The sequence below is a fragment of the Prosopis cineraria genome, unplaced genomic scaffold, assembly GCF_029017545.1.
Source record: "Prosopis cineraria cultivar Desert tree isolate PC_DT_omini unplaced genomic scaffold, ASM2901754v1 PC13, whole genome shotgun sequence".
NCBI lineage: Eukaryota > Viridiplantae > Streptophyta > Magnoliopsida > Fabales > Fabaceae > Prosopis > Prosopis cineraria.
Window position 1 is genome coordinate 29,128,064 of NW_026555344.1, and position 72,089 is coordinate 29,200,152.

General features: G+C 31.4%; 1 protein-coding gene and 2 long non-coding RNA genes across 3 annotated transcripts; 1 reads left to right on the top strand and 2 right to left on the bottom strand.

Moving 5' to 3' along the window:
- Nucleotides 1–23,264: 23,264 nt before the first annotated feature.
- On the bottom strand, nucleotides 23,265–28,063 carry LOC129289990 (PI-PLC X domain-containing protein At5g67130-like). Its single transcript, XM_054926719.1, has 8 exons — nucleotides 27,968–28,063; nucleotides 27,693–27,821; nucleotides 26,879–27,037; nucleotides 26,388–26,486; nucleotides 25,119–25,422; nucleotides 24,244–24,467; nucleotides 23,546–23,632; nucleotides 23,265–23,342 (listed from the first exon to the last, which is right to left on the bottom strand). Exons 1-8 carry the CDS (start codon nucleotides 28,061–28,063, stop codon nucleotides 23,265–23,267), a joined length of 1,176 nt encoding a protein of 391 aa, XP_054782694.1.
- A 6,865-nt stretch (nucleotides 28,064–34,928) lies between these two features.
- On the bottom strand, nucleotides 34,929–40,390 carry LOC129290348 (uncharacterized). The gene is made up of 3 exons (XR_008588323.1): nucleotides 40,004–40,390; nucleotides 35,762–35,865; nucleotides 34,929–35,276 (listed from the first exon to the last, which is right to left on the bottom strand). It is a non-coding gene; the product is annotated as an uncharacterized LOC129290348 (long non-coding RNA).
- A 1,052-nt stretch (nucleotides 40,391–41,442) lies between these two features.
- On the top strand, nucleotides 41,443–45,987 carry LOC129291782 (uncharacterized). Its single transcript, XR_008588768.1, has 3 exons — nucleotides 41,443–41,714; nucleotides 42,625–42,685; nucleotides 42,813–45,987. It is a non-coding gene; the product is annotated as an uncharacterized LOC129291782 (long non-coding RNA).
- Nucleotides 45,988–72,089: the final 26,102 nt, after the last annotated feature.

Sequence of the window (72,089 nt, forward strand, 5' to 3'; positions counted from 1 at the left end):
AAATTCAGAGGAGTCTATAGTAACCTTTGTGGAGCCTAATCATGAGAGTGGTATATCAATTCTAGCACCTTTACCACTACAGGTTCCATTAAAAACTTCAACAAAAGCTCCTCTTTTTCCTGTACAGTGGCACCTTCCCAAGTTGTGATCAGCCAAAACCAACCTCGTCTTACTATAGATTCACCTTGTCTACAAGCTGCACCTGCCAAGATGTCTATCACTTAACAAGAGGCTTCAATAGTATCTTGTTTGCTATAAAGGTTTTTCAGAGATTCTAAATAATCAATGTTATCATCAACAGGATGCAATTGTCTCTAACATCCTGAATTATTTAAGACCTAGATTAATAAAAATAAAATATCTATGATTTAATTAAAATTAAAAATTATTTGATAGAGGTTTAGAGTTTGAATTCTACTAAGCAAAAGTTTAGTTTTATTTTATTTTTAAGTATGAAAAAAATTACCAAAGTTGACTCGGGCTTTTATGCTATAATAAAAAATTTTATGCCCTTCCTTGTAATTTTTCCTAATTTTTTTAAGAATAGTTTTCAGATTTAAGCACATAGAAAGTGAAGCAAATGAAACAAAAGCAAAGAAAGAATGAAAAAGACATGCAAGAGAGAGAGGGGGAGAGAGAGAGGGAGTTAGAGCTTGGATTCGGGAGGCTTTATAGCGGTTGCGAGCTCAAGTACGCATTAAGTAAGTTCCTACTTCAATCCTCTTCATTTCCTCTTAGTTTTCTTGAGTTTTTAGAAGAGGTAAATTTTAAATTTTGATCGCAAGGCTTTGTTCTTGTAAGCTTTGATTTCTTTAAGTCCTTGAGAGGTTGTTTTGAGTTTCTATATAATGCTCTAATATTTTGAGTGGGCAATTGGATGAAAAGAAGTTTTAGGAAAAAATGAAACCCCAAGGTATTGGGTTTTTCTCTTCAACATTTTAAACCTATTGATTGAGTTATAATCATGCTATTTGAAGCTAATAAAATTTAAATAAAGCTTTGGTTTACATTGTAAGGGCTAATTGTGAAAGTTGATAACACTAAGTGAAGGTTTTTGGTAGATAAAAAATTGTATAGTTTGAAAATTGGCCTAATGATGGCTAATAAATGGTTTTGGTGGTTAAATGGCACTATGAGAATAGTTTGTTTAATATTTGGACCATTGGGATAGATTATGGCTCATTGACCCAAGTTGTGTGGTATGAGTTGTAGTCTTCATTAATGATATTTGTCATAAAAAGTGATGTGGATCACTTATATGTTGTAAGGAATTATTGGTGGAACTTATTGAGAAGTTAAAGAATAAGCCAAGTCATATTTGTGTATAAGGGGAAACCCTTTTCGTACAAAAGGGTTGAGATAACAAGAGAATTTATATTTTTTATTATTTTGTTTAGCTATTTTTAAATAAATATTACTAGCTATCATACATGACATGTTTTAAATAATTAAATGCAATTAATTATGTTTTACAAGGACTTATGGGGTATTACTTGGATAATAGTACATATATGTTTTCTATTTATTTAACAATAATGTTTTTATAGAAATGAGGTTGTCTGCATGTATTGTAATTATAGAGAATGAAAGTAGCACTTAAGGAAGTGTAACTGGGTTAGGTACCTTAGATAGGCTAAGGAACTGCTTAAGGGAGGAGTGATATATGTTATACTACCTTAAAGTATTGAAGTGGTCAATACTCGGGGAAGGTAGACAAGAGTAAAAGGCATGATCTTGGTGGGAGTTCACTAATGGGGAGGTATGGACTTGAGATATTTTATGGCACACTGCTAGTACTCAGTGTTGCCTTTCGTATTGTGAGCTTAGTGCACTAAAGTGATTAGTGGATTGGGTGTTTGAAACCTCTCAGTAAGGGAAGAAATCCGACATATAAAGTGTGAGGTTGAGTGCCTAGGCCAAGGTAGCCATCACATAGGTGTAAGTTGGGTTGGCTCTAGGAGGGAGCCTCAAGATTCATGTCGAAGGGGCACAAGCGACTCGGTGGATTCAATCATGCCTTAAAATATGTTTTGTGCCTATGGAGGTACAAGTGTATATAAGGTTTACCTGTGAGCTAAAGAGTGTCAAGGGCATTCTATCGGTCAAAAAAGGTCATACCAGGCTATGTCATGCATTTTAAATGACTAAATTATATGTTATGTTTAATTTATTATTCATTTATTCAACTATGGATTACTTTGTAATAACAAATGTAGATTTCTTTATTATTAAGGCTATGGTTGTCTCACCACTTTCTTTACAATATTTTCAGGTTCAGGTGAAGGATCTAGTGGTGGACAGGGAAAAGAGCCAAGTTAGGGGTTTCTTGTAGATTGTAAAGATTTTCCACCCCTTTCTTTTGAGCAAATCTATTGTAATATATTTAGGATTAGGGTGCCAGTAAGATGTGATTATATGTATGTGTGTGAATATGTGTGGATTATACACCTTTGTATGAATTTTTCTCTACTTGTAGACTTGTGACTACAAAACTTGGTTATGGTGTGTGGTTTTAATATATTTATTTGGTAGACCAAGTTTCTGCTACAAGTAAATGTTTATTTTAATATGTATATGAATATATGTGATTCTGCAAGCAAATATAAAGTGGTTGAGTAGCAAATAATGTGCTATGGGCAAACATACACTTTGGATAGAGAGAGTGGGTGCATAGGCCCTATAGGAGTCTCTAAGCCAAGCAAAAATGTTTAGCATGTATATTCATATGTGTATATGGTGTTACAATTGGTTTTTGACCACTCTTGTGTGATTTGTGCATTTTAAGGGCTCAGGGTCTATTTTGATAAATGGCACCTGGGTAGTCAAATTTTGATATAAGAGGTTTTTCCATCATTTGAATGTTCTACTAGGTACTCCTAGTCCTATTTGACATGTCCAAAATGTTCCCACAAGTTTGTGACCCTTAGAATAAGATTTGGATAATTTTAAAAATGATTTTTACTAAAAAGCTTCACTTTTGCATTCAAGTGTCCAAATTCCAATTCGACTATTAGATTTTCTCAAAATTTGGATCACAATTAAACTTTTTATAATCTTTATGTGAACTTTGGAATCACCTCGATTGAACATCAGATGGAGAAATGGTGCACTTCGGAAGTTAGTTTGGAGGTGTTGTCAGCTGTCATGATAGCAACAGTTGCTGAAGTTGCAACATGCACGAATTTCAACCCATCTATTGGATCTTTTCAAAATTTGATATACTAGTAGTACTCTTTGAATGTGACATTTAGGCTTTGGAATCACTTCGATCAGAGGTCAAATGGCGAAATAGTGCACTCCAAAATTTGGTCCGAAGGTGTTGTCATGACAGCAAAATGCCAAATTTGTAACGTGTCTAAATTTTAATCCGACCATTGGATCTTTTTAAAATTTGGAAAATAATAATACTCATTAAAAGATACATGTGGGCTTTAAAATTACTTTGATCAAAGGCCAAACGGTGAAACGGATCCTCCAGGAAGTTTGCTTAGGAAGGCTATCATGACAGCAAAATTAATGCTGTCATGATAGTAATTAATTGCCTCCGTTTGTCCAATTTGCTTCCATATGCTACATATTAATCCTTTAGACTTTTCTAAGAGGTTTTATATATGTGTTTTGCTATTGTGTAAATTGTTTAGTAATTTAAAAGGTTTGCTTTCTAGGTTGGTTCTAGGATCGACTCCTTAACCATACTTAGTTTATTGGTTATGATGTGCTTTTGGAAACACTCAAGGAAAGTGTTACATCGTCGCTACCTCACTTATTGGAAAGGATTTCTAGATTTATGCACGTGGATGAAATTTTATCTTGCCTATCCCTCCCTAACTAATTTGTCTCAATTTTAACTTGTCAAGAGATAAGTTCTTCAAGTGGGGGAAAATCAATAGAATATGAGATAATGGTTAATTAAGATAATTAGAATTTATTTAAGATATTAAGATTATCTATTAGTGATATTTGAATAATGATTTTATCCATTAGAATTAAGATTTATTATTTATTTTATTGTTATCTTAGATATAAGTATTTTTAAGATTAGATTTAGATTTAAAATTTGTAATTTAAATTTAAATTTTTATTATTTTATTATTTTTACAGTTCTATAAATAGAACTATGTTTTCATTTGTATTTAATTTTGAGTATTATTGAATAGAATTTCTGAGAGTTTTGACCTCCCTCCTTCTTCCTCTTCTTGATCTTTCCTCTCCCCTTTTTGTTCTACATCACTGTGGTTGCAATGTATTCAGGGGCATAGGCAGTAATTATAGGTAGTAATTTTATAATTATAACGACAATTAAAAAATAATAAGTCGTTATTTGACATATTTAACTTAATAAATAATCAAATATTAATTTAACCAAATATATTAACTAAAATTATTTTATTGATATATATATATATGAATAATATTAATTGTTAATTTATTAAACAAAAGTTTTGTTTTTAACGTTTTAACATTAATAATATTATATTAATATTGCTATATATTAATAATTTATATTTATTAATAGCTTCATTAGATATTAATATATATATATATATATATATATTAATAAATATATTAATTATATATTCACGACAGGTCTGAGATGGACCTATCATATTTAATTCAAAAATTTGTGAAAATTAATTTTTTTTAAAATGATATCACGATAGGCCAACACTGGCCTGTCATGATTTTAATAAATTAATGACAAGTCTAAGGTAGACCTATTGTTAATTGTATTCAATAATAGGTCTAACATGAACCTCTCATCGAAGTTAATGCATATCATGATAGGCCCTAAAAAGCCTGTCATGATATCCATTATGATGGATTATCAATGATGACAGGTCAACAGAGACCTGTTGTTATTTATTGGCATTAACGACTATCTTCTTTAGACATGTCATTAATACTCTTAATTTAGTTCCCCTCAGCTCTGTTTTTCAAAAACAAACATTTCCTAAGAGCTCATGCCTTCCTTCCCCCCGGCTCATGCCTCCTCCTCCTATTAGCTCGCACCTCCTCTTCACATCAAAGCTCGTGATTATTTTCCTCAGCTCACCCTTTAGCTAGCCCCTTAGCAAGTCTCCCATGGCTTTAGCTGAGTTGTCCTCTCACCCTTAGCTCCTTCCTGCACGATGTCTTCTTCTCTAGCTCAACCTCCAGCTTCCATTACTCCAGCTTACCCTCCATTCAACACGCTCGAAGCTCACCCCTCCAAGTAATTATTTATTTGTATTGTTTAAATCATTTCCAACCTTTTCCTCTTTTTGCATGTCTAGCTTTTGTTTTCAGCCTTTTTATGACATTATTTTTTTAAATTTCTGTATTCAACCTTTTTCTTTATATTTTTTAAATATTTGTTTTTAATATAAATATAATATAAAATTTTTGGCTATAATGAATGTGATAATCTCATTATGGATGAATGGTTTTTCTTGCCATTTTGTATTGATGTACTGGAAAAGGCAATTTATAAATTTAATTTTTCAAGCCTCTGTGAATTAGACATTGGGGAATTGACAATATCCCACATAGTTTTCTTAATTTATTTTATATAAGTTATGGAGAAATTGTTTGATATTTTAATTAGGTAATTATCAAATGATTACTTGTAAATTAAACCTTGAATTACCTATTTCATCCATTGAGATTTGCATATTTTAATTAGGTATTTATTTCATAGCTTAAATGTGTGAAAAATCTTGAATTGGTTCTTGATTAGAATTTATAATTGTTGATTATCTATTAACATTTGTTGAAATTAGTCAAATGAAGGTTTAGTACCCGAAGAATGTCAATTTATAAGTTGTTATGCTGTCAAATTTTTTAAATTTCAAAAAATAAATTAGTTGTTTATATTTTAATTAGGTAATCATGAACCATAATTGGATAAATGCTTTGCAGACAAGTGATGAATATGAGAGGGGGTAGACCAATTTTTGAAATTTGCAAAGAACAATGTTCCTAATAATAAAGGATTATTCTATCATCCATGTGTTAAGTGCTTGAATGGGTTGCAAAGAAGTCCTATGGAGATAAAGAATCACCTAATTTATTTTGGTTTTCACAAAGCGTATACACAATGAGTGTTGCATGGTGAATCTAGAAAACATAGTGTAGTGCCATAGGATGAGGATGATGATGATATGGATTTGTTTGATTGAACAGAAGATATGCTAAGTGATATTGGTGTTGAAAGCGTTGAAAAAGTACACAAATATGATACCTTGTGCAATGATTTAGAAAAGCTTTTATATCCAGGGTGCACAAAATATACACGATTAATAGCTGTGTTGAAATTGTTCTACTTGAAAGCAAAATATGGGTGAGCTTAAACTATTAAAAGAGATACTTATAGAGGGTAATGAACTTCCAAGCAGTTATTATGAGACGAAAAAAACATTGTGTCCAATGGGTTTGAACCATTGTCCAGTTGAACATAATGAAAGTTCTTAATTAGTTTTTGATTGATTTTCACTCAAATTTAATATCTTTAAACGATACTTTTAGAAAATGATAATTTTAATTTTAATTAAAATAAAAGCAAAAATTCATAAAATTTTAATAAAATCATTTAAATTGGGACTGAACAATTTAGATTATATATATCGATATATTATTTCACACATTTAAAGCACGCAATAGATCTAAACAAGTGCATATGTTGTTTTAAATGACAATGAAGTTAAGAATTTAACGTCTGATAATGTAAACGAAAATGCTACTGATGAGAATCATCTGTCAAGTGTCTCTTAAATATTTGAAAATTCAAATCACAATCTCTCCCTCCCTCCCTCCCTCCCTCTCTCTCTATAAAAGTAGAACAAAAGCAACATCTAATAACGATATATGTCCCTGATTTTATTTTATTTTATTTATATTTAATTTTTAATTTTTAAAATAGATAAAAACTACCTTGTTCTCAAATATCTCCCCACTATCTCAACTTTTTAAAATAGCATAACTGCAAGCAACATTTAATAAAAAACACATGTCTCTAATTTTGTTTTTCTCTGTTTTTTTTAAATAAATAAAAACTACCTTACCTTCAAACATATACTCACTATCTCAGCTTCCTATTAAAAAACTAGAACTACAGGCAATATCTGATGATGACATATGTCCCTAACTCTGTTTTACTTCATTTATTTTTTAATTTTAAATTTTTAAAATAGATAAAACTATCTTATCTCTAAACATCTTCCCATTATCTCAACTTCTCATTTACATATTCATAATTTCAAAATTATAATTTCAAATAACAAATAGAATTTGAAATTTTAATTTTAAAATTAATGAAAAATTATCCCAACTTTCCAATAATTTATTTATTTACACTTCCAAGTTTCTAATTTAAAAATAATAATGAAATTATGTACCACAAGCATCATCTAATAGTGCTATTTATTTTAATTTGCATTGTTTGTCTTCCAATTTTACAAAAATAAATAAAACTTCTTGACCCTCAAAATGTTTCTACATTATCCCAACTTCTCATTAACTTATTTATTTATAATTCCAAATTGCTAATTCAAAAATAACAAAAAAATTATGCATCACAAGCAGTATCTGACAATGATGACATGTGTCCCTAATTCTATTTTTCTTTATTTATTTTTTAATTTTAAAAAAAATAAAACTACCTTACCCCAAATATCTCCCCACTATCTCAACTTCCTATTAACTTACTCATAACTTCACATTTAATTTAAAAATAATAAATGAAATTCATGTTTTCAATTGTATAAAAAATGAAATTAAAATTCTAATTTAAAAATAATAAGTAAAATATTTGTATCCAATTTTTACAAATATTTTTTTTGGGAAAAGAAAGCGAAATGTCATGGCCTTGGAACTCCCCAATCCTTGAACTGTGTCGGCCTTAGCATGATAAACCTCTTGATCTTTGCTAAGTCAGTTGAACTTTCAAGATGTAGGCAGAGAAACTAGGAAACTTGAACATAAGAGAGAAGAAAACTTGGATGAGAGAACTTAAGAGTTTAGAACTTTGATTACTTTCCTTGTTGTTTACAAATGATGGGTTGTGGGGGTATTTAGAAGCCTCCCCCTTTCTCTAAAATATTCCCACCTCCTTAATGGACCGTGAAGATCAATCTAATCCTATGATTTACATTTATCCTCTAAAGTATTTTATGAAAATATCTACAACAAATATCTAGATATTTACAAAGATATTTCTAGACTAATATTTAAGATGTGTGTGGAATGTTCTAGAACATTCTAGAATATCCTAGAATATTCTAGACATCTCCACATTCCTCCATAAGTTTTCAGAACCTTCTAAAAACTTCTAGATTTTCCCAGATATTTCTAGATTGTTCTAGATACTTCTAGAACATTTTAGAACATATTAGATTCTTCTTGAACGTCCTGGATTGTCTTGGAAATCTCTCTAAAAGCACCGTAATCTCATGGTTTCTTCTCTTTTTGAACAAAGATTGTGACAGAAAGCTCTAAAAGAGTGGAAACTGAAATTTGACCTAAGGGTTTTCCAGTAACCCACCCTACGTCTTCACCACGACTATATTTTCTCCACTTTTCCATCCTCCTTGTAATTTAAATTCAAAGTTAAACCTTGAAATTCTTAAAACCTTTTTTCTCATTGTAGCTTTTATGGTCACATTTCTTCTTCCCTTTTTCTAAAGTGTTCAATCACATTCACACAAATTCTAGTAAAATTTGCAAAATTATCATCTCATTGGTGTATGATCAAATGTGTCACACCCCAAAATTTGAACATGCTCGGCACAAAATATAGAGATAATACCCATATCCGAAAAGTATTTACTCAAGAAAACTCTAATTTATAAACCATGAAGATATTTGATAATAAATTAAGCCATCCTCAATACAAACCATAGGAACAAAAGATTTAATATTTTTAAAAATTTTGGTAGAATCTCACCTTAAAATAAAATTTCCCAAAAACAAATTTACAAACATTTTACAAAACAATAGTAGCAGTAAGGAACTATCGTCCAATCAGCAAATAACAAAGTATAAATCTTAAGGATGAGGACCCTATCTATAGTTTATGTGGAGCACCTGACATAAGAAATTTACTTTAAAGAAGTTGATTACATCTTTTCATCTCAACTGAACATTACAGCCCCTTAAGGATTAGCGGAAGGCACAACATCAGCTAACATATCTGAGACTAAAATAATAATTTATAGTGAATAACATTCCAATAATAAATAATAGAACATGAATAAAAAAGGAAAAGTTTAAAATAATTGTGTGAGTCAAAGAAACAACAGCTTTCATAAAAATTTAATAAACTTTAAAATAGAATAACTCTATAAAATTGTAAAATTAAGTCTTAAATCAATGAACTATCATGGCAAATGTTAACAGGACTTGATTCTAAGAAGCATATAAATAAAATAAATATTTATAAACAAATTACCGAATAACATCAATGGAATATAAAATCATCAAATAGTTGGATTCATAATTATAGGGACTTATTAGAACAATTAACAAACGTGGACACAGTCCACGAGGGTAAATAACCAAACGTGGCTTATGCCATAAAAACAAACGTGGACACATAGTCCATGAGAATAAGTAACTAAATGCAGCCGAAGCCACGAAACAAACGTGGACACATAGTTCACGAAAGTAATACTAACCAAATGCGGCTTGAAACCATGAAACAAATGTGAGTACGATGCTCACGAATAACCATCCCTCCGTTCCACATGCGTTGGCCATCACACGGGGCTAGCACCTCCTATAAACACCCTACTAGCTAGGTGTACCATGGCGCACTGAGGGCTAACGGAACTGCCGTTAGTAACCAGTGTTCTGTATAAAGTCCCTTTTTAAAATTACTTTCAAACATGTGAGAAAATCATCACTTTCAAGATACAATTCTCATTCTCAAAATCAAACTCGCATGAATACTTTTAGGCATTAAAACTTGTCAGAATAAAATTTCATATCCAATATTCATGCTTGTGTTTATTGAATAATCAAAAATTGCCAATGCTAATGAAAAGGAATTTTTATCAATCCTGAAAGGATATCTCATAAGGGGTAAAACATTCATATGCTATGATGAATCGTTTTTCACCACCATCTTGAAACTTAAAAATAAAGAAATTTAATTGACAAAGTATCCACCAATCAACATAATTATTATTAAAATAATCAATGTAACAAAATAAATTTCAGTAAGAAAAATTAATTAATAAATTAGTTGGACGCTATCCACTTACCTTTAGTATGCCCAAGAACTAAAATTCATTTCTTTCGACTTCATCCATGTCTCCCTTCCTTTAAGCACTCTATTCAAGGTGATAAATAATTTAATGGCCTTACTCTAGCCAAATGAATTATCTTTCAATATTGGTAACACTATAACCAATCAAACTCTAAATCATTATAATTTAATCAACCCAATCTTAGTTCCTTTAATCCTTTCAATACTTTACATGTCTACCTTTCTAAGTCTACCTTTCTATTTGACACTTTGATTAGATTTTAATCTACCTTCCAATTCTTATACTAAATTTTAATCAAGTGTGTGTATATATATATGATTTTTATTAATCATAGTACAACCATCACATATAATTTGCCACAATAATCAAGATTTCTCCCTTACAATAACAAGTTGCTTAAAGCATGATTGCCATTCAAAATAAGCTTCCTAATCCTCAATTCAAACTTACTTCGACACTATTCCTATCCTTGCTCATGCACAGCCATAGAGCAAATGGAAAAGAATAAATTTTTATCCACCCCAATATCCATGTACAGACTGGCCGAGGAAAAGAAGACAAGTGGTATTCACCCATCTATGGAGCATATGAAAATTTAAAGGGCAGACTCGAAATATCGTCCAGCCTCATGGGCACAGCAGTGACACCAAAACAGGGGAGAATGACCGACAATCAATGAAGTTTAAGACTGAAGTTTGAATAGCCAACAACAATAAAGAATAAGACAAGCTAAACTTAGCATACACACATACTCGACACCCAAGCTGAGAAGAAAAAGGAAATTGAAGGTTGAGAACACACGCACAACACAAGCTCACACAACCAGCAAACAGGAAAGTAGAGGAGAACAGAAATCATGCAGCTCAACACTTCAAGTTGACGGCGTAGATGGAGAATCTATGGTGAAGACCCAAGTTGCACACCAACAGCAAGAATCAGAGAAGTAAATTAGAAATCAAGAGGAAATGGTGAAGCGAAAAACCAGATGCTCTCTCTCTCCTCGTGCTCTCACTCCTTCACCAGAACAGAGATAGCACGAACAGGGGAAGATGTGGAAGAATCCGACGGCCTTTAGCAGCAAAAGATCTCCTACTTCACATAAACACTAACAACGTACAGAAGAAAGAGGATGAAAAAGAATCCAGCGGCACACAGACATTCACAACAAGACGCGAACAAGAACGACGAAGATAGTAGCGACCGAGGAAGACAAAAATAGGGAGCACGACTGAGGGCCTGGCATCGCATGGAAGTGACAAGCTCTCACTTCGCCGGCAGCAAGGGTAGGATAGTAGAGAGAAGTAGAGTTAGAGAGCACACGACGGACAAGTTCAGAGTTTTGATCTCTGGCCCTCTCTGCAACTCAAAACGGGATTGAAGAAAGAGGAGGAGAGATGATGACTCGAAGCTAAAACTCTCTCTCATTCACACACCGCGAGCAGTTGGAGATGGTGAGGGAGAAGTAGAAGATGAGAGAAATGGTTTTGAGTTTCCAGACTTCTCCTCTCTGGTTCTAGAACATGATCAGGAAAAGGAGAGGAAATTAGAAAAAACAATCATGAGCTCTCCCCCTCTCTTCTGTCGCACCGACTAAGAAGATCAGAGAAAGTCAAATAATAAATTCATGGAAAAATTTGCAAAACAAGACCCAAAATTTATTGAGAAATTTCAAAAGAAAACCCTATCAATTTTTGTTATTATAATATTTTTATAATAAAAAGCAAGGACTCTTTAATACTTTTTCATATAAATAAAAATAAAAATAAACTAACATTTGGCTTAAATAAAATTCAAACTCTAGACCTCTATATAAATATCCAATATGAATTCCAATACATCACTGCTCTTTATTTATCATAAAATTAAAATTAATTAATTATCAATTGGAAGGGAATTTATTTAATTTAAAATTTAGGGTTATTACAAAATGCTTAGGGAGAGTTGTTCTTGATCGCTTCAAAATTGATGAAGGATATTCCAAATGAAAGTTCTACAATAAAAGCTTTAAATCTACTTGAACCCTGATAGTTAGCTCTATTCTTCTATCCAATAATATCTTATAATTATAACCAAACCATTTTGATTAAATACATTATAATATTCTTCTCTTTTGTGTATTTCTATGGCTGAATTATTGTGATTATTTCATATCCACAATAGTGTGAGGAAATTACGTGAAGTCCCTTTTATTTTTGCTATTGAATGTCATTTTATCACAAGTTTTTATTATATGTGCAAGTGAAAAGAATGTAATGTTTTGAAGGAAATGTATTTTACATGCTTCAAATTGTGAGGGTGTAATTTCACTCTGCATGACATTTGGCATATCTTATCATGGTATATGATTTTATATATAGTAACTGATCGATTCTCATGCTCTCAATTGTCTGATATATCATAAGAAGTAAAGTCAATGTTAAAAGTAAAATAATAACTTACTATAGAACGTATAAAAATAGTTGTATGTATTTAAATTAGTAAAGATTCAAGATTTTTAAATTATTTTTTGGCAACCGTGATCTTTTGTTCCTTATATTCATTCCTTTTTCATTTATAGCAAGTTCTTTTTAAAAAAATAAAATATAAAAAACAAATTGATATGAAATTAATTTTTGCTATAAATTAATTTGAACCATTTTAAATTTTTTTAAGTCAATGCAAGATTAATTATTGGCTTATTATTTTCAATCTTATTTTAAAGATTACTTTAAATTTAATTGATCTTAATTGTATCATAATTACAATTACAAAAAAGTATAACTAAAAATATCATGTGCATCAAAAATTAATTTATTTAAAATTTAATAAAAAAACATTATTGTGATATTTATAAATTTTAGTTTGGAATTAGCTTGTACTTTGTAAATGTAATAGTTAGCACTAGAAAATGTATTTTCACCAAATAACATCTTATATTATGAATGATTATTAACTATTATTATTTGTTTAATTTTTTTTATGTTTTCACACTCCGTGTATCACACAGGCTACATACTAGTTGGTCTTTAAGGGGAAATAAGTTTTATATGAACATGTCAAATTTTATATTATGAATGGAGGACCGTTATGTCTTTGGGTTGCTCATTGATGATAGTAATTTGCTATGACAAAAACTAATGAAAGTATTCCTCCTTTATTGCTTTTTCTTAATCTCTAGAGGGTGAGTGCTATATTCTCTTTTCACAAATTATTAAGTTGTTTAATTTTTACACGAAGAAGACTGGAAGTGGATAGTTTTTTATAGGTATGACCTAGATATACCATCTAATTCATGTTCATCTTATTTTCACTACAAGCATGCATTGACATAGTGAATAGTAGAATATGTAATTTATCAAGCCTGCGTTCATATTCTTGGCAAAATCATTTTGATAAACGGCTGCCAGGACTAGGTGGTGAAATGCTGCAACTACACAATGGGTACCAATTCAATGGTTGTTTGACTATGGAGAAAGAACATTAAGAATGGTCAAGCAAGTTTGGATCATATATTTGTGAAGTATTATTTTGACTTGTTATAGAGATTAGATTCTTTTCGTGGCTTTTTCTATTAAATTAATTTTTTGCATCATTTTCAAATTTGTTTCAAAGATCGCTTTAAATTTAGTTGATCTTAACTATATCATAAACGTCATTTATTTAAACAATAATTTATATTGCCCACACCTCATGCATTGCACAGGCCACAAACTAATTAGCTAAAATACAAGGTGAGGATTACTCACTTCCCAAACACTATAGTACGGTTTTCATCCGCTGCAGGAAATCCGTTCCCATGAAAATTTGAAGCAAAAGTGACTACGGGAACAAATGGAGAACAATATCCAAATGAATCTTCTATAAGCAGAGACCTCAAAATTTGCATGTTTGCGTTCCTTGCAATTCAAATGAAGTGAATGTGCCTCCTTCAAGTTGTGCTCAATCGAGACCGTTCTCCATCTTTGATTTCTCCTTCAGTTGGGGGCGGGGGGGAACACTTTGAAGTAGCTTATAATTTTGAGCATGAAGGGGGGGGACTAAAAATGCTTCTCAACTCTGCTCGATCAACTGGATAAGGCAAGGGATCGAAGCGACCTTCTCAACACTTCCCAAGGAGCCATGAAAGTTCTCAGCTAGAATTGCTGCGGACCTAGAAAAACTACGGCAGTTCAACATCTCAAGCAGCTCTTGAAATTGAATGGGCCTAAATTTGTGTATCTTCCGGAAAATAAAATTGATGTCATGGATGGCTGCCAGTAGTCTCTTAGCTTCTTTGGTTTTTTTTTTTTTATTGGTACTAGTGCCTATAATTGCTTGGTCTGGTAACTTTGCAGTGAATGTTTTGGAGTGCACTTCTTCTATGTCATTGTCAAGTCCTTGCAGAAGATATGGAAAATGAAATCTACTTAATTATCTTTTGTTTATGGATCGCCACAATCTTCCTTGAGATATATATACACTTTGGTCCTTTACTGAATCAACTGCTCCAACTGTCACTAAGCCATGGATGTAATCAATTGGAGATTTTAACCAAATCTTAATATTGCAAAAGATAAGGTCAATTCTTGTTCTTCCTCTAGTGGTAGAGTGCAACTTTCCTCATGTATTAATCAAGCTCATCAGCTACTGTTAATTCATCAATGTCTGGTCCTAAATTTACTTGGACAAATAATAAAAAAGGTAAGGCTAATGTCAAAGAAAAGATTGATATAGCCCTTTGTAACAAGCTCTGGTTGCGTTTATTTCCTTTCTCCAATATTCACAACTTGGTTGAGTTTGTTGGATAGGGAGGCGCAGCGGAAGATTAAAATTTTAAAGTCCCTATCCTGATGTGGATCGAACGAACTCGTTTAAGTCAAGATGGATAAAAGAGTTAACTTTTAATTTCTTGAACTTGGCGCATGTTTTCTTCAAGAGTTTGGATCTCAAGAGCTGATAACGTAGATATGCTCCCTCTACTGATATCCACACGAATAGCTTTCTAACTCAAACAGCATGCTAGCACTCCCAGCATCCGTTCTTCTTTGATCGTTAGTTTTCCTTTCTATAAGGTATTTTGTGACTCTCAAAGTGTTTTTACTATCAGAACTTTTCTAATTCTCTATTTCTTCATGAAGCACGTCCCTATCTATATATATAGTATATAGATCAGGGTTTTCGTCTTTCACTTAAAGAGCCCGCGAAAATTTAATTAAGTTTATCTCATAAATTTAACCCATGATATCATAATATCTAATTTGAATTTATCTTATAAATTCAAATTATAAAACTAACATGATATTCTCTCATATCATGTTACTTATTAAATTTAATCTATCATATTAAATTAAATTTAAAACTAACACAATATAATATAATATAATATATATCGCATATACATATTATATTTCACATATATATATATATATATATATGAATATATATATACATATATATATATATTTTGAATATATATATATATTATATATATTTAATTTTATATATCATATACACATGTCATATATAAATATATATATATCAAATATATATATAATTATATTTTAAATTTTATATTTCATATAAATAAATAACTATATATATATATATATCAAATAAATATTCAAATATATATATATATATATATATAATTCATTCACCCTATATTATATTCATTGAATCTAGACATATTTCAGATTCAATGAACTTGGACATTATAGCTCGATTTGGGCTATTCTTGTATGTGACCTTGTAGGCCCATATGAAGTTGGCAGTAAGCTAATTACGCTATTATCCCACAAGTCACAAGTGGCTCTAGCAAGACATTTCAACTATCCAATTCACATGGGGATTGATGATCCGATGTAATCTATCATACAATCATATCACATCCCTTTTGTCATGCGATATTTTAGTCAACTGTGGGACATGAAATTGTCATTCTCCTTTACTTGATCGTTACTTTCTCAATCTCTAAGTAGATTGATTATATTAATGGAAAAACCCTTTCATTATGGTTTGGCCATACATGTTCTCAGTCTTACTCATCAAGAGGCCCAGTACTATCTTTCACTTAATGTGAGGGACAAATTTCATTTTAACTACTCATATTCCTCTGTATTAATATCACTAAACTCAATCATAACCTTTATAATCACCCGGTCAAAGGAGACTTATGACTAGGTCAAAGTTCAGTGGTCATCATGTAAGAATCCATGATAATCTCAAGTCAAAAGGCTTAGTGATATAGTTACATATGAGATAAGTTTATGACTTGTACTATGAAACTTTCTCATAGCGAGTTGATCCAGCACCTTGTACTCTTTCAAGTACCTATAACTTCAATTTGTATCTCTATAATTAATCAAAGTCATGCTAGTCTTGGTTCGTCTATGATCCCTCATAGATGACCAACCAGGGACATTTAGGATAACCACTATAGCTTGTCCAAGAATACAGTTATTATAGTGAACATGCAATTGATATGATAACAAAAGAGAAATTCATTAAATAACAATGTGCACAGTACAATGATTGGCCCTAGGACACAATTTCCAACATCTCTAACCCAATGGTACTAAGGTTGGCCACAACTTCACTAAGGTATGAGAGGTTAGGAGCTCGATCTCTAAGAAGGTTCCAAAAGACCTTTTTGATAGGGTGAGGAATAACCCAAGTACCACCTTAGGGAAACCTAGCTTCCGCTGCAGTGATGTGAGTTGACTCAGTCTAAAAGACCCCCGGTCGAGTGGGGTGAGGGCTGTTACAGAGCTAATGTCAAAAAATCTTATTGCTAGAATTGAAAAGTTAGATGGGTCATGGACAGAGAGTGCTTGCCAAGAAGACATTCTTTCCCTGGCATGACAACACTTCAATGGCATCTTATCTCCTCTAATGGTACTCTAAATGCTCTTTTATATATACAGGGAGCACTTTAGTCATTAATTTCTTTTAAATTGTACATTGTTTATGTGAATTAGATTTTGAATTCTATTAATATAATATTTTTATTTTATATTAATTTCTTTCTATTATTTAATGATTATGGTGTTCGTGTCCTAATAAATATTAAAAATAAATAAATTAATAGATACAATTAATAAAAATAACCACATATTCAGTTAAAAACAATAATAACCTACTTGACAATAAATGATGCCTAAATATTAAATAAGGTTTACAAATAAATATAAACCATCCAAATAAAGATTGAGACTATAAATGATGCCTAAATATTAAATAAGGTTTACAATAAATGTAAAAGAAGCCTATTTTTGTAGTATTGGATTATTAGTGTGAATTAGCATTTATTAATTAATGGATCAATTATAATTTGAAGCAATTAGATATTGAGTTGAGAGCAGATTAAGTCCTACTTAATTAGGGCAGTGTTTGGAAGTTCTAAGGTCTCAGGCGGAATTATTATAGAAGCATAGTATCAAATAATGTAACTCATAAATTTTCATATTATTTTTTATGTCTGCGAGTTGCAAAATTATTTATCAATATTTTATAATAAAATCATTCTACTATTTTATTTTTAATAAGCTTAATTTATTCAATTTATACATTTTAATATAGTGTATCTTATAATATAATATAGACAATTTTAAATTTGAAAACTTATTTTAAAGACAGCGATTATTATTCTACCATCACTAATATTCAATACATTAAAAAACTTGAAAAAATGTATTTTCATTAAAATATCTTTCCATAATTATGATTCACTTTCATTAAATTTATACTCTATATATTTCAATAGCTTTTTGTGAATAAATAAAGTCATTTTCCTTATAATTCATTTTATTTTATTCTTACCAAATGAATTTTTTTTATAAATGATCAAATATTATAATCAAAACATAAAAGGAAATTATAAATAAAACACTTTACCAAATGAAATTCAATACAATAACTTAAGGTACTGTTTGGATTAGTAAATTTGGATTTGAATTTTGGATTTAAATTCTTAGATTTCAAATATCAAATTTGGAATTCATGTATTTCAAATTCATTGTCATGTCCTAAAAATTTAAATGTGACTAGCATGGGATATATGCATAAACATACATCCCTTAAGTCTTGATCAAGGAAACTCTAATATAATATTTTAATTCATTTTAAATAAGATTGAAATTCATTGTAATATTTTTATATAAATAAAAAATTTTTAGACATTTTATAAAATTTTTGATAGAGCTTCCCCTCTCAATCAGTGGCGGAGCCACGTTTGATTGAGGGGGGGTAAATACACCCCCTCAATTTGGCAAAAATTACAAGTATATGGTGAGAAATTTAATATTTTACACAATTACACCTTATATCTTTATATTTTACACTTATATCCTTAATTAATTATTTAAGATCACTCAAGTCTTATTAAGATCTAAATATATTAATTACAAATTTTCCAAACCCATAATAATTTAGTTTAAGCATGATAAATTTTAACACAAAATATTAAACTCTTACTGTACATGAGACGACCTTCATAAAAAAAATCATTATTTACCTTTTAATTACAAAATCAAATCCAAATTTTTCACAATAATTTTTTTCATTATTTACTTTTTTATTTCTTGCTCAACAATATAATTTTAAAACATGAAATCACAAAATAATAATTTTTTTGTGATTATTTTTCACCTCTATTATTGTAATGTATATAATTATTTTTCAATTATTAAATGTTTATTTTTATAATATTAATATTTTTAAATTAAATCGCACCCCCTGAGCTAGGGTCCTGACTCCGTCACTGCTCTCAATAAAGTTTCCCAAAAACAATTCTACAACCATTTTACAAAACAACAACAACAGCAAGGAACATAACTCTATTCCTATAAGCAAATAACCAAAATATAAATAATAAGGACGACAACTGTAACTATATCTTATGTGGAGCCCTTGATATAAAAATTAACAAAATATAATACATGGGTTTAAGGTTGTGTTTGGATAGGTGGATTTAAGTTGGGAATTTGAATTTAAAATCTCATATTTGAAATCTCACATTTGAAATTCATAGTTTATTCTTTGTTTGATGATATAAAAAATTTTAAATTACAATATTAAAATCCATTGTTTAAATCTAAAGTAAAATTTTAAATTTTAAATTCTATATTTGAATTTAAAAGAAACTTGGAAGATTAGTCAAACTCGACGATTTGAATGACCAATTTCTAACAAGATCAGATAGTCAAAGTCGACTGGGACTGTGGCATCGATGATGACCGAGACAGGACACCTGACTTCTATAAGGACTAGACTGTCATGATGACATGGACCTGATGGTTGACTTCTACTAAGATTGAACTGATGGGGACTGAACAGTCGACTTCCACTGAGACTGAATTGACAGAGACTAGACTACCGACTTCCACCAAGATCAAACTAACGACAATGACGGGAATTAGATGACCAACATCCACTAGGATCGAAAGGCTGCCTTCTACCAAGACCGAACCGATGACGACCATTGAGGCCAAACCCACGGTGATGATTGGGATAGGACGGCAAACTTCCATCGAGATGAGACCTAGTGGAAGTCGACTATTAGGTCCCATCAACGCCATTGCTCCAGTCTCGTTGAAGTCGGTCGTTTAGTCCCTGTTGTCGCTATCAGTCCGGTCTTAGTGGAAGTTGGGCTTTTGGTGCCAGTCGTTGCCATCTATCTGATCCTGGTGGAAGTCAGTGGTCCCCTCTCAATAATCGCCATTAGTATAGTCCAATTGTCAATATTGATTCGGTCCCTATCTATCCCGATGGAAGTCGGTCATCTCGTCCCTATCGTCACCATTCGTCCCATCCTGATCGTCCCTGTCAGTCCGATCTCGATAGAAGTTAGCCGTCTAGTTTTAGTCGTCCCCGTCGATTTAGTCCCAGTGGAAGCCAGTCATCCAGTCTCGGTCAACGATGGCAGCTTGTTTCCGTTAACTTCAGCGGACTGGTCCAATTACTATTAGCAAGTCAATCAAACCTTCATAGATTTGGGTCAAATTACAAAAGAGATTGAGTTAGGATTTGAAATAATAAGGGTTTAGAAAGGATTTCAAATTACAAAAAGATTGAGGTAGAGCTTGAATTTGAATTTGGGTCAAATTCAAATCCACACATTTTTAATTACCCAAATAATGGATTTTGCTCAAATTCAAATCCAAACCTATATGTATCCAAACATAGCATAAGTTTACATTAAAAGAAGCTTGATGTACAATTCCTCACTTCAACTAAATACTATAGCCCCTCAATGATTAGTGGAAAGTACAATATTAGCTAACGTATCTGAGACCAAAATAATAATTTTCAGTGAATAACATCCCAATAATAAATAATTAAACATGAATGAAAGAAAAGTTTGAAACAATTGTGTAAGTTAAAGAGACAATGATCTTCATAAAAAATTTAATAAACTTTAAAATAAAAGAATTATATATAATTATATATAACTTTAAATGAAATCTTAAACCATTAAATTATCATATCAAATATTGTTATCATTTAATTTCAAAGATGCAAATAGATGAAATAAATAATTATAAATATATTACTAATTAAAACAAATGAGATATAAAATCACCAAATAATCAAATTTATATTTATAGGGATTTACAAGAACAATTAACAAACATGGACACACAGTTCATGAGGGTAAATAATCCAAACGCAGCTTATGCTATAAAAACAAACGTGGACACATAGTCTATGAAGGTAACTAACCAAATGCAACTTATGCTATGAAGACAAATGTAAACACACAGTCTACGAGGATAACTAATATGTGCCTGCGAGGGTAACTAATCAAATGCAACTTATACCACAAAGACAAACATGGACACACAGTTCACAAGAGTAACTAACTAGACATGGTTAAAACCACGAAATAGATGCAAAAACACAGTCCATGAGGGTAAATAACCAGACGCGGCCGAAGCCACGAAACATACGTATGTACAAGACCTACAAATAACAAACATGAGAACAAAGCTCATGAAGATCAAACTAGCTAATCATGAACCAAGGGTGCCACGGACTAACAGGACTACCATTAACAACCAATATTCTGTATAAAGTCCCCTCAAAATTCATTTTTAAACATGCGAGAAAATCATCACTATTAAAATACAGTTTCTATTCTCAAAATCAAACTCGCCAAAATAAAATTTCATAGCTAATGTCCATGCTTGTATTTATTAAGAAACCAAAATTACCATAATTGATAAAAATAATTTCATCAATCTTGAAAGTATACTTCATAAGAAAAATACATGCACATACCATAATTTAATTATTCTTCTCAATCACTTCATAATTTCACAAGATAAAGAAATTTAAATAACAAAATATCCCATACTTAACATATTTGTTATTAAAAATAGTCTACATAAAAATGTAATATTTTAGATAAATAATTTTATTAGTAAATCAGTTGAGATGTTATTCACTTACCTGATGGGTTCTCAAATAAATAATTTACTCCTAACTTGTCCTCTTGTAACAATGCTTGGTCTTTAAATCCTATTGCCCAAGTAATTCAATTGTTATTTTCTACTCAACACACCATTTAAAAAAAATCTAACTCCAATCTCAACTTTCATTAAAGACAATAAGTGATTGTTTTCTAATAATTATTTAACTAACGGCAATATAATCATCACATATATTTTACCACAATTTCTATTAAAAATTTTTTCCTCTCACACACATTTTATCAAACACCTCACAAGCATGACTCTCCAAATTAAAATTCTAAGCTCTTTTTCTTTCCTTCAAACCTCATGCCCAAACTTCGAATGTCAATATTTAAGTTTATCTACCCCCTCAATTCCAGTCTTAATATAATAATCAATCTAAATATGTATTGAATATCATTTAAACACATCTTTCTTTTTTACAACAATCAAAATGTTTAAGGCATAATTACCTACCTAAACTTCTTGGCCCATAATGTAAGCTTGCTTTAACATCATCTTCTCCCTTACCCATGCACGGCAGCTGACACAAATGGAGAAGAACAAAATTTTAGCCACCGAATCATACCCATGCTCACACTGGACGAGGAGGAGAAGAGAAGTGGGAATTCCTTCACCTGAGTAGCAAATGAGAGATGGGATGAGAGGAACGAAGCTTTCCCAAACACATGAAAATTCCACACTAAGTCAGTGGCGTCAGAGCAGGAAGAAAGAGAAAAGGACGCTGCCACATGACAATAGAGAGGGAGGAAGATATCAACGCTGAAACAGGGGAGGAGGAAATTTTGTGAATCAAGCTTCCAACAGTGTCAGAAAATCTCTCTTTCACTCGCTGATAAAACCAACTCACACACACCGGCCACCGATAGGAAGAAGACGGAGGAAGAAGCAAGAACCAAGAAGATGACGCAAAGCAGAGAAGAAGAACAAAAGGAAGAAAATTTGGTGCACCTTCGATCTCCAGAGGCGGCAGCGAGAGGAGTACCCATGGTCACCGGCCAACGGACACACAGGGAAAAGGAACGATAAAACTCTCTCTCGGAGCTTCTGGAGGAATCAAAAACAATGGTGGAGGAGGAGAATATTATATTCGTGAACTCAATTTCTGACAATCCAGTGGACCCCAACACTTCTTGTTAATGTCCCTCTAACAATTGATAAATTACATAAATTTGTGCAGTTATTTATTCTAATTTTATAATTGTATTATGGGTTATTACATCCATACACACGCAAGTAAATCTAAATCCATAAATTTTAAAGTGCCTAAATAAAAATAAAAAATTTAACCTAAATTTAAATCTAAATTTAAATTCATATATATCTAAACACAGTATATAGGTGACTTATAATTCATGTGAGGCCCTATTGCTTTAATGGCTTAAAGGTAGCCAGGCCTTGTTCATATGTATTCCATAAGTTAGATTACATAAAATCCTATTGAATAGAAGCCCTAACCTAAATAATTCTTTGAATAGCCAATTTTCCCACATCAATTAAGCTTAATTATTTCTTGTATCTCATGCAAAGGTAAACTGCCAGCAATAATCCACAAATATTATGGAAAACCACACAAACAGGTACTCTTTGATTAGTTGGGTTTATCTAGCCCAACGAATTTTTCAAATGGGATTTGCAGAAACATTCTTCGTCTACATGATGATCCATGCTGCATAAAAAACAGACATGAAAGTATTAGCGCTTGATACATCCTATAGAATATTAGAATAATATCTCTATTATAAAATTTTAAATAACAAAACACATTTTTCCTATAATAATAGTACGTGAAAAAATAAAATTATATTTAGCATTTATACTCCAAAATAGAGCATAAATAAATAATTCTATGTTACATATTCTAAAACTTACCAAACAGGCATGGAGATCATGACATCCACATAAGAGCCTCCCATTCAACATATCCACAGCTTGAAATGATCCTCCTCCTTCACTTCTCTATTAGTGGTGAAATGAAATTGTGAACATGGATATATACAAATAACATAAATACGGGATATGCCATAATTGTGAATATAAAATTAGGCTTCATAAAATAGGAACATAATTTAACATAAAACCGTCCAATATGGCCTTAACAATCCTAGCCTCCTCTGTGGTAGCAATATGGACAGGTTCTTATGTGTTGTTAAATATTGGACGGTTCCTTTAATTGTCCAATACAGATTTCGTGAATGTACGACCGCATCATATTGGCCGGTTCTTAATCATCTAATACAGACTTAAATAACCTTGTAATATGCCTTTTTTTTTTTTTTCCTAGTAGTGATGGCACAGTGATATGATTTAAAAAAAATTAGTTATTACTAAAAATTTTGAAAATAGAGACAGATTAAAGACTGAAAAGTTTCTTTTCAGATAGGATTAGCAATACTAAAATTAGCGGTGACTTAATTTTTCATTTTTGTGTTAGAGATGGATTCTGACTCTACTATAAGGACGCCTCTAATTTCACTTTTTTTTCTTTTTTTTGTGGTAGAGAAAGTATCAAAATTCTCACGTATGAGTATTTGAATTGTTAAAATGTTGTGTATGGTAAAAACTGTTACCTTGTAAAAGTCAACAGCAACAAAATTGGCCCAGCGATTACCAGCTTCAACATAACAAGAAGAAAGCATGTGGATGAGATCTTGTGAATTATCTTTACAAGCAGTTAGTTTGATTGGAATGGTTCTGAAGTGATTCACCAAAACCAATGATATGCTTTTGTCATTCAGTTCTGCTGACTCTTCCCGTTTTGGGCATTTCCCTTTAACCATCCCCCTGCGTCCATCTGCAATAATAGTCTCAAAATGCATTATCTTCACATAACAAAACTATCGAGTTTATATAAAAACTGAATTCTATGATTTCTTGTTATTAGATTTGAATTGTTTATAGTTGTTTTCTTTGTTTTATTGGTTAAAACTTAAAAGAGAATGTGTGCTAGTCTTTTTAAAGAGAGTTACAAAACAATTGATTAACTTGCAAACAATAAAGTTAAATTATTTTTTCTAGTTAAATTATACGTAATATTTTGTAAACGTTGGGGCTAAATGTAAATAACATCCTTAACCTTTATAAACTTTATAACGAACTTCTTAAACTTTTAAATTTCTGCATTTTACCCCCCAAATAATTTTCCATTGATTCACTGATGAAATATAATATGACAAAAAATTTATATACGCATGACTAAACAGCTATATGAGAGTTATTATTTGTAGATAATTCAAAGTCTAAAGATGTTATTTGCATTAAAAAAACAAACTTTAAGAGGGTATATAAGCAATGACATTATGAGCCTGTTGGTGAAATAACATGATGATAATTAAGGACATGAAATCTATTCAAATTAATTTGGAAGTTTATGCATATGTTTTTTTGTCAAGTTTTAAATATCAGAGATGTGATTTGGAGAGAGTTATAATTTGATGCCACTCACACTGATTTTCAACCATGAAGTTCCATTGGTAAGCTATGCCTTCACTTTCTTGCTTGTGTTTCTGAGAAGTGAAGACTATGAGCCTATGGTTTTTAGCAAGCATGTGCTTGACTAAAGGCCAATCTTGGCCATCTTGAGGCATGCTTGCGAGAGGAAACCAGTACTTCATCAAACCTGAAGCCTTGAATACTTTGGTTAACCCACATGGTAACTCCACATGATCTTCCAATATTATTGTCAAAATTTCTGATGGATTCCCTGCAAGAAACACTTCTACTTCCTTTAAAGCATTTATCAAAGGTTCCTGTCAGCAAAATCACACACACACACACACACACGCAAATAAACAGAAATATTCATCAATTAACTATGTGCAGTTGATAGATATATCAACAAAATTAAAATAAAATCAATATTAATTCTTGTGAAAATATTTTTATATCCTATTATAAAATTAATTTTTTACATGATAACATAAAATGGGGGTAAATGGAAAATTAGCCTCTAAACTATAAGTTTAAAAGTGTGTGGGTGCCCAAACTCATTTTTTGTACAATATTTTCTTTCAACATTTCAAAACATTACAATATGGCATTTATCATTAATAAATGTTAACTTTGTTTGTTAGTTGATAAAAAAATTATAAAAAAGACCTCAAAAAATATAGAAATTGACCAATAAAATTTTCTTAGTCCTTTTCTATAATTCTTGGGTTCTTGTTTATAATTTTTTGTTCCTTTTCTATAATTTTTTAATTTTTTCTATAATATTTGGTTCTTTTTTTTTTATCATTTTCAAGTTAAATAACGATCAAAATTAACTTTTGTTAACAGTAGACATAACATTATAACGTTTTTAAAAGTTGAAGGTGAACAATGAATCAAAACTAAATTCAGGATCATAGACTCTTGGACTTATATATAGTTTATGGGCCAATTGGCCATTTAACTATAAAAATTATTATCTAAAGAGGATTGGGTTGGTCAAGTTCTAAATTTATGACTCAGCCCAACTCAATCCAATTTTTTGATTAAAAGAAAATGATAGGGTCAGTAACATTATCCATTATTGACTTGGTTACTTCTCACAAAGTTACATTTGATCTTGTCATCTACAAATCAATCTCTCATTCCAAGACAAAGTTCTGACTCTAGTCTAACTATTTAACCTATAGTTATACTTGAATATTAGAAAAAGATATATTATATTAAAAAATAAATATAATGTAGTAACATATATTAAGTTGGTAGTAAGTAATGTGGCACTTACAAATGCAGTAAACGGATTACATTTTCCCAAGAAGGAATGGCACAACCAAACGTCTCCTTTGTAGTCATAAGTGTCCAACATAAGAGCTCGAACTCCATTCTTCAAAATTAGTTAAATTGATGTGAATTAAGTACAAGATGATAATACGTCATTTAAAAAAAAACATCAATATACTCCCTCCGTTGTGTTTAATAAAGTGTTCTTAACTAAATTGCAAGGACAAACGAAGGTAGTTAAAGTTAAAAAATAATTAGAAACCGTAACTTTTTTAAAAAAGAGTAGCAGTACAACTTTCCAAAAGTGCCTTCTATCATTTTAATACTAAACCTTAACTCACATTAAATTATGAAGGGTATTTTGGGTAATGATTCATGCATTAATGTATCATTGTTTTTCGAAAAAAAAACAACGCAAAAACAATCTTGTAAAACCTATCAGAGTAATGATTAAGCAAGTAAATAGAGTGACGATCTTAATATTGTTTTGCTTACATGTAACTGCTGTGTTATACTATCTTCTTGATTTGAGAAGGTAACTCTTGGAAGCTCTGTAGTGTTTAGGGTTTGGTTTTCTTTTGGCCCTTCTTTTTGAATTGCAAATGAGTTGTGTGTTGTCAAATATGCATATCTGTTGAATGGAAGAGAATCATTCTGCCAAAATCAACCTTGTTAATTAGTATAGTATATATTATTCCAACCCAAGAAAATACATCATTACTAAATGATTAAAAAATTTTCATTATTAAGATGTTCATTCAGGAATTTATTATAGAATAAATTACAATCCAAACCTCTTAATTATACAAACGTTATCATTTTGAAGAATAATAATAAAATTAATATCTTAGAAAATTACTTCAATATAATATCTCCTAAAAGCTTTTAGAACTTCAAAATTATCTTCCAAATCATATGTTGACCTTCTCTATGCAATGCAAGAGGATATATAAAATTTTGAAATCACAAAGTAAAATAAGAAAAATAATGTTACTACAAGTTGATGATCGAGATGTTAATAATGGCAATAAACAGTAAAAATATATACTTTTCATGTGTATATAGAATATAGTAGATAGATTGTTAATAATAGAGCTTTTACCCATGTAAAATTTCTCATCCCATAATATTATCCATGTAGTTCCCAAAAAGATGGACAAATTAAAGAAGGTAATGAGCCAATTAATATTGTGATTTCGGATTATATCTCTCTCACTCTGTGTCACGCACTCAGAGACACAAACTACAAAAGTAGAGATCACTCTATGGAGTAGAGAAGGGAAATTAATATAGATGGAGATATATATACCAAAAGATTAAATGGGTTTGAAGTTGTTGATCTCACACATCTTGATCCCTCAAACTTTATAGGACAAGAACTGCAGAACTGCCCCACTCCACAGTGTCTTCTGCTTGAGCATTTTTCAAGAACCTGAAACTACAAAACAACGAATTCACTATCTACCAAATAATTAATGAAACTCCTGCTTCGCCACTTTTGTGCGTCTCATATCTCATATATGATTCACACACACACACACACACACACACACACATTGATAAACGATGGACAAAAAGAAGAACCTTATTGAGATTCTTATTATGATCAGGAACAGAAGAAGCAGAAGATGAAGAGATGAGGAAGATTGAAGCAATGACAAAAGGTAGCAGTAAAGCCATTGAAGAGAGCAGAAAAGGACAATGATCGACAAGGAGGTTTCCGGTGTGTTAATTTGGAATTTGAATATGAAAGGTTGTAGATTCGTTTATTTAAACAAAGGAAACTTCCACTTCTGTGCAGTTATCAATTTTTTTAAAAATCATTTATATTTGATTTAAAAAAAACTAGAAATTTTATTATCATTATCAATATTTTTTAAAATTATTAGATCAATCATTGAATTAGTTAAATTATTTCAATATTAAATTACTTTAATTGTAATTGAACCGTTGTCCAATTGAACATAATGAACTAACATATTTTTAAAATAAAATTTATCTTTATTGATTTTGGCGAGTTCTTAATTAGTTTTCGATTGATTTTCAATCAAATTTAATGTTTTTAAACGATACTTTCAAAAAATGATAATTTTAATTTTAATTAAAATAAAAGAAAAAATTGGTAAAATCATTTAAATTGGAACTGAACAATTTAGATTTTATGTGGGTGTGTGTTATATATATTTCACATATTTAAAACAAGCAATGGATCTAAGCAAGTGCTTAGGTTGTTTTAAATGACAATGAAGTTAAGAATGTAACGTCTGATAATGTAAACGGAAATGCTACTTATAAGAACCATCTGTCTAGTGTCCCTTGAATTTTTGGAAATTCAAGTCACAATTGGTCTATAAGGGGAAATATGTTTTATATGAACATGTCAAAGTTTGTTATGTTCATAATAAATTAAAATAAAGATAATTTAGTGCCCATCGTGTCTCAAATAGAATTTGGATCATTTAGATTAAATCTAGATTTTCAAATTGGTAATAAGCATTTATTATTTTTATACATTTTTTAAAATAAATATAAAAAAATAAATTACAAGATTTAAATTTGCACCGTTAAAAGCTCATTAGGGGTGATAAGCACCCAAGATGATTCCTGTACAGCCATGGCCACCCCAAACGGCACATAAGCGAAATAACGCAATCATGAAAATACACACAAATTCAAGAGTAGTGACCCCAAAGCTAAACGTAAGAACAAAGGCAGATAGATCACCATCCTCGATCATTGTATACTGAAATGAAATCTGGCTGAACTTCTTCAATTTCACCAAAACTCATCTTAGCTAAGATAGTTTTGAAATCCATAAGTTGATGCCCTTGAATGTCCATATTTCTACGTGCTCTTAACACCAAGTTTGACCTTATAGAAGTCTCATTATTCACTCCCTTCAATCCTCCTTCGTAATTTATCTTGGAAACTCTTATTTTTCTAGTGTGAAAGTCAACCCCATATTGGAAGGGAGTTCAATCTCTCTTTGCTTGCTAATAACTATTGTTGGAGTCTCATATATGCTAAAGATGCAGAGATGTAAAAGAAAAAAACCCTATAGGAATGATCAACCCTTGTGGCAAATATTTTTTCTTTTTTTGAAAAAAAAATTGAGTTAGATCCCATGAGCTTGGTAAAGCCAAGATATGCCTACAAACAAATTCCTTATGTCAACAATGAGATTTGATCTTACGGCCTTGTAGGTTATGGATCAAATTCTTATCTCCTAGATTAAGAACTTCCTTATTTTTTGTTTTAAGAGCTGTCTTATTTGCTTGCATTACAGCTAAGTTTTTTGGAACTTGAGTGTAATTTGCAATTGGAATAGAAAGACAAAATTGCCCTTGTTAAAATAATCAAATTGTTTCAAAAAAAAACTCAATCTTTCCCTCACCTACAATTACTCTGCCCTAGCCGTCGCCCCTTGCTCACTCATTACCGAAGGTGAGTCATGGACCTTGACCGAGAGGAAGACAAATGATGCGTGAGCCTTGCGAGTGATAGAGTCGAAGGCGGTGAAGGCGAGGAATCTTGCAAAACCCAAAGGAATATTGCAATATCTTGAGCTGGTAATATGTTGCCCGCTTTTTTAGATTATTTTGTGTTGAATAATTTTGACCAAGCCAAATGATAAAATAGAATGTTTAAAGGTCTAATGTTAGATGTATTGTATAGGTCACTTGTTCCCCATTATTATCTTGTAGGCCTACTATTCTATCTGTGTTGATACTTTAGGATTCTATATTTCAATATTTCTTCTATATGAATATGATGTTGATCGTGATTCTTTCAATTGTTTGAAGAGAGATTACCACTTCATTGAGTTTAGGTTATAGTCCCATTGAAAGAATATGACTAGATTTTTTAGATTGTTTAGCAAAGAGCATGTTTTGTAAGCCTTATAGGACTTAATTTGTGAATGCCTGGGCTTTTTAGAGGGACCCATAATTGTACAAGTATGGGAAAGACCTGAAGAGTTCATTCTAAAGAGATTTAAAAAGAAGGAGATTGATTTCAAAGGATAAGACTTAATTTGAATATATCCCATGTTGTTCAGGAAGAAGGATATGTCCTGTGTGTGTCCTTTATTTAATTTGTTCTTGTGATGTGATGTTGAAAAATGCTAAATAAAATGTGATGCTATTATGAAGTTGAATATGATGTTTGGGTAAATGAAAGTGGAAATGTCATGTTCTATATATATTGTAATTATTCTTCCTAACAAATGAATGCCGCATCAAGCACGTGGAGATGTTAATTGGATGGTACTTTTATTTGTTTTTATTTTTGGCAGCCTCTTGGAAGGTAAATTCCATGCGTATAAGTTATCTTTAGCCCTTGAACTGTTGCTTCTGATGGAGATGCTGGATGCATCATCTCTAGCGCCATTGTTCATCCATTCTCTAAAGATTTTCCTTACTCTTTCCTTTTCAAGATCTCCAAGATCAAAAGAGTTTTCCCAACTAGAATTGTTTAACTCGTCTTGCTTATTACGAGATCCATTTTGACCTTGTGATTGTGGCCAAGTCTCATTCTTGCCCAAGACTAGAATATGCCTCTATTCAGTAATGAAACTATCAGTGCTTGGTTGAGCTTGATGACTCACCACATGCTCATCCTTAATCTCTTGCCATATCTATAAAAGTGAAGATGACCTCCCTCTATTTGCACGCCTACTTGATGATTGAGAATGGGAGTCCCTAAGGAAAGAAGAGTCAAGCACTAACACATTTTACACACTAACAATAGCCATAATTTATTTTTCCTAACAACAAAAAAAATCCTTACAACCCATCTGCTCGATGCACTAAAATTCGCATTAGGTAACAAGGGGTGGAAAATCAAAGCACTCCTTTTATTTGGCTTTATAGTTATTAGCCCTATCAAGAAAAGAAATTTCTAACTCAGTAGAGTGATACTATAACTATATCTTAGCCTACAAAAGAAAAGAAACAATTAGTCGCATCAATTTTGTATCTAATCCCTTCCTTCTGAGCCAAATATATAAACTTGAAAATTGATAAAGTGATTGACTTGGGTTTTAATTTTATATCTAATCCCAACACATTGAATCTCATGATTCCAGTGTGAACCTTAAATTGAACAAGCTCAGGGAAATTGAAATAACATGATTCCAATTTTGTATTTGTCATTGCAATGCAGGCTCAAGCGTAAGACATGATATTGCAATGTGAATCTCATGATTCCACTATTATTTTTGGCCTTTTAGGAGGTAAATTCCATGCATGTGGTGTCACGAATAGTGAATAATTGGGATTCCTTTTAATTTTGAACATATAAAAAGAAGAGAGTTAGAAAGGGGCCATTATATATATGCAATCATATATTGTGTCAGGTATCATCACAAAAACAAACTTAGATTGCATAAAAAAATGACTTCTTACGCTTAAATTTTAACATAGTTTTGCTTGAATATATTATTTATATAGGTCAAATCATGGATAAAGGAAAAGGAAAAGCGGTCGAATCTAAGAAACCTAATTATGCCAGTTACCATCTATTTAGACAAATATTTTTTAACCAACCGAAAGCGAAAAGAGAAGGCAAAAGATTGGCTAACAAGGAAGTGGTAGCTGCTTGGAAAAATTTGTCCATGGAAGAAAGAAAACATTATAACGACCTAGCTACTAAAGAAAGAGCAAGAAGAAGCACCAATGTGCCAAAACAAAGTGTGGTATGTATAGGATCAAAGACATGTTTTTTTGTTTTTTTTATTTTGGAGTATAGGTGAGTGACATATTTATGTAATTAACAATATCCATTTAAATCTCGTTGTTCTCCTAACTAATTTGCTGAGGTTGGGGATCTTGTAAAGAAGCATCAATGGATGAAGAATAAGGTTGAAAAGATGGGGTTCTCATAGTTATTAAACATACAATGCACCAAGATACATCGAGAATTGTGCTTCAAACTAATGATGGCATATGACCAACTTGTGTTTATGTTTCACAATTGTTCACCATTCACTTACAACTGAAACTTCCTATTTTACAAGTAAAATTTCTTAATTCATGAATCATATTTCTTATTTTATAACTAATACACTAAAGCACTTATGTTTATGCTTCACAATTGTTTGCCATTCGCTTACAACTGGAACTTCCAATTTTACATGTAAAACTTCTTAATTCACGAATCATATTTCTTGTTCTATAACTAATATATTAAAACACTTGTGTTTATGCTTCACAATTGTTCACCATTCGCTTACAACTGGAACTTCCTATTTTACAAGTAAAACTTCTTAATTCACGAATCATATTTCTTGTCTTATAACTATTATATTAAAGCACGTGTGTTTATGCTTCACAATTGTTCACCATTCACTTACAACTAGAACTTCATATTTTACATGTAAAACTTCTTAATTCACGAATCAAATTTCTTATTTTATGAACTCAAGAACTTCACAATTAAAATATAGAAATTAATAAAACATAAATCTAAGTTAATCTTTCATCAACACTATCATATAAGACTGTCATAAATTCAAAGAAAAGACATTTTAAAAATGAAAATGAACTAGTTAAGTTCTAGCTTGTTAGGTCATGTAGGGTTAGGATTTCGACATGTCTTATGCATGTGGCCACTTTGTCTACATCTTGCACAATGATAAATCTTCTTGCCTTGTGATTGAGACTCCCTTCTCATTAATTAGGGCTGACCAGGAGGATGAGAGTTAGTAGGGGGCCTTAGGAAGGTTTATGTCATCATCTCAGTAATTGTTAATGTATTCACTGGTGGCATGTCATTTGTCTCGATAGGAATTATTGTGTCCTTATATATTTTCTCCTGAGATCTCAAATGATAACATCCTTCCACATATGAGTACACATTACCATGGACCTTTTTTATAACTGCACATGCATGGGCACAAGGGATCCCAGACATCTCCTAAGCTTGACATGTACATTCTTTAAGAGATAGGTCAACCCGTAAATGAATGTCTCCTATCTTCACACTCAGCAAGTTACCTAAATGATGGTTAGCTAACATTACTTTTGTCCGTGCAATATTAGCCTTCAAATTTCCCTCAATGTTTGGCCTAACACCATTCGACCACTTGCTCATAGCAACTTTGCTTGCATACATCTTACTCGCAAGCTTTTCTTGATGTTCAAGAAGTAGTGTGATTGCACTATATTTCCTTTCTTTAACTAGCCAAACATTGAAAGATTTGGATAAATTATTAGTTATGTTGTCCCACCTATACGAAGGGAATTTTGATAAGGCCCATCTATCAATGTCACCATTAGTTTCCAACCATTGAGCCAACTCTGGATAAAAAGCTCTCAAGTTTCCTATTGCACTATTAAATTCAAGATCAATTCTAGCATATGCTATAGCATCCAACAACTTCAATACATCCTCCTTGCTTGGTGTGGTAGCCCTTCTTCCACATCTTCTAATCTTTACAAACTCTAAACTAAAATTTTCTTTGATATGCCCATAGCAAAATGCATGCCTATCCCTTCCAAAAATAGCTCCCACAACACCAATAATTGCATTGTGTCTATCAAATACAATAGTCACTTTCAAAGACCCCATAATATCTTTCAAGTTATGCATGAACCAAGTATATTCTTGTAACTTCTCCCTACTAACTATTGCATAAGCAACCAAAAATAAATCATTATCTGTATCATGAGCAAAAGCTGATAATAATGTTCCTTTGTACGGCTTGCTCAAGTGACATCCATCAACATACAAAATAGGTCTACAATAATTTAAAAAGTCATCTATGCAACAACCGTAAGCAATAAACAACCTCTCCAACCTATTATCATTGCAAGCTGTCTATTTTGCTGTTGTCCTTAGATCTTTCTTAGTCAATCTTTGACAAATCCATGGAATCAACTTGTATGAATCTTTAGGAGCACCATGCAACTCCTCCATTGCTCTCTCTTTTCCCCTATATGCCTAGCTATAAGTAAAGGTAAGCCTAAAATTCTTAGTACAAGTCCCATCTAATCTCATTAGGAGTTTTGTCAACATTTGACTTTAGTTCATCAATTATTATAGATGAAGTTAGATTTACGTTAACCTTCTGCTAAACAACTAATGTATATTATGCTGAGTATGCATACTCATTATATAATGATATTACCCTCAATATAGGACTTATTTCAGAAATGGCATATGCACTCACTCTCTATTTACACCCGTCTACCTTGCACTTTGTAATAACTTTTTTTGTGTTATTTTTCACAAAACTATAACTAAACGTATTTCCAATGCTAAACTTATAAAGTACTTGTCTAAATTCTACAACATTGTGGAATATTTGCCCAGCTCCATAGAGCAAATCTTTCCATTTCAAAGCATTAAACTCGAGCAATGATGCTGGTGCAGTGCTTATTGAAAGGGGTATCGGTTCAGGGTTCATGGTTAAGTTCATTCAAGCTAATTGAATATCCACTAATATGTGACAATATGCAATAACAAATAAATATCCACCAATTAAACCACAATAATTCTCAAATGATGTTAAGTAAATATTACAACTTACCCCTTATGTGACTCGATTACCATATCTATATTACTAACATCATCGCCAACAATATAAACATGGGTAGTATCGTTGTTAAACTCTATCAAATTAGCAACTCCTTCATCATCTTTAAGGTCAACTAATGTGTTTATTTTAGGTTTTATGGTATACTTCATCTCCAATATATTTGTTTCCAACCCAATACAAGATCTCATAATTCTTTTCAACTCTTCAAGTGTTGTGCCTTCATTAATTGCTCTTCCTTTTGGCCTCCCACCTTCATAACGTATACTCCCATCCTGATTCTTCACCATTTGCCCTCCAATATGAAAATAACAATATACTCATTTGGATGAGGAACTTGCCATCATACACGTATACCTGCTGAATATTAACATCATCATTATCTTCTTAAATCAACAAAGTTTAAAATTAATTGTTTACAACTACCTTATTGTTAATTTACAACTAAAATATTAAATTTTTACAACTGAAACTTCACATATCTGATGGTTACATTAATCATACCTTACTAACAAGTTTAGTACTAGTTGGTTTACAATTACTTTATCAGTAATTTACAACTAGTATTTCAACTTTTCACAACCCTAACTTCACATATTCAATAGTTCAACCAATCATGTGTTTTCAATAATTATGAGATCACTCACAGAAATTTTGTTCTCTATAACTTTTTTCACTATAATTGAACTCTGTTTCTCTATTTTTTTAAAAACAAATTAATTCAACAGAGCAAATGTTCAAATCTTCTTATATCTAGCAAATTTGATGAGAAGTTTGAATATTGAATAATGAAAACTAAAACTTAAAGTAATGAAAACTTAAATTAAATAATGAAATCTTACCAACTAATTTAGGTAAAGCCTTTAGCGTGCAAAGCAATTATAGTACCAAGGAGACAGAATGAAGATTACAATTGACTGTGATGATGAATGATGATGGATTCTGCCTTAGCAATTCCCAAAGAAGAGAGTGAGTGATGGACAAAGCAGAACATGAATAAAGTAGAACAGACAAAATGAATGAAGCAGAATAGACGGACTGATGAAGGAGAAGAACAATAGCGGCAGTATAAGCAATCATGGACATGAGAGACTGAATATAATGGTTAATTTAAGTACAGGGATATTTTTGTCATTGTAACCTATTAAGTAGGGATAGTATTGTATTTACACACATATTATAAATTACACTCCTGTCCTAGAAAACTTAGCTGTAATTTCTCAATTTTGCAAAACTTATTTTTAAATAAGTTGCTTCCATAGGACCTATTCATAATTTTCCCTAAAATAAATTATTGACATGGTGGTGATGTGGCAGTAAGGTCCAAGTGGCCACGACGTGGTAGGTGGTGGGTGATATGTACTTGTGAGATGACATGGGAGGTAACATGGTAGTTATAACATCCCAATTTTTAATCACCTGATTAACTAAATCTAATTAGGATAATTAAGTAAGTTGAGGTTATGTGTGGTCAGAGAGGTCTAATAATCATATTTGATTACATTTCAACCTAAATTGTGATCCAGTATTAAGGCAGGCCACCTAGGTATCAAAAGGGAATGAAAAGGAAGAGTTAATATTGTTGTGTCACATGTTGTGGCGTGGAGATCACCCGCTGTGACGCACAGACGCTTCTGATACGAGCGAGGACCCTCTGTGCCATGTGCCATGGTGCATGATCATTTTTTACAGATATCAGTCATAAAAATGAGATAGAAAAAGAGAAAAGAGAAAAGAGAGAATGGAGATACGCACTAAGCTCTACTAGGGTTTACTTGTGGATGACTTTGAGAGTATTTTGGAGGCTACAAACATCCAAGATAAGTGCCACACTCATTGATCTCCCCATTTCTTCCACATTTATGAGTTTATAGTTAGGGCTTGATTGTGGAAGATGATTTTCAATCCATATAAGTTATGGGTTCAAATTTATTGACTCAAATGGAGTTAATAGGAGTATATTAGAATATCTAAACCTAGATATAATAAATTTTAGTGTCTTGGGTTGTTGGGCACCATTAATATCCAAAATTTCATTTAATATGGGTGGTTGGAAGAATATGATGCCATTAATGAGAGTTTAATAGCTCATTAATGTTATTAGGGACTAAAGATAGATAATAAATCTAATAAATAGGCTCAAACTCTTGTAGAGTAGATATTGGGCAACTTAGAAGTAGAGAAATGAGGGTTTAATGCTTGAGTTGGTAAGGTTGATGAAATTCAATTAGTTGATTGTATTTTTGGCTCTTGATCACCTATTTGGCTTGGAATTCAAGCTTGAAAGCTCTTACATTGAGGGATAAACCTTTGACTTCTCAAAGGTTTGAGGTAATCGAAGGAACCCTACCTTGGTTAGTTATATGTTAATTGATTTTTAATTGTGAATTGTGAATGTTGCATGCATGGATTGATTTTTTATGTGAAATTATGCATTAGTTTTAATAAGTGCATGAAAATTGAATGTACATAATGTTATTTTTAGTTTAAAATGCAAATGCGAAATGAAGATGTTTTTGAATTATGAACATGCGTAAGTTTTTGGAAAAATGAATGTGATGTTATGTTAAGATAAATGTGTTTGATGAGAAATGAATTTTTGAGATAAGTGAGAATAATGTTGAGAAAGTGATGAGAATATATACTTAGGTAGTGCATGATTGTGAGCCCAACATGATTATTGTAATAATGAGTAAATAAAAATGAAAATGTGAAAGTGATTGAGTATCATATATGGCATTATCAGTGGGTGAGAGTTTACTTAAGGATTGAGAGTAGAGAAAAAATTCATATGGTATTTAGACTGCCCTCCAGTGTACGGGGGTATAGCCTTATCCCACAGTTTGTCGAGGGAGTGTCCCATAATTTGTCGAAGGACTAGAACCTAGCTATCTCCACTAGCTCAATTAGGAGAATAACCTAGGGTATGAGATACCTTAGAGATTTGAGAATGGGAGAAGTTGTGGTCCAAGAGTAAGTCATGTGATCTTTGGTCAGGTTACACCTCATGATTGGTAAGCTTGAGGTAGTCCAATCACACGAACGAAACCTTAATTAATGTTATAGCCCATGGTTTCAGTCTAAAAAATTAAGGAGGGTATAAGGTTGGTTGATCATTGCCTATATAAGTATATGACGTGTCACACGTATTGAGTTGTGGCAAGTTGCGTGAATAAAGGGTCATGATCACATATATGGGAATATGGTGACAATGTGCCAAGTATATGTGAGACAAAAAGTTATTAATGAAAAAGGATGAGTTATGATATGTGTATGAACATGTTTTAAGTATTTGGTTTCATATACATGTGCTTGGTTTATAATTCATATATAACTGCATAGAGTAGGTTTTACATTAGTTACTGAGTGGCTAAACTCACCCGTTCTATTTAACACTTTTTAGGCTCTAGCTCTTGTGCAAAGAGGGAGAAGACTCAAGAGGCTAGAAATTAACACATTTCTATAGTATGCCTCTAGTTTAGATTTATTTTGTGTAATAGCTTATATTTGCCAATTCTAGGTTGCATATTATCACACTTGTACTATTTTTGTTGTTGCAAATGATTGATTTGTATTTTAGGCTTGAGTAATTGTGTATGATGAGATACATATGTTTAAAGGGCCAAGATACTAGTGCAAGTGTAGAAATGATGTTTCGAACATGTTTTATTCGATTTGGATACAATGCAATGACAAATTGCTTTTCCCTTTGTTTTTGGTAAAAAAGGGTTAAGGTGTGACCAATCAAGCGTGGCAGAAGCCATGAAACAAGTGTGAGTACAATGCTCATGAATATCTATCCCCTCGTTCCATATGTGTTGCCCTATGTATGGGGCTAGCACCTTCTATAAACACACCGTGCTAACTAGGTGTACCATGATACATCAAAGGCTAATGAAACTATTATTAACAACTAGCGTTCTGATTCGATCCCACGCCTTAAATCAAGCATACATGAGTCATAATAATAAATTATTCCTCAAGTCGTAAAATCAAACATTCCTAATATATTAAATAATAGAAGACACCCAATCGTAAAATAATTCTGACTCTTTATAAAACTTTGTACAGTAGAAACATTTTTATTTATGATAATTGATAATGAAATTTAAAATATAACAATATAAATAGTCATGAATATACTTAAACATTATTGTGAAGAGAATAAATTTATTAACAAGTCATTTGTGATGCTATTCACTTACCTAAAATATTTTTTTTAATTCATAGTTCACTTATTATCACTTCACTCGAACTTCTCCTCTTCCGAACACCCTATAAAATATAATAAGGTTTTGATAAATTTTTAATCAGGTCAACAGTTCCCTTTCAACATTAATATAAAGGATTGAAACTTTTAGAACTAGGACTTTTCACATGAAAGTCCCTCACTAGTGATTGTTGATTTCTCCATTTAAATACCATCTTCTCTTAATCTTCTTGTCAAAACACCTGCTATACCTGATTTCAATTCCACTCATAAAAGCTTTTAGCATTCAAATCTTTTATCACATAGTTACTTTACAGCCATCTATTTTCCAATAATTCAAATAATCATTTATTATTAAATTCATAATCAAATCTCCTTTGCAAATTTCAAGTTTTGTTCATAGATCAATAATAACAACCATACTAAACATATTTCTCATAACAATCAATGAAATTTTAGAAAAAATATCATAATTAAACAAAATTTTTTATCAAACACTTTAAGGGCATCAATCCTTAAACAATTACTAACCTCTTCCTCTTTAATTTTACTCTCAAAAATTTCATAACATCAATATTGTAATCAATAACCACGTCAAATTTAATTAAAACTCAACCCACACCGTCATAATCTTCTTTCCATTACTGTAAGTTTCAGCTTAATTAATTCAAGGTTCCCTTTCATATACACACGCAGCCACGAACAGCAGCAACAGAGGAGAGAAAAATTTTCCAACTTCAATTATTAACTCACATGCACGCACGGGAACATCAAGAACGAACGTTCACAGCCTCTCACCACTACAGCAACAATTTCTTGAACCCATACACACGCACAGAACCGAGGAGGGAGGAAGAGATTTCAAGATCCTTACCTCTAATCAACAATGGTGAAAGCTAAGAGAAGATGCTGCCACTTAAACAAGGAAGAAAAGGTGAACACAGACCAGCGATGTGCGAAGCAGAGGTAAAGAGAGGAGACTATGGCAGCAACCCGCACAGCAGCGCGCCACATGGTAGAAACTCTTTTCCCTCTATCGATTCATCTGACCAATACCCAACTCCTCCCCTGTTCTTGAATGCTTCAACCGCAGAGAAGTGAAGGAAGAGACGAAGATGATCCTACTCAGTACTCACCACATACGACACCGAATGACAAAGAAGGAAGAAAAGAGGTGGAGTCCAGCACAGTGAATGAGAGAAGATGAACGTGAATTGAGGAAAGAGCAAGGAGAAATTTCTAGATCCAACGAGGAAGATGGCCGTCGGTGTCTTCTTCCCATTTTGTGATCTTTCATCGACAAATAAGGAGAGAAAGACGCTATACTTTATTTTTTTGCCAGACTTACAAATAAGACCCAAATTTGAAACCAGAGAAAAAAGAGATATGTCGGTGAATTCATAAATGTTAGGAATCATAAAAATATATATCTAAAAGTCAAGCTAAATTAAGCCTAAATTCATAAAAGATGTAATATGATTTTTTTTTTAATTTTTACATTTCTGCAATTTGAATCTACTTCTCTTTACATTTACTAAAATAAAATTTTATTTCATTACAATACTTAAATTGCCATGACCATCATTCTTTTGTTGCCAATTTTAAATTTTAAATATAGATATGAAATATAAAAATTTAACTATATTTTTCTCCACTATACACAGTATTGTTTTTCTTTTAAATCTTCTCATATTCTTATTATATATATATATATATATATTATTGGTCAATTAACTTTCTCTGTTTTTTTTTCATTTTTTTAATTATTCTGAAATTCTTATTTATGGAATCGAAGCACCATATCGGAGTGTTTTTAAGTAAGAACGTTCTCAAATAATGAGGCAGAGGATATTAGAACATTTTTGGATTCAAGCACTCCGATATGTGAACCATATAGGAGCATTTTAAAATAAAAATACTCTCATAAATGCTTACAAAATTAAATTAAAAAAAAAGCACTCATGAGAGCTTTTTTAATTAAAAAAATTTCAGGAGCTAACATAATAAAAAAAATTAATTTATACTTACAGGAGCTCCCACAGGTATAAATTAAAAAAAAAATCAAAAAGTAGTTGCAAAACTTTTCTAATAAAGAAATAATACTTTCAATTTTTTTTAAAAAAATCAAAAGTAGTTGCAAAACTTTTCTAATAAAGAAATAATACTTTCAATTTTTTTTTAAAAAAATTAGAATTTATACCTATTAGAAAAGCTACCATAGGATCTTAGATAGGATATTAAAACGCTCCAGAATGATATTTATTTATTTTTTTAAATTTTTAATTTACTCCTTTTAATTCTTTCCTTCTAGATCGTCAGTCCCATTGCTCACCCTCTTCTCCAACCTCTTCTCCAAAACAAGGTCTATTGTCTGAGTCCCCAATCTACTGTAGATCGTGAGTTTCTTCGCTCATCTTCTATTCGAGCTTGTAACCCTCGTCCTCAATCACGTGTTCCAGATTTGGTATTATCGTCATCTTCTTGCGTCCATATCTACCGTGGCATCCTTGCATTCAGATCTTTTGAAGGTCAGACGTCGTCATCGTGTTCCAATCCATTGAAGCTATCGATGACGTCATGTCAAGGTTTGTTGAAGCTCTCAGGCGTTCGTGTGTTAAGCCTACTGTGATTTGCTCTTTTTTTTTTTAGCCAGATTCTCGCATTTTCCAGATCATCTTTGCTCTTAGCCTTCATTCTTGCGTCCTTTGGTCCCTGCTTCTATTCAGCTTCTAGGTTTTTTAATAAATTATATAGCTATTTATTTGTTTACGAATATGACAAATTACTGATCTTAGTTAATCCTCAGATTTATTTGTTTAAGAAAATTATTTGTGTAAGAATATTCTACCTCTCAGATTTATTCTTCTCGGTAGATCATCTTACTTTGCAACACCTTAAATTAATGGGAGAGAGCTTATTTCATCCTATCTTGAATTAAACCTTGCTGATAGTGAGCCCTGCATCTCGGGACTAAAGAGGTAAGTTATGTGTCCGTTTACAATTTTCCTTTCATGGGTTCTATGTTATTGATGTACCAGGTTGGTGTTACGTCGTCAGCAGCAAGTAGGCCCACATAAAACAAGTTTCTATTTGTTTGTTTTTCTCACATTAATTCATGGCCTGCTATATATCAAATCATAGGAATAGCTTCCGTTTGCTTTATTTGTTCTAAAATAGAAGGGAATAAGCTTTTATCATGCTTCAGAGTTTGAAGAACTGTTTGGTTGATCTGATTTCTGTTATATTATTTTCATTGTGGATTCATTTTGCACAGCAACAGCTACAATCTTTGCTTGAAACTCTGAATGCTACTGAGCCACATTACATTCATTGCATCAAGCCAAATAATCTTCTCAAGCCAAGGATATTTGAGAACACTAATGTGTTACAGCAACTTCAATTTCAAAACTTCAAAAAGCTATTAAACTAAATGATACCCAGTGAGTTTATTTGCAAATCAACATCGAAGTTAACATATATTTTGATTTTTCATAGATATGGCTTAGCTGCTGCTGTGATATCGAATGATCTGGAAAGATGTGAACATTTAACTAAGGTGAGACTGATTTAAGATTGTGATAAAAACAACAAAATGATTTGGTTGCTTTTGGACAATTTTTTTTTTTTTTTTTTTGGGATTAGGTTGCTTTTGGATTAAAATAGTCTATTTTGCTTCTCTTTAGGTTTTTCAGGTGGGAATTGTATGGATCAATTGCTCTCAACCGTGCTTCACTCAAGTCCTATGGGGAGGCATTAAACATAGTGGTCTTGGTCATGAACTAGGAGAATGGTATGCTCTTATTTGCTAAATAATAAATGTAAGTCACTGTGAATGCCTTTTATAATTTCTACAAGTGATTGTGACAACGCTATCTTGTTATGATGAAGAAAATCCTCATTACTCTGCACATGTTTTGTTAATGCTTTTAACAGACATACTACAAAACTGACAAGACAAACAAGTGAAAAATATATACTTGGATGCAAACAGAAAGCAAGCGTACTTATTTTCTCAAATCTGTTACTTGTTGAGGACGAATCTGAGTCTTCAAATGCAAGTTAGGAAAGCATATTATAAGTAAGGAGAACTGGTTTGTGGTCAACTTGGTGCTTTGTTGTGCTTTTTAAGTTGGTCATGACATCTTATTTTATCTGCTCTTCCTTGTGTGGTCTCATTAGAGCATATATGAGTTTAAGGAGATTAGTGTCACTAATTTGAGACAAATGACAATAAACTAGCACAATATCTATCAATTTACAGGTCAGGCATATTCCCTCTAGTGCTTCATATGCCAAGTTGCTCCTTTTTTTCTCCCTTGCAAACATTAGATTCTAGAGAAAGCACCTGGTTATTATACTGCAGAATTCTAACTACATAGGAGTAGTTGTGCATGTTGTTGGAAAAGCACCAACTAATTTAGGAAAAATGTAGAATTAGAATAAATCAAGAAAAATCTAGAAATTTTCTCAGCTGAAGCAATACCACAAAGGCGGTGAAAGGATGATTCTAGAATTAATTATTTTAATCCTATAAAGGCGGTAAAAGAGGAAAATTGAGAATGCTGTGGAGAAGCTCTCACGGACATGGTTAATGTATAAATATGTGAGTGTGCGTCATTGTGTCTAGCAGAGAGAATGGAGAAAGAAGAAAGAAGAGTGTGTGAGAGTGAGGAAAGAAAGAGAAAATAAGAAGTACGTGTGTGTATAGCCTTGTAGAATGTGAATAGGTGGTGAGAAAAGTGAGAAAGAGTGTCAGCAAGAAAGAGAAGAAGAAAAAGAGTGAGGGAAAATTACGAGAGAAGATATAAGTATACGTAAATTATAGTTTGAGTGAGTAATGAAAATTTATTTTCAGGTTAGTCCCTCTCTTCCTCCATCATCAAATCCCAACATTTGATATTAAAGCTAGAGCTACTGAGACATAGCTGGGCTGCTCAATAGTAGTTGGTAGAGTTTGAGTATTTAGGCGGAAGACTTCGGGAGTTTAGATTCACTCGAGGATCTGCAAGTACACAGTCTGGGACTATAGAGTAGATCAGTTAGGGACCAGATCCATTTGGTGTAAGTGCAAGGCACTGTTGAGGTCATCATGGCAAACATAACGTCGAATGCTTGTTTAGTGGAGAAGCTAAACCATGAGAATTATCAAGCAATGAGTACAATAGTTGAACTCTACCTTGCAAGTTAGAATCTTTAGGATCTTATTGATGGAGATGACGCTACACCCCCAACAAATCCAAGTGAATTGAAGAAGTGGCAGGTAAGGGCTAAGAAAGCTCTTTACATAGTGATTGTTATTGTTGAGCTATAATTCACTAGATATGTCAAATATGATGCGAAGTTGCAGTTGTTGGAGAATGAGCTTGCCTCAATTTGACAAAATGATATGTGGCTAAGTGAGTATTTTTCAAAAGTTAAATCTATTTGTAATGAGATTTCAAAGTTAGATCTAAGGAACCCTATCACTGACGCAAGGATGAGAAAAATTATTATTATGGGGTTAAACCCAAAATATCATGGTCTAGTTACGGCAACAAGAGGTTGGTTTAAGGAACCAACTTTAGCTGAGTTGGAAAGTATCCTAGCTAATCAAGAAGCATTGGATACTCAAATGTCCAAAGTTTTTTTGAAAGATGATGAAAAGGCTTTCTTTTGTAAAAAGAGATATCAATGAGAGGATTCCAACTCAAAGAAGGAGGGAGATGATAAAAGGCAACAAAATGACTAGCATAGAGGATGTTGCAATAGAAGCTCACATCAAGGGGATCTTGTGAAGATTGAAACAAGCCTGAAGAGAGGAAAAACTATCGATAAAGAGGCCAATGCTATAATTGAGGGAATGTCGGCCACTTTGCTCGAGATTGTTGGTATAGAATGGCTGAAGGAAATGTTGTCACCTCCAGCAATAAGACAGCGAGGAAGAATGGGATTTTCAGGCTTCAAGTACCATTGAAGGAGAGATAGCGATAGAAGATTTTAGTGAAGAAGAAATAGAAATGTCTTGCATTTTGGAAGAAGCAAATGAAGACAAGGAAGAGAGCATTAAGGTAAACGAGAATGAAGATGCAAATAAGGACGCAGAAGATATAGAGAAACTCAATTTGGAGAAAGTAATTGAATCATTTTGGTGTTCAGAGATCAATCAAGAAAAAATATGAAGATCAAAACGAAGAACATAGAGAGGAAGACCAATCACCACCATTTATGGAGATACAGAAGTCAAGTATCAAGAATGTTTCAAGGCACAAAATGAAGACCAGTGCTTACGAGTCTCCTCAACAAGACAGAGTAGACTGCGACAAGTTTAAGAAACCGTTTAGGAGACTGAGAAAAACACGAAGCAATTTGGCTTGGCAAAGATGTTCCAAAATTAGTCGGTGAGGGGAGTGTTGGAAAAGCACCGACTAATTTAGAAAAAATCTAGAGTTAGAATAAATCAAGAAAAATCTAGAAATTTTCTCAGCTGAAGCAATATCACAAAGGCGGTGAAAGGATGATTCTAGAATTAATTATTTTAATCCTATAAAGGCGGTGAAAGAGGAAAATTGAGAATGCTGTGGAGAAGCTCTCACGGACATGGTTAATGTATAAATATGTGAGTGTGTGTGTCATTGTGTATAGCAGGGAGAAAGAAAGAAAGAAAGAAGAAAGAAGAGTGTGAGAGTGAGAAAAGAAAGAGAAAATTAGAAGTGCGTGAGGGTGTAGCCTTGTAAAATATGAATAGGTGGTGAGAAAAGTGAGATAGAGTGTCAGCAAGAAAGAGAAAAAGAGAAAGAGTTAGGGAAAATTATGAGTGAAGATATCAGTATTTGTATAAATTATAATTTGAGTGAGTAATGAAAAATTATTTTCAATGGAGTCCCTCTCTTCCTCCATCATCAAATCCCAACACGTCACAGGTAATTCAGACGATAACTTGTGTTTGCCCCCTGTGACATGCACAAGATTTAGGTAATGCAAAATTTTAATCGTCTGGTAAACACTAGTTATAGTTTGAATTCCACCTAGATTATATATTTGTGACTCTGAAAATTGGCTAAAGTTTATTCAAATACTACTGAATTATTAATTTTTTTTTTGTGCCCTTTGATGAAGAAGAATTATAATTAGTGGGGTTTGAAAGTTGGAAGTACTAAATGTATATAAACAATGTATTGTGTGTAATAAATGTTGAATTATGGAAACATGAATCAACAAGATCAATGTGCGTACATACAAGTAAGCTTTCATTTGATATTGATTTTGTTAAAGTCCAGAAACACATGCACTGATTCGATCTTGGATGGTATTTATATCTCCTTTTTCCTACATTATTGTTCCTCTGCTTCAATTTCTGTAGATATATCCAACCTTCGATTGTAAATTAAATCTTGAAGATTATCAGATACCTATTGGTGTCAGCTGAAATTTGCATTTAAGCCCAGTAATAGTTTTTGCTGAGCATGGGATGGTAGGAATTATCAATATTTTTCTTTTCTTTTTCAACCATTTTGACTTATTTTTAAGAAAATGATTTGAGTTATATTTTTATGTAAATTTTGCTTGAGTAGTTATCCTCTGACAAAGGGAAATCGTTAAGCTTCACGGCTCGTTATTGATGGAGTTTAGTATTATTATATTTGTAATTTTTGATATTCTTATATATAGCATTTTTTTTTTCATCCAAAATGCATTTTTGATGGGTTCCTTTGCTTGAGAGAAAGTGATCCTACTTAGAAATTTCATTCATTTTCTAATAGATTTGTTTGTTAGTTTTTTTAGTTGTTCTAGTTTGCCTTTTGGTATCTGAAGTCGTCACTTACGTTAATTGTACAAATAAAATTTCTCGTGCAAGTTGATAGTATATTATTATATCTTGTTATTATGATTTATTTGTTAAAAGATGTGTATTTAAATTTTTAGTTAAATGATTATAACATTTAAAATTAAATATGAAGCAGGCTAGCATTAAAAAATAAATGTGTGTTTTTTTTTTAAATAAACCTACGGGGACTTTTTTAGTAAAACATAGTTCCTATAAAGGTACCATATGGGAGCTTTTTGGAGGAGTAACACTTATGATAGGCCTACAGGAGCTCTTCTTCCATGAAATGCTCCAGTAGGCCTATCATATAAGTGCTTTTCTACATATAAAAGCTCTTGTGAGGTAGGCCTATAGAAACATTTATGGCAAAAAATGCTCCTATATGCTTACCCACAAGAGCATTTCAAAAACACTCCTGTACATATAGGAACTCATGTTTTTGGAGCATTTTGAAAATGTTTTGAAAAGGTGAAAATAAATGCTCTAAAAGGCTTTTTTTTTTTTAGTATTGTTTAACAACTCACCAATTATATGCTTGTTGCCTTTTATATAGAGAGAGGCAACAATGCTTTCCTTCAAATTTGAAATTCACTACCAGAAGGAACAATATAACCATTTGCTCCGATTTGAGTATTGTTGGTGCGCTTTGTTTAGGTTAAGTGGCAAGGTGATTGCTGAGTTTCTTGAATAGTGGGGAAAGTGGCCTCAAGACTTGGATGCCACTCTATCAAAATGCAGCGTTTCCATTAAAATGCTGCTAGTGCCTTAGTTGATTTTTGATTTCAAGCCTAATGCACCAATTTAATTAGCCCAAACACACTTTATTAATTAGATAGCATAGTTATTAATGGTATGGGGTTTTGAGAAAAAAAATTAAAAGGTTAGGAAGGTTAATTTAATTAAACATTTGAAAGGGAGAGGGTTTTATTTTAGTCAAAAAAAGTGAGAGCGTTATAACCAACTATATTAAAATTCAAGGAAATTTTGTATATTTTAACTTTCATAATACCATTCATTGAATTTTTACTCCGTGGTTTTTTCTCTCTCTTAAATAGATTTGTGTTTATATGCAATAATCAATAACTGCTTAAAATATTAATTCTTAATAAACTATCTCAGAATAATATTGAGTAATTTTTAAATTTCAAAGCATTAACTAAGTTTAGTCATATTCCTTAATCATTTTTTTAATGGGTTATTATAATAAGGATCAAAGGGATAATATTCAAATGAAATAATTTTGCAAGTAATACAGAAAACATCTGGCTCAACATTTGAAGAAAAGCTTCACAAGAAGATTCTCACACTTAACTTCACCACACTAATTAGTTCTTGGGTGCACAGTCATATGGAGTTCGAAGTTCACGAACATACGTGCAGGGTACTGTTGTCATTTATTGCAGAACACTGATAATTGATATAAGAAATTTAAGTATACACCTGCATTATGCAAAAATATATATATATATATATCGATCGTTCTGTCAAAAGAACTAGATGAAAGAAAAGCTATACAACTATGCTTACATGTTTTTCTTAATTTTTGATTATTTATTTGATTAACATATTTTTAAATACCAGTTATAAAATGTAACAAAAGCTACTTAAGTAAACAGTTTAATAGGAAAAATTAAATAATATAGAACATAAAATAAAATGAAAGGTAAATTGTATAATATGGGGCCCTCTTGGAGTTAATTATGCCTATTTAAGGTTATATTTGGTTTAATTGGGATGTAAAATTCGTATTTCACTAATTATTGCCTTAAGTAGGTATTTTATGGAGACTCCATGTTATATCAAGCATTTAATAAATAATTTGACTTGTGAATTATAAATTTTTACTTGTAAATTATGAAATTATAATTATAAGTGAAAGAAAACAAACAACCTCAAATTACAATTAGGTTTTAAAAGATTTCATTGCCGTTTTTAAATTTCAAAAGATTTATTTATAAATAAATATATTGTTTGGGATTTATTCATAATTTTTTTAAGAATTAACCGATCTCATTTGGGAAGAAGATATCCCCCCCCCCCCCCAATTGGCGTGGCTAGCCATAACTGGTTGCTAGTCACGATCATTATCCCCACCTCGATAGATGAGGTTTTTAGCATCCAAGGAATCTGAATATATCTTCGCCATCAAAATACGGAGCAAATTCAAACAAAATTCCATTCCCCATCCAATGGCCTTGATCTCAGCATTAGTTATTGGTACGCTTGCCCAATTTGTAGATAAAACCTTACAGCCACATGTTGCACTATTATACTGAGGATGCATCGACATCAATGCGCACGAGCCCTATGGTGCGGTCCATCAACTTCGGATTTTTGAGTAGTATTCCGCCTGCACCTGTTTGGCCAGATAAGCTATCAGCTGTTCCCAAACCCTTGGGTCCAAGATCAGTGTTGGAATTGACGGCCCCAATTTTGTGTGATGTACGTATTATATGAGAAAAAAAGTGGTTATGATAAATAATAAATAATAATAAACTGGATTAATAATATCATTTCCTGTATTTTTTTTGGCTCTCAAGCAATCTCTCAATATATGAGGAAAAAAAAAATGATTACCAATTTACGAGACTGATATGAGATTTTTTATTCTTTTTTTTTTTTGGTTTTGCACAAAAAGGAGCCCATTTTATTAATATAAAAAAAATTATTGCACAAACTGATCACAAAAAGCAAAAGGAAACGAACACCTAGGATACAACTTATCAGAAAAGTAAATTCCAAAAATACAACCTACAAAGTAAAAGCAAACCAAAAAAGCAACAGCACCTGCAAAAAAAAAAAAACAAAGAAAGAAACAGTCAACCAATACCTTCACGTGGCCGAGCCTCAAGCACCCGACCGCTTGAACAATGCAACCTTTTGGAATCAGCAAAAAGAATTGGCACCGGAGGAAATGGTGCTTCAAGAAGCCTCCAGCAGGATACATCTCCCTCAAACCTTTAGCTGCAAGCAGATCGTTTTGGAAGTGTTAATATGGTAACAATTATTTAAGCAGAAAATTCATGGATAGCTTGGAACATATAGTAGCGGACTAGCGGTGAAGGACATAATTAAGAAGTAGATTAGAGTCATTGTACATCAAATATTTATGTTGTGGGGATTGTACGAGGAAAGGCATTATAATGTAATTTGTCTCATGCTAATTGGATGTGTGCAAATTGAGGCAGAGCAATGATTGGATAATATTGTAGAATTCCATAGAGTTCCATCATTTTAGTCGTGGGTCAAGAATTACAATATTCCTTTGATAGGCTTTTCAATAAGCTTTGGGTACTATCACAAACTAATGATTGATATGGAAGAACAATTCAAATTTTAGACATTATAATAAGATATTGTGTTTTGATTGTTGGTGGAAGTTGGAACAACTACTTTGGATTTTAGGGAGTTGCACTATAACAATGAACATTTCCATTTGAATGGTGTGATGTTAACAAATTTTTTGGAGACTAAATTTGGTGCAAGATGTCATTGTGAAGGTGAAGGTAAGTAGAGAAAGACTACTAACAACTAAATTAAAGTCGTCAGGAATCTTGTGTGGACAACCGATATCAAGAGTTAGAGTTTATAATCAAGGGAAAAGTGGCTTCTCAAGGTATCTTCTATAAAGAATGTGATGAAATTTTGGAAGAAAGGAAAATTGAGCTCAAGGTATATCAACCCATTTGAGATCCAAGAGAGAGTGGTGTTACTTGCTAGTTGGCATTACTGCTTGAATTATTGGGTATTCATACAGTGTTTCATGTATTGATGTAGCGAAATATTTTTATGACCTTTCACATATGCCCTTCTCATAAACCAAAAATTTAACATAGGAGGAAGTTCCTGTGACCATTAAAAATAGACAAATACAGAAGTTATGATTAAAAAAAATCGCCTCTGTGAAGGTGTTGGGATGTAACCTTTTTCGAGAGGACACTATATGGGAAGTTGAAAGTTACCTTGCACTTATTCGAAGACTAAGATCAAGTAATATTTAAATTCTAAGAACCAAATTTTTTTTAAGGGGGGAGAATTTAATAACCCTAAAATTCAAGTTAATTAAAATTTATAGCAAGATAATTTACGTGTATATTTATTAAGTTTTGGAATAGATTTGACAAGGTGATTGGTCATTTAGTGGTAACTACAACTAATGTGCAAGGTCCAGTGTTTGAATTCTTTAAATCCTCTTAGCATCTTTATTTTCATTTTTATCTTAGCCTTTATAAAATTTCCATTATGCCATTTATAAAAAAAATAAAAAGATCAGAGCCCAAAAACACATCAGATCTTATTTTCTTCTCCTTCCCATTCTTGGATGGTTCAAGAACTAAGCCAAGGAGAGTGAGCTTGGCCCTTTCCTCTATTCTCCAACTTGTCTTTGAGCTCCTTGATGGCTATAGCTAGAAATGGGAGCTGTGAACCTTCTTGCAAGAAGATTCCATAGGTTCCCAATACTGCCTTCAAGTCATTAGCATGCCTAAACTTATCCGCATTTCTTTATGCAAGATCTCTAGCAACATAATGAGTCAACAGTTGATCAACCTCCTCATCTGACTTTTTCTTGATCTCACAAGATCCTCAACTAGAGTTAGGTCTTTTCCCAATAACTTTGCTAACAGAAAATGATTCTATTGAAGTCTTTGCTTGCTTTGAAGCCCTTGCTTTCCTTACCTTTTCACTTAAAGGATTACCAAACAATGTGGGCTCTGATGGATCCTCTTCACTCTTAGGTGAATAATTAGTTAGAGGAGAGTAGTTTGGACATTCAAAACCATTAGACATTATCTGTTTAATATCAAAATTAAAACAAAAATGTCTTTAAAAATTTTATGCAAAGAAAAACAAGAAAAAGTGGTCAAAAAAGCACATATAAAATACCCAAACTTGTTACAAAAATAAGCAAGTAGCATATCAATGCTTCTTAACGTGCTTCTAAAAGGTTTTAGTTCAAGAGAAAATTCATGAAAAATGAAAAAAATGGGATGAATCCTACTCCATTGGCACGTGACGTACACGCACTGTCACAGAGGCCAAATTTTGCTACATGTGCTTGACCATTGGATTCCTCTTGCTGTCACAAGTTCAACTAGGTGTTTACATTGATTATTGGATAAACACGTAAGCTGTATGTGCCACCCTAGAGAGTAAGGCAAAAAAAAAATTTAACGGCAGTTGACCTTTGATTGTTGACTTGTCAATGTCTTGGTCTGGATGAGTTGGACTAGGTCGAGTTGGTCAACTTAGCTTGAGTTGACCAAGTCAACCCATTGACCAAGTCAAAGCTGGTTTGCCTTGAGTGGGTCAGATGCTTTTCATTAATGAAATGTAGCCCTGTGAGGCCTAAAATGACATGACATTTCGGCCAAGGGGCTAACCAACGCATCATGGAGGTTGATTTCAACCTCTAGCTGGGTCAGTCAATCCAACTTGATGACCCATAATCATTTCTCCTCCATTTGACCTTTGTTTGATGCAATTCCGGTCTTGTTGGAATCGTCCCTTGGCCTTCTACTCAACCATACCAATTTTGCAAGTTAAAAAGCCATATTTCAATAACATAAAATTTTGAAAAATCCTCCTCTGTTGGTTCTTGAAGAGTGGCTTTAATGGAGGTTTTAGACACTTCCAAAAAATGTTTTTAACTCACAAGAACATGGAGAGGAAGAAGAGAAGGTCCAAAAGCAATGAAAACCAATACAAGCAAAGACCTAGAAAAAAACTAGAAAAATGTAAATCTAGAAAAAAAAATATAACGAAGGCCAGAAATGCAAACAGCACGCAACAACAATACAAACACATTCATACTAAGTGCAATAGAATTAAAGCATGCTGAGAAGTTAGTCAAGTTCTAAATCAACATAAGGAAGCCCCTTGATCAACAAATGGTTTAGGATGGAGAGTTTATGCATGATGCATATTCAAGCATAAAATTAAAAAAATAGAGCAATTATAAAATCAAATAAATTTTATCAGTATGTCCATAACCACATCCATTGAAACGTGGCTCTACACTGAAGGAATATTAAATATAAATAATATATTAGATAATAAAAGTAAGTTAGAGTCTTACCAAATTTGAGTATAGCAAAATCTATTCGACTATCTACATAAGTTTAAACTATTAGAGTTTAAACAAAAATACACAACTGGTGCACTAAAGAGAAAAAGAGGAGAGAAAGAATGAACGTTGAGAGAGAACTATTCACTATGAGTGGTTAATTCCATTAGCCACCCATCTCTATTTATAGTGAGGGAAGCTAACACAGAAAAGGGTAATTCATCTTCTAATAGAGGGAATAATTACCATAATTGCAGATAAATCATTTTCTATTTTGGAATTGAATAAAAAATATGCACGCATTAATTCATGATTCTGGTCAACTCTTATTATTGCGGAATATTGTCGAATCAACTGATTGCTCTGACATAATAATCTAATTTGCATGAAGGGCGTATCCATTTATTCCAACAATTACTTTATAATTTTTACCCCTATGGAAAACATTACATGTCTTTATTTTTATAATCTTTATATGAAAGTGAATGATTTCTAATCATATTTTTCAAATACATTAAGATATTAAACTAGTTCAAAGCTTAAGAGATGTATATTTCTACATATATATCTCATGCTGGACACATCTAATTTTTAGGGTGTGATATAGAGACATAGAAAAAACCTAGAAAAAAGATAAATATGGAAAAAAAATTATAACACAGGCCAGAAATGCAAACAACATGCAACAATACAAACACATTCATAATAAGCTCAATGGAATTAAAGCATGCTAAGAAGCAACCAAGTTCTAAATCAAGGTAAGGGAATCTCTTGATTAACAAATGGCTAAGGAAGGAGAGTTTATGCATGATGTACATTCAAGCATAAAATAAAAAAAAATTATAGCAATGGTAAAATAAAATAAATTTATTAGTATGCTCATATCCACAACTGTAGAAATGACATAACTTTCATGCCATTGAAGGAATATTAAATATAAATAATATATTAAATAACGGAGTTGGGTCAGAGTTTTACCAGATTCGGGTGTAGCAAAATCTACTCGACTACTCACACGAATTTAGACTACTAGAGTCTAAACTTAAATGCATAGTAGATGCACTAAAGAGAGAAAGGAAGGAAGAAGAAGAATAAACCTTGAGAGAGAACTATTCACTTTGGGGTGATTTTTTTTAGCCACCCATTTCTATTTATAGTGAGGAGAAGCCACCGTAAAAAATAAAAACCCAATCAATATTAAATTACTTTATAATGGTGGGAATAATTAATTGGAATAATCATCATGATTGTAGATGAATATTTTCAATTTTAAAATTCAATCAGAAATCAATCACATATTAATTCCTGATTTCAATCAACTCTCATTATTTTGAAATTTTGTCAAATCCACTGATTGCTGCAACATAATGATCCAATTCCCATCAAGGACAAATCTGTAAATTCAAACAATTACTTTATATTTATAATTTTTATGACCCACATGGAAAACATTACATTTCTTTATTTTTATAATTTTGCCATTTTTTTATTATTCAAAGATTCTTGTGATTTGCTTTCAACTTTCATCATATATGTGGACCACGTGCTTTTTGTTTTCTTCCGTTAATTTATTTTATTTATTTATTGTGGACCACGAGCTTTCTGTTTTCTTTCGTTAATTTATTTTATTTATTTATCTTATTATAATAATTTATTTAGATTTTGATTAAATGTCTTAGGCTCTCTACAATGAAAAAAATTCCAAAAAAAAGCCAAATTACAACAATAATCTTAATTAGTCTCTTGAAGTTTTAATAGATTCTTATAATAAAAATAAAGGGAGAGAAATATCCATTCTAATAATTTCGCAAGTAATACACAGACATTTATCTCAACACCTGAAGAAAAGGTCCACAAGATGGAGGATTCTCGCACTCAGAACTTCCCAAGAGGATTCTTATTCTTGTTATACCTAAGCATGAGGGAATATAATTGTATCGCAATTCGCAATGCTTCTACTTGATATTCACATTCTGACACTTCGTGAAGAATCCGCCATGAAGATAAGTTTAACATATGAAGGCAGCTAAGACTTCACAAACATACATATACAACCCTGCAGACAAATGTCCTTTATTGAACAAAGTGATAATCGCTAAGAAATTCAAGTATCCACCTGCATTATGGAACAAACTATAATTAATTTAGTCAAAAGAGAGACCCTAGGTAAAAGAAAATCAATACAAGTTTGTTGACCTGTTTTACACAAACAGTTCAATATGAATGATGAAATATAACCAAAAAAAAATAGAATAAAATAAAAAATAACTTCTGTAGATGGAAAAGCTAAAAAGTTTCTCATCCTCCTACTTTAAAAAATATTAAATAGTGATAGAAACTGCCCATTGAAATTAAAGGTTTACCCATACCTCATCATTTTTGATGGATCAGGCTTCCAATCAAGATTTGTGGATCTGAAAGTTCAAGCCATGTTTCCCCAGCTTCTCTTGAGTCATAACATTAAGCTTTTCAATCATGGCGGAGGTGAGAAAATTCTCTCCCTCTCCAACATCTCCACGTCTAAAGTAAATGTTTTTCTCTTCCCCAGTCAACAATTTTCCAGTTTTGTTCACTTCCAAGTTGCTCAAATTCTGAAAACTACAAAATTTAATATATCATTAATAACATTACCATTCTCTTCCTCCTCAGTAAATCCATGGCCCATGAATTCAGCAAAGTCCTTCAAAACCTTTACTGGCTCGCTCTTTAACTCCTCATACGTCAAAAACATTACCTTTACTGGCTCTGCCGCCATGGTTACAGTCTGTGTATGAGTGGGTGTGGTTGGTAAAGTATATATAGTGAGAACACATGAAATCAGTGATGATGTGAAGGTTTATATCAGTGGCGGAACCAGCTTGTGAATGAGGGCGCGCCAAATTTTTTATAAAATAAATATGTGCGCAAATATAATTTTTAAACATTTATTTTAATTATTTTTTGAAATAAATTTATAAACCAAAAATGTTTACATTATAGATACGTTTTCATCTGTTTTTAGATATTGATGTTGTAAACAAAAAATAAGGATAGATAATTATAAGATTTTATAAAATAAAAACAATAAAGTTTTGACAAATTTAAATTATTTGTTACTGATATTGTGTTCAAATTTGAGTAACAAAAACATTAAATACATACTTATACAAATAGATAATTTGTGTGATAATTAATTCAAGACTATTTAATTAAAAAGATTAACATGTATATTTATGTTATAAATAGATAGTTTTTTTTTTTTGTTAATAAAAAGTTAATACCAAAAAACAACTAAATATAATATGTTTTGTTTCTATTAAAACATGTAAATGTAAGAGATGGATGCTTATTGGACAACACAGTTCACATCAGGCCAAAAAAAAAGTATAGAACAACACAGTAACATACATATAACAGATTGCGCTGCTGTCATTATGTTGCTCCCTGGGAAAATGACTTTGCTACACGCGCGCGCGCAAGTAAATGTTCAGGGGTTTTTTTTTTTTTTTTGTTGGGGGGGGGGGGGGTTCTTGGGGCCTGGGGGGAACGTGGGTCCAACCCTTGTTTATATAATGTTTGAGACCAATTTAAAAGAAAGAGAAAATAACAATTAACGATTTAATAAAAAGATTAATGTTAAATCAGAATTTCAAGCTCTAAATTCAATTCTACCCATCCTTTTTATAAATTATTTCTATCAATATTATCAAAATCAATATAAAAAAATATAAAAAATAAAAATATATAAAATTTTAAATATTTTCATATGTAATAAACTTAAAAAATAATGTCTTATTTTTTTCTCTTTCATAAAGAACAATTTTAAAAATATTTTTTAAATATTACATAAAAAATTTCATTATGATTTATAAATAAAATTAAATAATTTTTTAAAAATATATTTTATAAATAAGATAGGAGGGAGTACTCATAATTTTATATATATTTAAGTATTGAAAATCTAAAAATAAAAATAAAAAATAAAAATCTTTTATTTTTATATATTTAAAAAAAATTAAACACTTTTTAAGAGGTCTTGAATTGTCTTGTCATTCTTTCCGACTTAAACAAAGTGTCCGTGTGTGTGTCTGTAAGAGAGAGAATCAAAGGCATGGATATATTCTCTAAAGTCAGCAATAACAAAGGTAATGTAGAGGTGGACGTTCGCTTTAGCGACTCTGGCCATCTGTCTCTCATCATGTCCTTTTGTAAACACGGTCAGATTCTTTACCGTTGATCCACTGTAAGATTTTCCACGGGCTTTATAGAAAATAAAAACAAAGGAAAAATTGAGTCCAGTGAAATATGAGTGCGGAACCTACAATGAAAAACTTTGGCGGTGAGATACGTAGTTGGATTAAATAAAAATATTAAAGATATTCTGAAATACCTCATTTGGCTACCGTCGGTAATAATAATTCTACACAATAAGGTTTAGATTAATTTGGATGGATGGTAGTAATCTTCCTAAGTTTTTTAAGATACAAGGTGATAGAATAAAAAAAAATAATGGTGGATATATAATATAAGGGAAACACAATAATATGTCATTTTGATTGCATTTTGTTTTTAGTCTTTATAGTTTTATTTCATTATAGAATTAAAACTATATGAACTAAAAGAAACACAATAAAAATATAAGGACTTGTTATTGGTTTTTTTTAATATAGTTATTTGATAGGGTTATATTCAAATACTATATGGTCAAGCCAATTAGGGTAACTCTTCTAAAAATATTTTATGCATTCATATAAACTCGAATTTGAGATCTCACACTTAAACAGTTATAGCTTCTTTCATTATGATCAATGCCTGTTGGTCCTACTGTTAGTATTTCCTTTATAATATATAATAAAAATGGTTAAAAAAAAAGTAGTTATGCAACTGCAAGAAAGTTAATTGATTATCGTATGAGTATCCATAATGTTACTTTAGTAGTGCAATAATGACCAATCTGTCAAAACTTGAGATTCAATACAATGAGATAGGTTGTACACAATTGAAGATTGATACTAAGCACACCTCCTATGCCACATTACCTTAAAAACAATATCACAACCTTAAGCAATTTCATTCATGATAGGTTAAAAATTTTCAAATGGTTTTTTACCACTACTGTAAAGAAGATAGTGATTTAATTTGATGTTCGGTCAAAATGATATTTTTCCACATAATATTCATACGATGATTGATTAACTTCTATAGAATTTTACCTGGGAATATCTTTTTATCTATGTCAGTGAAAAAATGGTCAACTTTTACTTAAGTGTCAGCTAAACAGTCAACATTTAAGATATTTGATGAATTGATCACTTTTACGCTAACTCTAGTAACGTTATGAGTATTTTTGCCCTTTTCACTTTAGGCTACTAGATGCCTCTGGCTAACCACTTTGTGAGTATTTTTGCCTCTTTATTAGTCCACATCAGTAAAGATTGACATATTGCATGCACAGTCAATATTTAATGGTCAAAGTTAATAAAATTACATCAAAGTTAATAGTTTGATCACTTTTGCATCTACTCATATAACACTATAGGTATTTATGCCCTTTTATTTACTTTAAGATACTAGGTGTCTCTGGCTGACTACTTTATGGATATTTTTACCTCTTTGTCCTATTTATTATTTAACATAGTTATTCCCCCATATAAGATACTTGAAGAGAATGGGAGAATGACAAGGAAAGACCTCATCAAAAGAAATTAATGTCAAATCAATATTTTTTTAAGATTTTAATACTGAAACATGCGAGAATGAGTACTGAATTTGAAAATTTTATTGTGAAGAGATTCTAACTTGACATTAATATTCTTATGAGATCTTTATTTATTATTCTCTCTAATTTTTTTTATCTTTTTACAATTAGATATTATATGAAACCTTTATTAAAGCATCCCAAAAAATTGTCTAATGAAAAACTAAAAAAAGGAATACTATTTTTAAAACAAATAGCTTCCTGCGAGATTCTTTTAATTATTCAAAATAGGTTGAAATATATAATTAATTTTCTGAATAGGTTGAATTGTCTCATGATTAATTCTTTTTAATGAGATGGAGAGATCACTGAAGTGGGGTGCACTTCTTTTTTTATTAAAAAAAATGACAATAAAATCTCACCAAAATATATAAAAGACAATCAGGTCTTGCAAAATGTCATAATTTTTCAAATGTTCCTAGGTACCTTTCTAACATTAATGATTTTAGGTTAAATAATTAAATTTTCCCTTGTTTAAAATAAAAAAATAATGGGTTCATGTGGGAAGTGATTTCTTGTTCAATTTTTGCAATTTACATAATAAAAGTGTGATTGCTTAAACAAAAGTTGTAACTGATTATTTTTATAATTTGAACTTCAATGATAAAAGAAATTTCATGTAAAAAGTTATAATTTCTTGTTCAACTCTTGTGATATACATAATAAAAGTTGTGATTACTTAAACAAAAAGTTGTGATTGGTTATTTTCAAAACTTGAATTTTAATAATAAAAGAAATTTCACATGGTAATTAGTAGATAGAGTAGTAGATGCATCAAATTCTATTTAAAACTAACCCCCTTAATTTTGGAAAATTAGATGAAATTTCTCATATCATTAGCTGAAATGAAAGGCTAAAAGTTAAGGCATTAGAGGGGGCGAAGTAGAGAGGACAGTAGGCACCCCAAATCTAGTTTAAAAATAACTCCTGAATTTCAAATTTTGAATATAAACCCTTTGCCGTTAAAATCACTTTCAATTTATGAACAAAATTGCCATGCCAGTCATAATAATTGACATCAGTCATGTATTAAGGATTTTTTTTTATTAATCTCATTATATTGGAAAAAAATTGACGTTGATTAGGAACAAATTAGCCAATTTTCTTTCCCATCATCTGCTTCCCAATAATTGAGGTAAGGTTTGTGGAATGGGGCAGCTAATTTTTTCTAAACTTTAGATATGTTGTTGCACATCACCTTCCTATATTTTATTTTTAAATTTAAAATTATCATGATAACATGTTGACAAAGTTTGCCATATTAGACAAATTATAGTACTGGGCATCTGACGTGTATTTAGGATATTTTATTGATTTCAGCTTATCAGAAAACTTTAGGATCCAATGTCATCCTAAAGGGCAAATTTTGGACTAAAGGGAAAATTTGTTCAGGAAGTTTTACACTAGGTGCAACTGGTATTTTAATTTTAATTAATGCAATGTTATCCTAAAAATTTAAAAAATGGTGCCATGTTATCCCATATTAATGTTTGATCAATATTGATTGCTAGTTGAAAAATTTCAACAAAGGTTGAAGGGCAATTTTGCCCTAAAATTTTTTTTGAAGAAACAATTAGTATCTTAATATTTCTATTAGTGCAATGTTGAAATTAGAAAAAGAATTTAATAACCCGTTTTCAATGTTAAAAAGTGGTTCGTATTTTTGTATTTGACTAGAGGCCTTCTTTGAGATTGACTAAGTACAAAATCAACTCTACCCAAGCAGTCCATGGACTTGTAGTTACTTTATCCATGAACAAGTCTGGATACGTGTTCATAAGTAGGTCTGAGCTTATGCAGGCTTAATCGTGAGTAAATACAAATTTGATTAGATCTATCCATGTGGCAACATAGACTAGTTCAAGGTGAGAGGGACAAATCCAAGTAATCAACTTGGACTAAATATTTGTGGATCATAGTAGCAAGGCCACTACCATCAACAAAAGATTGTACTTGCCATTCTATGGGAATTTCCTTAAGGCATCCCCTACTGCCCATCAACTACAAAGGGAAAAGTTGCTCTAATCGAATGTTTGGAGTACCATTTGCTCGTTCAAACAATCTTTTAGGACATAATGTCACCTTTTCTAAAACTTTTAGAATAGCATGTGTTAATCTATTAAAAATTAAGAATATCAATTGCACTTAGTAAAAAACTTTTATGGCAAGTTTACCCTTTAATCCCATGTTAATTTATTCGTTCAAGAGGTATATATCATCTTTGAGGATTTGTGATTTGACCTATTCCTAAAGTAGTGATTCAGCGTGTGCAGCAACCAACTCAACGTTTATTAATGACTAATTTAGCCCTCATCAAATCACATTGCCTTCTAATAGGATGAAATCAATAAAATATCCTTAATACACATCAAATACCAAATCCTATAATTTGTCTGACATGGGAAAACTTTTTCAATAGGTTATTAACAATAATCCTGCTCGCAAGGGGTTTATACTTTATACTAAAAAATTGAAAAGTGAGGAAGTTAATTTTAGATTTTAAAATTTAGGAAGGTGATAGGTCTTACATATCTAAAGTTTAAAAATTATTTATATGTTAAGGAGGCCATGTGAATCACTAGAAGATCTTTTTATATTAAAATAATAATGATTAATCTCATAAATCTCATCAATTATTACTCCACTAACTGAAACCACCACGATAAATATAACGAGGAGCGAAGTGTAATATTAGATAAGCATAATTAAAAATGAAATTTTATTTTTATCAAAGTATCATATATTTTGAGATAGCAAATCATTTATAATTATAAATTGGGATTGAGGGAGTATTAAATGAAGGATATCTTTTGCCATGACCCAAAAATAGAGGGTGACCAACATAGGATATGAATTGTATCACACATCCCTTAAGCCTCAAATCAAAAAAATTTTTCATTTTTAGAAACATAATTAGATTTGTATTGAAATTATGACATCTTTAATAATATTTGTTTTAATGAAAATTTTAATATTTTTATAGAAATTTTGCAGAACCTCCCTTATAAATAAGGTCTCCCAAAATTTCTATAACAGAAAATATTATAATATGCATTCAACAAATCGGAACTATGTTCCCCATCCACAGATAGTCAACATGATAAAACAAAAATCAAAATCCTAGCTATAATTAACATAGAGCATCTAAACATAAATCTCAAAATAAAATACATAATTGAATATTTACATCAAAAGAGAAGGGGTTTACAAAAATAAATATTCATCTAGCACAGTTGGAAGCCCTTAATGATCGGCAAGAGGTTCAGCGTCAGCTAATGAATCTGAGACCAAAATATTTTCTAGTGGATAGCATCCCAAAAAATAGAATTTAAAAGAGCAAAATAATAAACTTACATTATATAAAATAATGACAAGGAAAATAATTCAGTATAATAACTCAAAAATCTAGAGATATCAATTATGATAATAAAACATGAATGAATTAAAATTACTTGATTTTGATATGATAAAAGAGAACAATTTATTCATATTTAAATAAAGGTAACAAACTTAAGTCTTAATGATTTGCTCTTGTAAAATAAAATGGATTTAGTAAATAAATAAAAATAATATCCTTTATTAAATAAATTGAATGAAGTGTGTATTTACAAATCAATCAAAAGCTAATGATTTAAGGACTTTGCAGAGTAAGTAACAAACATAAATACATAGTCCACAAGGGTAAAATAACCAAATGCAGCTTATGCTATAAAAACAAACATGAACACACAGCTGACGAGGGTAAGTAACCAAATGCAGCCTGAGCTCTGAAACAAACATAAACACATAGTCCATGAGGATAATACTAACCAAATGTGACTCGAAGCCATGAAATCAAACGTAGGTACAAGACCCACGAATAATAAACGTGGTTCAAACTAACTAGTTATTATCCAAGATGCTAGGGCTAATGAAATTGTCGTTAGCGACAGTGTTTTGCTTAAAATGCTCTTAAAAATCACTTTTCAAACATGTGAGAAAATAGTTATTTCTAAAATACAATTTTCTTTCTCAATACTAAAGTCGCATGAACTATCTTAAGCTTCAATTCAATACTTGTCATAATAAAATTTCATAAATAGTGTTCATTTTGGCATTTGTTGAATAGCCAAAAATTTTCAAAAATTAAAAAAAAATTGCCTTCATCAACCTTAAAAGTATATCTTTTTAAGAAATGACTAACACAAATCATAATTTAATTATCCCTTAACATTTTTCTATAATCTCTAAAAAATAGATAATTTAATTAGCAAGATTACTAACATCTATCATAGTTGTTAATAAGAACAATATACATAAAAATATAATAACTTCAATGAAAGACTTTTATTAATAAATTAACTAGGATGCTATTCACTTACCTGGTAAATTTCAAATCCAATGATTTCCTTCCTCAATTCTTATTAAGGGACTTATCTTCCACACACCCTATAAGAATATATATAAATGAAACCTCAATTTGCTTCCTATAATTATATAAACTTTATTCCACTACCAACACAATCCCAACTAATTGGAAGTATTCAAAATTCATATCTTAATGGTTTCCCAAACATCATCACTTACCACCAATTTACCTCATATCACTCTAATCATAGCTACTATTTAAATGAGATATGATTTTCTTATGCCTTGTGTCGAACACCTTGTGTGAAAAATTTCCAAACACCCATAATTAAATTTGTCATGCTTCCTTTACCCATTTTTCAAACACCTTAAATGTATTCTCAAGATCAAATGATAAACACCACTATAATTATAAATTTATAAATTACATAACATAAAACTTCTAAAAATTCAACTAACCACACTATAACTCAAGAATCAAATTCTTTGCAATGCTCAAGTTAAAACTCACTAAATAAAATTTGAATCAGTCATGCCTCTCATCACAATAAATATAATTTCAGAAAAATCCTAATCAAGCAAAACTCTTCAAACAAGCATTTTATCAAACACCTTATAAGCACCAATCTCAAATTTCATGCCTAAGCCCTTCTCTTCCAACTCCATCCCACCAAATCCTCAAAATCAATCAATCCAAACAAAATTGCTTCAGCTTAAAAATTCAGACCCATATATACCGTTATGAAACTTTAAGATACATTTCTAACTCAACTTTGAATTTTCATTTTTTCCTCCTCTCACAGCACGGGCAGTAGTAGAACTAAAAGAAAAAATTGAAATTTCATCTTCATCACTTCACCCACTCACACACACAGAAATTCTCCAAGGAAAGGAGAAGAGAGCAAAGATTCTCACCTCATATAAAATAACATGCACGAACAAGGGGAGGAATAGAAAGTTGCACCTATATAGAGGAGGGAAAAGAGATTGTTGTTGAGCATAGAGAAGAGATGAATAGATCGATGACTGATAAAGTAAGCAAAAGAAAGCAAGCCATCTTACACTCATCCATACAGACACACCAACAGCACAGAAGAAAGAGTTTCGTTGGGCTGGAAAAGAAGAAAAGAAAAGAAACAGAAGCCATGGGTTGCTGGATCAGTGTCAGACGGAGCTATGACAAACACGCTGGCGAAGGTTGTAATTGGAAAGGATGAAGGAGATAGTGCAGCAGAAGGATCTAACAATGACTGGATCATAGCTGCTTCTCTCTCTCGCGGGTCTCTGGAAAAATCAAAAAGAGGAGAATTTATCAGATTTGAGGGAAGGGCAGTTTGGTAATTTCACAAAGCAAAAAGGCAAAAATAGTTCTCCCTTTGGCCTCCATCAAATTCGAACTTGGGATCTATTAAGAGGATACTTGCACAGCCGCCACTACACTAGCTTCCCTTATAGTAATATTTGTCCCTAGAATTAATATATTTACAATCAATACACTTTATTACATATTTAATTTTTACTTAAAATTTTTGGGTTATTACATCTTTGAAAATTATATTTTGTGTTTAAAGAAAAGATTATAAAATATATTTAATGAACTTTATTAGCATGTGTAATTTTGTCAAAAATTGTTAGACGGATGGAGTAGAATATTTCTTATAAAAAAATGGAACAGAGTCATAATTAACTTGAAATAAAGTTAGACGACTTATCAATATATTAATAATGTCATCATTATGGATATAAATTGAGATTTCCATATGGTGCAGCATGACCTTTGTTGTTGCTTTCATCATTACTTCCTCTAATCCTATTTATAAGTCATTTCTAATATGTTTCACCTGAACTAAGGAAAACCTTAAACCTCATTAACTTTATCTTAAAATTTAACAAGTTTCCACATTTACTCCTAATAAATATTCTTAAATCTCATTAACGGTATTTTTATTCAAAGCATTTAATAAGGGTAAAAATGTAAAGAGAAGTATTGGAATTGGCAAGAGTCCTATAAATAGGACCAAATTTTTTCTTCTTTTCCTATCCTATAAATAGGACTAGAGGAGAATTGGTGTAAATTTAAGCTTAATTATTGGAGTGCATTGTAAGTTCTGTCTTACATAATAATACTTAATTTAAAATTCCATCACTCCGGTTTCCTTTACCATTGATGTTGCCCTTGTAGAGGGGATCGAAGATAAACCTCTTCATTATTGCTTAAATGTTCTCATAATAAACTTCCCAACGACCATACAAACACACATGGCGGCAAAAAACTCTGAACCTCTTCATCCCTAATCTGAGCTCGTTCCCATCACCAAGGTTCATTAAAGGCCATATGTCATACATTTCATTACTAGTATCTGTGAAGCTATCAAGGTGTAAAATCATGTGCTTGTGTACAAATCCTTAGGATATTTTCACATCGATGTAGCAGTTCATCAGAAAGTTAGTACCACAACCCCAAGAGCCCACCGCAGGTTAGTTGAGGAATCATTTGAGAGATTTTACGAAGGAAGGAATCCTTCTGGCCCATTTTGGGATACTACAAGTAGAGTTTGAAGAGGCCATATAAGATAATGTTTTTTGAAGCATGAGGAATTGAAGAGCGAGCTAGTAATGGTTATGAAGGACTTAGCTATTCTTTAGGCAAAGCACCAAGTGAGGAGCTAATATGGATTTTTAACAAGTGATTTTTTGTCTATGTAAAAATTTACTTCTAGAGATATTTATATTTTTGTAATGTTTTTCATTTATAATTGATAATAGTACACTTGAGATATATTATATGTTAACATTTGGGGAATAGAATAAAAAATCATCAGTGAAATGGATTTACCCGAATGTAAGTATGAACCATTAACTTTCATATTTAATTATCCTTCATATGTTTTGGTTAATTTTAAATTTTCATTTATTTCAGTGCCGTAGGAAGCTAGGAAGTACATAATATGGATACTATATTATTCGTTATATGCATGAGATCATTCAAGTTGGAAGTATTGAAAGATTACAAGAGGTATTTGGTTTTATTTTAGTTTAAATTCTTGTATTTAATTCCTTAAAGTATTGTTCTGATTAATTTTATTATTTAGATTTTTGATAATACAAAGCCCTATAATGAAGAAGAGATTTATAAAATTCATGATATTTTGGCTCAACAATTTCTTCAAGAGTACTTTTCACAGTGAAGATGATGTTGTACAAAATTTTATAGTTTTTTAGTAATTGATGAACAATTACATATATAGAATAACATATTAGTTATCTGAAGAAAATAGTATCTAGTTCATTTTATTTGTAGTTGTAACTTATTATATTGTCGTTGTGATTCTGTTGCCTAGTTGTTTATACTTGCTATATAATCTATATAACTTATAGGTTTTAAGTTCTGGATGTATAGAAAAACAAACATATTTTTTTAAAAAAAATTAAACTTTTAACAGTGGCTATATAGAAACTGTTGTAAAAAGTACTTTTAACAATGGTTTTTTGAAATAACCATTGTGAAAAGTCAACTTTCCACAATAGTTGTTTCAAAAAACCGTTGTGAAAAGTTGACTTTCCACAACTGTTTTCACAATAACCAATGTGGAAAGTAGACTTTCCACAACAGTTAATTAACTGATATGGAAAGTAAACTTTTCACTTCCCTCTTTTTTACTTCTCCCTAATAACTGATGTAAAAAGTCTAAATAATTATTGTTAAAAGTCTTTCCTGTAGTAGTGATAGAGAAATTAAATTGGAAAAATTTAAGGGATTAGTTTCTTACTCTATAGTAATAAAAAGTTATCGGGAGTTAAATTAAAACTTTGTGATTGGTTTGAAGTTTAATGATAAAGCTTGGAAGCTATAGACTCAAGTTAGCTCTAAATGGGAAGGAGAAAAAGGGGTGGAAATTGAGTAGAATAAGATGGGAATGTTAGAATTGATGAAAAGTGGTAATTGAAGGACAATGAACCTAGAGTGGCTAAATGGAGAAGAATGGACGGCTAAAATTGGCTTTAAGCAACAATTTAGTGCTTTTGATCAAAGTAGTTCATTAACAAATTATGCTAATTATGTGTAAATTGGCATATTATAATGGTAAAGTGAGAAAAAAAGCTGGTAGCATGTCGTTGGTGATTGTGAAAGTCCACAGGTAACCTTTTTTTTGACAGAAGAGTTGAGGTAAATAAATAACTTTTCCTATTCAATTATTTATTGTAACTGTTTGAAAATATAAATATTATTGCATGAAAAGGTTTTAGAATAAGCATATTTACTAAATGAATGTTAAATGCATGAAAATGATTTCTAAAGAATTGGCTTTATGAAATGCATGCTTTGAGAATATATATATATATATATATGTATGTATGTATGTATATGTGGTTTTAAATGTATATGAGAATGTGGTTGATATGAAAGCATGACCATAGGAGTGAGAGTTTACCCATAGGGAGAAGTAGTGAAAGACCATATGACATTATTCTTCTTAGTACTCAATGGGGTGCGGTGTTAGAAAATTGTATTTTCTTAGTAGCTTTTGAGGTGCGGTGTTGGAGATTTGTGCCCCTTAACATCTATGATGTGGTGTTGGAGCCAGCAACACCTCATTGTGTGTATTAGGGGAAATCATAGTTCGGAGGTGAGATAGAACACCTTTGGCCAAGTGATTTTACTACTGAAGGTGTGCTCAGTACCAATAAGAGTGTGTATTAGTCTAAAGTGAACCTATTGTTTCAAGTCGAGTTGATTTGGAGGTTCAGATGGTAGTGATCATGCAAAAAGTGGTGAAATGCTATATTGATGTGATTTGAAGTGAAATTTGTGTTAAATGCTATGTTTAATTATATACTATGCAATACTTGCTTATGGTTGCATGTGATAATTGATAGTAGAGAGTTATTTTATTACTGAGATATTTATCATACCCCCAAGGTTACATTTTTACAAGTCACAATAGTGAGCCGGGTAACAGGAAAGAGTTAGGATCGACATAGTCGTGCTATTGCTGTGAAATCTTCAAGTTAGTGTAATTAACACCCTTCTTTTATATTATGTGTATAAGAGTTGCCATAGGACTTGCATGCATGTTTATAGTTGTGAATTGTTGAAATTTGTAGTGATTTTTGTAAATCATAGCCTATATGCGTAAAGATATGGTGAAATGAGAAACAAAGGCTAAGATTTAATTGTGATTATGTTTTGAACATGTTAATGGTAAATGTGTGGTGAATGAAATGGATTTTTGGCCAAATACTGTATTGTGGCAATGTTTAGGAAAAGTTTATCTGTGTGGCAATTTTGATATGCGTGTATATGATGTAAAATGTGGTCAGTCAAGTGTAATAGATCCTTTTGGACTTGGTTTAAGGCCTAGAATAGTCTAATGAGATAATGTGCATGATTAGAGCGCTTGGGTGAGCTACATTTTTAGAAAAAGTAGCTTTTTGCACCTAAATGTCTAAATTCTGATTGAACTATTAGATCTTTTCAAAACCTATCTCATTAGATAGCTTATAAAATAAACTTTGTGTGGGGGCTTGAATCACTCTAATTGGACGTCGTATGTGGAAACAGCAAACGTTGAAAGTTTGCCTTACAAAATGTTAAATGACAGCAGCAAATATTGTCATGTGCGCCACAGCGTATAGTGTGTTACGCGGTAGTGCATGGCACAGAGAAGGGCTACACGTGGCTCATATGGTGCACGCCGCAGCACATGCCCCATAATATGACCTTATTTCTTCTATGTTCAAGCATGCAATGAATGTAATGAATGCATATGTTTAGTTTTCACTGTATATTGCTTTGACATATTAAGTATTTTGATGACTTTAAAAATGAAGTCTTGGATCCCAAGCTTTTCAAATGAATTTTAAATATAATTTGGTTTGAGAATACGGTGATTGAGTTAACCCCTCCTAATGTCATGTGGATATTGGAAAAGGTTACATCAATACTGATCCAATGTCTGTTTTATGGGAATCTCAAGGCTTATTGTATTATAATATCACGCCCTAAAAATAAAGGGTGACCGGCCTAGGATGTGAATGTATCACACATCCCTTAAGCCTCAAATCAACAAAATTTTCCATTTTCAATAACATAATTAAATTTTTGATTGAAATTATGACATCATTAATAATTTTTTATTTTAATGCAAGTTTTAATATTTTTATAGAAATTTCGACAGAACCTCCTTTATAAATACAATCTCCTAAAATCTCTATAACAGAAAATATTATAATATACATTCAACATATTGGAACTATCTTTCCCAGCCCAGACAGTCAACATAATAAAACAAAAATCAGAATCCTAGCTATAGTTAACATGGAGCACCTAAACATAAATCTCAGAATAAAACACATAATTGAGTATTTATATCAAAAGAGAAGAGGTTTACAAAGATAATTATTCATCCAGCACAGTTGCAAGCCCTTAATGATCGGCAGGAAGTCCAGCGTCAGCTAATGAATTTGAAACCAAAATATTTTCTAATGAATAGCATCCCCAAAAATAAAATTTTAAAGAGCAAAATAATAAACTTACCATTATATAAAACGATTGCAAGGAAAATAACTTAGTATAATAACTCACAAAATCTAGAGATATCAATTACAATAATAAAACGTGAACAAATTAAATTTACTTGATTTGATATGCTAAAAGAGAACAATTTATTCATATTTAAATAAAGCTAACAAACTTATTAACTGCATACATTGAAAATTCAAATATACTAGTTGAAAACAATTGATATAATATAATCATGAACTTAAAAATTAAGAAATTTCATATAGCTTCAAAAATACTAAACCATTAAATTTACAATGACAAAATAGTCTAATGCTTTGCTCTTGTAAAATAAAATGGATTTAGTAAATAAATAAAAATAATATCCTTTATTAAATAAAATCAATGAAATATAGATTCACAAATCAATCAAATGCTAATGATTTAAGGACTTTGCAGAACAAGTAATAAACGTGAACACACAGTTCACGAGGGTAAAATAACCAAACAAGGCTCATGTCAAGAAAATAAATGGGGACACACAATCCACGAGGGTAAGTAATCAAACATAGCCGAAGGCACGAAACAAGCATGGACACACAGTCCATGAGAGTAATGCTAACAAAACATGACTCGAAGCCATGAAATCAAACGTCGGTACAATGAATAACAAATATGGGAACAAAGCCCACGAAACAAACTAGTTAGTCATTAATCGAGGTGTGCCAAGGGCTAATAGAACTACTGTTAGCAACAGTGTTCTGCTTAAAGTCCTCTTAAAAATTACTTCTCAAACATGTGAGAAAATAATCATTTTTTAAATATAATTTTCTTTTTCAAACCAAACTCATGTGAATTATCTTACACTTCAATTCAACACTTGTCATAATAAAAGTTCATGAATAATGCACATTCTTGCATTTGTTGAGTGGCTAAAATTTTCAAGAATTCGATAATAAAAAAATTGCCTTCATCAACCTTAAAAGTATATCTTTTCAAGAAAAATACTAACACAAATCATAATTTAATTATTCATTAACATCATTTATAATCTAAAAAAATAGATAATTTAATTAACAAGATTACTAACATATATCATATTGTTAATAGAACAATATACATAAAAATATAATAATTTCAATGAAAAAATTTTATTAATAAATTAACTGGGGTGCTATTCACTTACTTACAAAATTCCAATTCCAGTGATTTCCTTCCTCAATTCTTATCAAGGGACTCATCTTCCACACACCCTCTAATAGACCAACAATGCACAAATAGGGAAGGGAAAGGAATTTTTACATCTGCTGCACGATTCTAGCACAAGAGGAGGACGAAAAATTCTAGTGAGCTCACAGCCACAAGCGACAGACTGAAAAATGACTAAAAAGCTCGATTTACTCGCACGATCTCACAGATGTCAGAATAAAGGAGAGTGACATAGAATAGGGGAGAACAATACCGGCCAATTTCTACCTTCCCAGATGAAGATTCCAGCATTCATGAAGTTGCCAGTAACAGTTGAATGATAGAGATGACGATAGAGGATAGAGGAGCTGGATGAGGCTTCGAAGCTTCTGGTACCAAATACTCAAGCTCTCTCCACCAACTAAATGAGCATAGATCGTAGAAGAGAGAAGGAAGGAAGAGAAAATAAAAATATGATGGAATGGAAGTAGTTTAGTAATTTCAAGAGCTGGGTAGTTTGGTAATTTCAAGAGCTAACAAGCATTATTCAAAAACAAAATTCCTACCTTGAGCCTTCCGGGGATCGAACATAAGACTTGATGGGTGTGTGGTAACACAATTCCCGCTAGGCCAACATTCCCACTGATATATTAGCTCTAGAATTTATAAAAATTCAATCCAAATATCTTAATTATCATAGTTTTTATTATTTATTATTTTTATTATTATTTTTTAGCAAATTTTTTGGGTTATTACATATAAAGAGTCTTTTGGGGGCATGAAAGAATATGAATCTAATTGAAGTAAATCTAGATTAGGGACCCTTGAATCCAAGTTGTAAGATTGCCCTTATTAATATAATCCAACATTTAACCAAAAACTTTATGGTAATCAGGGGACTAACCCAAACAGATTATCATCTCATTAGAAAATATTTATCATTACAAAAATATTAAAAGTGATAAAAATAGGATCCCAAGTTTTATAACTTTTAAAACCACTCAATTATAACTTTCATAAATCAAAATCAAAGTAAAAATATATATGAAAGCATCGGATACCAATACATATTCAAAAATATGCAAGGGTTTGAATGATGTGTCATGGAGGTTGTCTTCAACCTCCAACAAGGTCAATCGGACCTAGAGGCAGACTCAATGGTTTTCAATTGTTTTTCACATTTTCTCCTCTATCTAGCCTCCGTTTGATGTGATTCCAATCTTGTTGGAACTGTTTCTTCACCCTCTACACAATACCAATTTTGCAACTAAAATTCTAGATTTTAGAAACTTAAAATTTTGAAAAATCCTCCTCTACT

Coding starts and splice junctions, on each gene's coding strand:
- LOC129289990 (XM_054926719.1), bottom strand. CDS start 28,063: ATGGCTTTACTGCTACCTTTTGTCATTGCTTCAATCTTCCTCATCTCT. Junction 27,038..27,692: donor CAAACCCATTTAATCTTTTG/GTATATATATCT, acceptor TGATTTTGGCAG/AATGATTCTCTTCCATTCAA. Junction 23,633..24,243: donor TTGCTGTTGACTTTTACAAG/GTAACAGTTTTT, acceptor CACCACTAATAG/AGAAGTGAAGGAGGAGGATC.